The following is a 72,089-nucleotide window of genomic DNA, read 5'->3' on the forward strand; positions in this document are numbered from 1 at the left end:
CCGTCAAAGTTGGCAAGTTTTTCATACCCGTTGACTTCCTCATTCTTGATATGGCCGAGGACTCACAAACCCCAATTATATTGGGTAGGCCATTTTTACGCACCGCGGGTGCGTTAATTGATGTGAAAAATGGGAGGTTGACGTTGGAAGTGGGTGATGACCGGGTTTCCTTTAGCAAAAACAACACCATTAGAAGCCCAATGTTACAAGAGTCTTGTTATTTACTTAGCACTGTGGACTCTTCTTATGCCTCTACCATGCTTGGATCCTCACTAACGGATCCGTTGGAGGACGATATGGGCGTTGTTTGCTTTGTAGGTGACGATGCTAAGGACGCTATTGCTAAGAGTGCCAAAAAGAAGAAGGGGAAATTTTATTTGAAGAATTTCAAATGGTTGAAGAATGCAAAAGGAGCTATGAAATGGAGCTTGGTTGGTGGCAAGCTCAATGACAAAACTTGAATCGAATAGCTTCTTACGTCGTGCGGGACGTTAAACCAGCGCTTCTTGGGAGGCAACCCAAGCTTTTTATTTGTTTTTATTTGTTTTCTGCAATTTATTGTTTTTCGTAGTTTAGAAATAAAAAGTTCGACTTGACGATGTTTCTTTTTGTGATTTTTAGGTGAAAATGAAGGAAAGAGAATCTAGCACGTTTCCCCATGCAAGAACCCCGTTCGGGGACATGGTTTCCGAGAAACGAGAAGGAATTAAAACAAACGCGGGAAAAATCAAAAAATCCAAAGAGGAGGTCAACCCCGATCGGGGTTGGGTGGCCCCGATCGGGGTCGTGGTTCTGTGATTTTCCGGCCTTCTTTTTATACGGGTAAACAAAAAGAGAATCGAATTCTTTCGATCATTTTCACACCCAATGGTATCTTCTCTTCCTTTCTCTTCCATTCTTCTATAATTCTTCACCTTAATCACAAAGAAGCATCTACATCCCCCCGAATCCATGCTAGCTTGGGGGAGATTAGCAAGTCGAGTAAGTCTTTAATTGCTTTGCATATTAGTTTAGATCTTGCATCCCATTAAACATAAACCTCTAGTCCTTCCTGTTTTGTGCTTTGAGCCATTTTTATGGTTTGATTGGGTAATTTAAATTGTTGGCACATTGAGGACAATGTGATGTTTAGCTTGGGGGGAGATATTGCATTTGCATATAACATAGTTTGTATGTAGTGTAGAAATTTGAAAATTTTTGAGAGAAATTTTTGCTTGTAGCCTACTTTCCTCTTTGCTTATCCTAATAATGGCTTATTGCTAATGATTTATTCTTTAATGATGGGATATTAGCTACATGGGGATGTCTTGACATAGTAGGTGGGAGATGAAGAATGAACCGAATAGGCTTGATCTTGACTTGTGGCAAGCTACAAAATGGTAAGGTAGAGCCTCTTTTGACCGACGCATCCATATCCGGTCTCTCTTAGGTGAGTGTAGGTCTCCTTGTAATGTGTGTTACATCAAAACGCACAAGTATGGTTCTCATGTCATCTCTTGGTAAGCATGCATTCACTTGTTATAGCATTTTGGAGCCATTCACATGAATATAATTGCCTTATTGACCCCTTCACAAACAATTTTCCCTAGCTACATTATAACTTGCCTACCTTGTTGAGCTAGTAGCTTTGTTTGGTCTTGTTTGGGTGCTCAATTGGGATTTGTTTCAAAGTTATGGAAATCATGTGAGCTTGGTCTTAATGCTCAAAAAAAAAAAGAGAAATGAGAAAAAAATTGAAAAATTGGAAAATGAAAAAAAAGAAAGAAAGAAAAAAAATGAATGAAATGAAAAAGCATGAAAGTGAAATGAAAGAAAAGAAGTTTGCATTGAAATGAAAAAAAGAGAAGAAGAAGAAGATGTGAGAAATTCTCAAGAATTATTCATACATTATGGAGAGTTTTCTCATGGTTTGAATTTGCACAATTGGGTTGAAATTGGGATTGAGCACCTTTTACAATTTGGTAGTTGCTAGCTTGACTTAGCTCCACATTACCATAATTCATTTGTTCCCCCTTCTTACCCATGTTTATTTGCCTTTTTCCTACCCATTTGGCTTCTTTATCATGCTTGCATTTGATTGTTTTGGCTTACTAGTTTTGATTGATTACCATATTAGATTGCGGGCACATTATTATAAGTCGAGGATAGTTGAGTGATTATTCACAAAAATTGTCCTTTCACATATAAATGAGTTTGAGTGTCCCGTGAGAGTCCATAAGTCAAAAGATCATGCAAGAGCTCAAAGGTTCATTCAAAGTTTTCCATGCTACGCCGTCATGTAAATCTCATCCATGTCTTGCTTTATTCCTTGCCCATGTTGTTTCGGGTTTTTAAATCATTATGCTTAGCTTGCTTGGATATTGCATTTGATGGGATTTGGTTTCTTGCTCGAGGACAAGCAAGGGTTTAGCTTGGGGGAGTTTGATAAGTGCATAATTTACATACTTTTACCCCTCATTTTAGCTCGGTTTCTATTGTTCGTCGTACTTTAATTAGTATATATTTGAGCTAATCTTGTGTTCTAGGTGTATTGTTGTGTTTGTTACGGTTTTGTAGGAATCTAAGCATTTAGAGGCTTTTTCCTACCATTTTATACACCAAGTTCACTAAGCTAAACAAGGCCTAACATTGGACTAGCATGGGAGTGTTTGGATGGGTGTTTGCATGAAGATTTGTTGGGTTGAAGTGAGAATTGCAAATGTTGCCAACAATCAAAGTCAAGGCCCAATGATCAAGTCCAAGTCAAGATGAAAAAGCTTAGGATTCTCACAAACTTAGGATGCTCATTTAGATGCTCAATGAAAGATTTATGAAGCATTAACCGGGTGCATTAAGGAGCATTTATCGCAAACATTGGATTCCTCAAGAAATTAAGTGAGGAATTAAGCGAATTAACCGAGAGACACACGACCCCGATCGGGGCCATGCAACCCCGATCGGGGCCATAGACATATTCAATGTTTACGTTTTGCTTTCCTCTCCTATAAATGGGAGAGGTATTCCGAGGCTTTGGATATCTCTTCTTCACGTCTCATTTTAGTTCTTCATAGCCTTAAGCAATATAATCTCTCAATAGTTTTCATATTAGTTTACAAATTAGTTAATCTTGTAGTTCTTAAACATTTGATTATTATTACATTTCAAGCATTTTGTTCTACTTTGTTTCTTCCACACAAGTTATTTCTATTAAGGTATTTCTACTTCTATTTTGCATTTTACATTGTTATTTAGTTTATTATTAATCTCATTTCATTAGCATAATTTCCTCCACATGTTAAATCAATTAGTTTATATAAATCATACAATTATGTTTAGCATTTCCTATAATCTAGTTTGCAATTTACATTTTAGTATGAGTAGCTAATTCTCTTGGTCTGAGGGCTAGGGGAGCCATGCAATAATCAAATATGTAACATGATAAAATAGATTAATAATAATATTGTTCATATTGCTTCTATCACATGCTTGTGCCTCAATGTTTAATCTTTGTTTAGGGCCCTATTCATTTGATTAAGTTTGTTTATTCATTCTATAAGTCGAGAGGCACGGAATTGAATTAGACTAAGCATGCATAGTAGGACGACCTAGTCATGGACGAGAGTTTCTCTAGGACCCGGTCTATGGTTGATGCTAATATCGTAAGATGGGTATCTTTAAGCCTAAGCAATTGACAATGTTGTTAGTACCAAGTTTATCATGATCATATGTTTATCTTTGCATGTGTGACCCGAACCCCTTAGACTCTCTTTTATTATATAATTTTACATCATTATTATTATCATTCATCAAACAACCAAACCAAACCAAATCGTAATCGACCTTGATAAAAATCTACCCATAGCAATTCACGAAGTAATTCCCGTTTCCTTGTGTTCGACCCCTATTGCTACATTAACTTGTTGTTTAGGGAATTTATCTTTGCATAGGTACGCGATAAGCCTATCAGTGGCCCAACTACATCCGCTGGCCATGAGGACGATAGTTGGCTTTGTGTGGCTTTGTCTCTTTAGGGGGGAGATCCCGACAGTCAACTTATTCCGCCGACTTCACAGTCTTCGGCCGTCAATTTCCGGTAAAGTGGGGTGGTACAGCGTACAGACGGAGCCAGGCTATGTCTCCGTGAACAAGCTTACTTCTTGCAAAGACTGGCAACGACGGTGGGTGTATGTCCAAGTGCCGGAGGATTACCCTTTGCCTCGGTCTTTCCAGAGCCCTGTTCACTTTCGGTGTGAGAGCCGGGAAGAGTACGATAAATGTATCTCCCGGGGTAAGGCTAAGATGGATGCTTCGATGGTCCTTCTTACTGAGGATGAGAAGCGGGCGATGCAGCTGTTTGACGCTGAGAAGGGATGGCTGCCCCCGACTCAGATTATTCTTCAGGATGAGCTGCTTGGCCACGTCGGCCTCATACCGGCCCTCAGCCAGGGTGAGTGGGGTCGGTGTGAGGCCCATCTTAGCTCGTTATGTTCCTGTTTTTAGAGCTATGTTTCATTTCTTTCATGTAATTCTTTGTTTGATTTCTTTTGAGACCGGTTTGGCGTAATCGTCCGAGAGTACCTTAAAGAGGATAGGCCTTGATAAGGACGGGAAGGTCGTTCAGCAGCATCCTACGGCTGAAAAAAGTGATCGTAGACCGGCTCCTAACGACCTTATGGAGAAGCAGCTGAAGTCGTTGGATCTGTCGGCGGCCCAAGTACGGGTTCTCGGAGGCGTGCCGAAGAGGACAAAGAAAGGAGCGCCCAGGCTGGCGACGGCATCGGTGTCCACTCCCTCCTCGACCCCGGTGGTGCAGAAGGATCATGTGGAGATTATCGACATCACTGACAAGGTGGTGACCGTTGCTAAGGGTCCTTCTTCCCCAAAGAAGAGAAAGGAGCCACCACCGCTTCCACCGTTCCGGGAGAAGCCTACCGGCCCTCCAACTAAGAGGGTCCAAACTGGTACGGATCTAACTTGCGGTTCGGATTTAGCCGGTTCGTTGGACATCCCTGATGACCGGCTTTCTGATGTGTCAATGCAAGGTGATATGGATGCTCTGTGTAAATTTTTTGTAGATCCTCCCTCGGCGACCGCCGTTCTTGCTGAACGGCAATCAGGGAAGCAGCCTGAGAAGGCTAGTGACAGAAATGTCATCGTTGACTCCTCGGCTCAGAAGATTTCTGCCTCCGAGCTTGTGGCGGAGGGTGCGAAACTGTATAAGAGGCTGGGGAGGTGGACCCAACATGCCGGCTCCTACATCACGGAGCAGGAGAAAACTATGGCCCAAGCTGCGCCACTGCTCGCAAAGCTTAAACTGGATCTCTCTGCCGCAAAGGGGGAAGCCGCGAAGGCTAAACTGGATCTCTCTTCTGCCACGAAGCGCGTGGAGGAAGTTGAGAAGCTGCTAGGGGCCGAGAGGGCCAAAGTTGAGGAAGCTGATGCCGCCACCGCCAAGATGATGGAAGAGCGGAACAGGTATAGGGATGCTTATGACGCCGTGGTTGCCAAGAGGGATCAGTGGAAAGATCAGTTCGACAACCAGGCGGAGGCGCTCAGGGACGCGCAGGCTGTCGTTGCCCAAAAGGAGAAGGATATTGAAATGCTGCAAGATGATCTCCTCCCTAAAATGTGTGCCCCGGACCGGGGCCGAGGAGGCGACCAGGGAGGCAATTAAGAAACTTCTCCCCGACGGCACCTTCCCGTGGGATAAATTTGACCGCCCACGGATGAGATGGCCGATGCTGCGGAAGCAGCGGATGCGGAGGCGGCGAAGGCGGCTCAGATAGCTGAGGCGAAGGCGGCCTGCGATGCAGAGGTGAAGGAGGGTGACGGGCTAAAGGTACTTGAAAATGTCGAGCCCTCTTCTGAGCCGGCCACCGAAGATGCCGCACTGGCGATGGAGGGAAGCAACAGGCATAGGGAGACGGGCGGTCGTCACGGACTCACCGGCGTCTCGGATAGCTTTAGCTGTTCGGGGCCAATTATTGAGCCTCCTCTCCCGCCATCTTTTGGCGCTTCAAATCCCAAGTCCGTAACCTTTTGTTTTTTTGTTTCGTAGCTTTTGTAAAGCTTTGGTAGGTAGAGTTTAGGCTATCCCCAAGGGGACTACCGTCGTCCCGTACTCTCTTTGCGGTCATTTTCAATAAAGTTTTATCTCTTTGGTCCTTGGCTTGGCTGGGACTTTGATCACGAACCTTTGCTTACCTTTTTGCGTTATTAATTGAGCGCCTCCGTTTTTACCGTCGGCATGACCGGGGTAATTTGGATGCGTATCTCAACTGTGTCTAACGTCTTTAGGGTATTGCTCGATTTGCGTCTCGGCTGCACCGAGTCTATGTTCCTGCTAGCATATCGGTCGTTGTGTCCCCGTCGCTCTCGGCTAGGGCCGAGGTAATCGAGGTTACGGCTCGATAGCGCGTATCGGTCATTGTGTCCCCGTCGCTCTCAGCTAGGGCCGAGGTAATCGGGGTTATGGCTCGATAGCATTCAGAATCGTAGGCATATTGACCGCCAGTTGCGTCTCTCAACCGCACCGAGTATACGTTTCTTCTAGCGATCGGTCGTTGTGTCCCCGTCGCTCTCGGCTTTGGCCGAGGTAATCGGGTTACGGCTCGATAGCGCGTATCGGTCATTGTGTCCCCGTCGCTCTCGGCTAGGGCCGAGGTAATCGGGGTTATGGCTCGATAGCATTCGTAACTGTAGGCATATTGACCGCCAGATTTGCGTCTCAACTGCACTGAGTGTACGTTTCTTCTTTGGGTGACTGACCGGTGGCAACTTTATGGAGGGGACAAGTACTTTGATGGAAAATTTTGGGTGATTCTTCATTTGTTATGATTACGCGTTGGGGTGTCCACAATGGGCTTGGACACCTCCGCCGCTATACAAAGTACTTTCTTAAGTTGTCGGTATTCCAATGGCTCATCAAAGGCACACCCTCCATGTCCGTCAGCCGGTATGTACCCGGCCTCATCTCTTCAACCACTTTGTAGGGACCCTCCCAGTTGGCCGTCAGCTTACCGTGAATGTTTCCTTTGTTGGTGGCAGCTGACTTCCTTAGGACTAGGTCTCCTATTTTTAAGTCCCGTTTGTGGACCCTTCGGTTGTAGGCTCTTCTCATCCGGTTTTGATATACTGCCAAGTTGAGACGTGCTGTATCTCGGCTTTCTTCGACCAGGTCTAGGGAGGCTTTCAGGCCCTCCTCGTTTTCACCTGGGTTAAAGGTAGCCGTTCTGAATGTCGGCACCGTTGCTTCAATTGGTAGGACGCCGAACCGTAGACCAGGTGGAAGGGGTGTACCCCGTTGCTTCTTTCTCCGTGGTCCGAAGGGACCATAGGACGCCGGTAATTCGTCGCCCACCTTCCTTAAGGTCTTCAATCGTTTTCTTCAAACCGTTGAGGATTGTTTTGTTGGGTCGCTTCCGCCCGCCCGTTGCTCGTGGGTGGCAGACGGAGGAGTACGCAAACTTGATGCCAAGCTCTTCTAACCAGTTCATTATCAGGTCGCTCCAAAATTCTCGGCCGTGGTCGAATACCATAACTTGGGGCAACCCGAAGCGAGTTATCACATTTTCCCAAATTACCTTTCTGACAGCCGCTGTGGTCTTCGCTGGTACTGCTACAGCTTCTACCCATTTGGTGAAGTAATCAACGGCGACGATTAAGAACTTCCTTCCTCCGGAGGCTGTGGGGAAGGGTCCTAGCATGTCCATCCCCCACTGTGCGAAAGGAAGGGGACTAAGCACCGGTTGTAGGTCCCTGGAGGGAGCGTGTATTACCGGGGCATGCATCTGACAGTTTGTGCATTTCTTGGTCTTTGTTCTGGAATCTTGAAGCATGGTGGGCTGAAGTAGCCGGCTCGGAGAGCTTTGTGGGCTAGTGTTCTTGCCCCCATGTGGTGTCCACAGATGCCTTCGTGAATCTCGTCGAGATCGATTCTCGTTTACTGGACCGACACACTTCAAGAGTGGTCTTATTACGGATCTTCGTACGGTTCCCCTTCGAACACCAAGTACCTGGTGGCGATCCTTTTTATTTTGGCCGAGGGATTGCGGCCCTCTGGCAATTCACCTGTGAGTTTGTATTTCATGATCGGGGTCATCCACGTTGTCTCGGCCTCTATGTTGCCTACCATGCCGACAGTCTCTGTGATGCTCTTCGCATTCCCGATATCTACCAAAGACGGTTGGTGACATTCTTGACGGTTGAGTGGCAAGTTTGGAGAGAGCGTCGGCCGGTTGTTCTCGGATCCGGGAACGCATTGGATTTGGAAAGATTTCAATTTCGCTATGTCGGATTTTACCCTCTCTAGGTACCTTACCATTCCGTCGTCCCGAGCCTCAAACTCCCCTCTGATTTGGTTAGTAACCAACAGTGAGTCCGTCTTCAACACAATGTGTTCCGCTCCGCGCCCTAGCTAGCTCGACTCCGGTTATCATCCTCGTATTCGGATTCGTTGTTCGAGGCCGAGAAAGTGAATTTCAAGGCGTACTCAAACTCGTCTCCGTTTGGGCTGATGATAAGGATGCCGCTCCCGAGCCGTTCGTCGTGGAGGAGCCGTCGGTGTAAACCTCCCATATGCCTGGGTTTGGCTCTTCTTGATATGTGCATTCGGCCAGGAAATCTGCAAGTGCTTGCCCCTTTATCGAAGGCCTTGGTTTGTACTGAATGCCGAAACCAGAGAGTTCCACCGCCCATTTGATGAGCTCGCCGGATTGTTCGAATCTTTCCAAAGCTTTCTCAAGTGGTCGATCGGTTAGGACCGTCACGGGGTGTGCGTCGAAGTAGGGTTTTAACTTCCTTGTGGCAACGACGACGGCGAAGGCTCGCTTTCTCAATTAGTGGGTAATTTCTCTCGGCGGGCAACAGCGTATGGTTGACAAAGTAGATTGGGTGTTCTTTGTTTGTCCCTCTTCTCGATGATCACGCCGACCGTGGCCGAGGTAATCTGCTATGTATAGGTATAGCGTCTCCCCAAAGATCGGCCGGGACAGAGTTGGGAGAGTCCGAAGATGAGCTTTCGGTTGCTTGAAAGCCGTGCTCGTTCCTCCCCCCGGTGAAGTCTTTATTCCCTTTCAATACCTTGAAGAATGGGGTGCTCTTGTTTACCGACCGAGAGATGAAATGGGCGAGAGCCGCCATTCTCCTGGTCAAGCATCATAACCTCTTTTCGATTCCTTGGTTCCGGCAGGTCTAGGATTGCTTGGATCTTGTCCGGATTTGCATCGATGCCTCCGGCACCGACAAGTACACCGAGGAATTTACCCGCCGGACACCGAAGTTGCATTTCATTGGGTTGAGCTTCATCTTGTATTTCCTTAGTGAACAAAATGTTTCGTGTAAATCGGACAGGTGCTCGCTGTCAGACTTGCTTTTCACAATAGCATCGTCGACGTAAGCTTCAATGTTTCGTCCTTTCTGATTTTGGAATACCTTGTCCACCAGTCTTGTATACGTGGCGCCGGCGTTTTTCAAACCAAACGGCATCATTTTGTACATGTATGTGCCGTTAGCGGTGATGAATGCGCATTTAGGCATGTCTTCCTCAACCATGAATACCTGGTGATACCCCGAGAAGGCGTCTAGCAGGCTCAGCATGGTGTATCCTGCCGTGGCGTCGATCAAGCTATCGATTCGAGGCAAAGGGTAACAATCTTTCGGGCATGCTTTGTTAAGTTGGGTAAAGTCTACACACATTCTCCATGCCCCCGATGATTTCTTTACCATCACAACATTGGCTAACCACTCAGGGTAGGTGCAAGGCATAATAAAGCCCGCTGTAAGTAGTTTATCTACCTCGGCTTTGATGGCCTCATCTTTCTCGACTGAGGAGTTTCTCATCCGTTGCTTGACAGGGCGAGCGTTGGGGAGTACGTTTAGCTTATGAATAATTACCTCCCGGCTCACGCCTGGCATCTCGGCCGCTGAGTAGGCGAAGACGTCTTTATTTTTTCTTAGCAGGTGCAGGAGTTCGGCTCTGAATTTTGGTTCCAGGTTGACACCGACGGTTACGGTGCGGCCTGGGTCAATCTCCACCTCCTCAGTCTCTGCTCCTTCGACCATGCTGATGGTTCGGTCGTTGTCGGCCCTGGGAGTGTGTTGTATCTGGAAGGATTTTAATTTTGAGGCGACGGCTCTCACCCTCTCTAGATACCTTGTCGTCCTACGGTCCCGAGCCTTGTGCTCTCCTTTGATCTGATCGGTCAATAAGAGCGAATCTGTTTTCACCACGACATGCTCCGCCCCGGCGGTTCTGGCTAGCCTGACTCCGGTTATTACTGCCTCGTATTTGGATTCGTTGTTTGAGGTCAAGGAGGTAAGCTCCAAGGCGTGCTCGAACACGTCTCCGTTTGGGCTAAAAATAACGATGCTAGCTTTCGAGCTATCCGTCTTGGAGGGGCCGTTGGTGTGTATCTCCCATACGCCGGGATCCTTCTCGTTCTTCGAGACGAGCTTATGTGCTTCCCCCCGGTCCGAGATGTACATCAATGTCAAGGCCCGGATGGAAATTACGGCGTCGGTTTCACTCAAAGTGACCCGGCCTATGAGCACGTTGTGGGCAGATGTGCCGTCGATAACTATAAACTCAGACATAACATTCCTGGCTGCAGTTCCCTCGCCGAACCTCACGGCTAGTCGGACCGACCCTGTGGGTACCAGGCCGACCCCGTAAAAGTCTGTATAGCGGGTTGGTGCGGGGCTCAAATCTTCGACTCTCGCACCGAGGCCGAGAAAGCATTCTCTGTACATAATGTTTGTGTAGGCGCCTGTGTCAATCAGGCACCTCTTCACCAAATGGTTGGCTATGTCCAGGTGGACTGTAAGTGCGTCGCTGTGAGGAGCGATGACTCCCTCGTAGTCCTCCTGCCCGATGGTCATATCGGGGATGTTGGGAGCGGGGGTGGCTGTATTGGGCACAAAGTTGATGGCCTGATATGGTTCATTCAGGTGCCGTTTGTGCCCATGAGCGGACCCATCGTTCCCGTTGCCTCCGATAACCACGTGGATTACTCCTACCCGTTCAAAGATGGGCTTGCTCTTCGACCCGCCGGCATCTGGTTTTTGGCCCCCGGCAACGTATTTGCCGAGGCTCCCCTTACGGATCAGTTCTTCAATGGCATTCTTCAGATGTCGGCAGTCGTTGGTTAAGTGTCCGGTGTGGCCGTGGTACTCACAGTACTGGCTCGTGTCACCGTCACTCCTCGGCCTAGGGGGTCTTTCCCACTTCTGGCCCTCGTTCTTGCTCAGCGCGAAGACCTCGGCGGCCGACACGACTAGGGGGGTGTGATCATCGTACCGTTTTTTGTAGTACGTTCCCGAGCTCCCCCCGGCATCCGCCGAGTTCTGTTTCCTGGCAGTTTTGTCCGACCGTGACCTATTATTCTCACGGCGTCTTTCATCGGACCGTGACCCGTTGTTGTCACGGCGTCTCTCATCTGGGTTGTCCTCCCGGTGACTCTTCCTTTCTGAGTGTTCTGTCTCGCTGGGGCCTACCCATGTCTTGTGATAGTCTTCTACCTTGATGGCCTGGTCGGCCATCTTTCTGGCGGCGTCCAAGTTCAGTCCTCCGCACTTGATGAGCTCATTTTTTAAGTCTCCCCTTGGGAGGCCCTTCATCAACGCGAAGGCCGCCAATTCGGGATTAATTTCTCGAATCTGCTGGACCTTTCCGTCGAACCTCTTCACATAACTTCGTAGAGACTCGCCCCCCTCCTGTTTGATAGTTAGGAGGTCCGATGTCTCCACGGCCCTTCTCTTGTTGAAGAAGTCTTGGGCTAGAAAGGCGTCTCTTAGGTCGGCGTAATAGTATACCGAGCCGTCGGGGAGCCCCTTGTACCAACTTTGAGCCATCCCATGCAAAGTTGTCGGGAAGACTCGGCACTGACCATCGGGTGTTCCCATACCGACATGTAAGACTCGAAAGCCTCGGCGTGGTCGGTGGATCACCTTGTCTCCCTTGTATGATAGAGGTGGCAACTTGAGCTTAGTTGGCACCTGGACGTCTTGGACGTAGGCGTTGAGGGGTCTGTCGACCGCGTATCGAACGACGCGCGGCGATCGGCTCCTCGCATTCCTAATCCGGCTCCTCTCCTCGTAGCGGGAATGACCTCTTCTCCGACTCGGACTTCTTCTCCAACTCGCCGAGTCGGACTCCTCCGGTTCCTCCGGGGTAAGCCTCGTTCGTGTTGCGGGACGCTGTCCTCCCATGAGTGCGGGAAGGACTTAGGTCTTCCACGCCCACTTTGGGCTCCCGACGACTTGGCCGGGTCGCTTCTCCCGAGCTCCGTTCAAATTTCTCGGAGCTACGTTTGGGCCCCGGTCTCGGGCGTTTTCCGCCGCTCTTGTCGGGCGTGACGGTGTGAGCGGGCGTGTTACTAATTAGGTCCAGGACCATTTTCGGTTTCGCTATGTCAACCACATGTCCCATGATGGTGACTGGTTGGTTCGGGTAGCGACGGCGTGTCCGGCGTTATTGGCATGCCGAACTCCGGTTGGATTACCCCCGCGGTGGAGGGCTGCACGACTCCAGAATTGTTGAAGGTGTCATCCTGGTGGAATGGGGTTTCGTCGGTCACGACCGCGTCTTGTTGTTTTGACATCTTCTTAGCTTTTTGGGTGGGTTTTTGTTGTTTTTTTTTTTTTGTTTGGGAATGAATGTGACTAGCTTCTAGTGTCTCTCCCCACAGACGGCGCCAATTGTTCCGGGTGTAATTCCAGAGCAAGTATAGTTACCACCCTTGGCTTGTTGAATGATGTCTTGAGTTGAATTCTCCTTTGGTTTTAATCGTTCCTCGCGGCCTCTCCTGCAACAATGAACGAACTGAGGGCTTGGCTTTGTGCCAAGCGTACTCACTCCGACGCTCAAGTCAGTAAACTTAAGAGATAAGTTGTTACTTGGCTGAATGTGTATTGTAGAGAGATAAGGAAGATATTACCAGATGAATAGTGTATTTAGGTTTTGCTGTGTATTCGTTGGCTCCTTTCCTCAATGAAGGTTGAGGAGTATTTATAGGCTTTCACCTTTTGTCACGTAGTGGCCAAGTGGCCAAGTGGCTAGCAGGTGGAAAGACTGATCTACCCCTCGGCCGAGGGGCCTATGGCTGGCCGGCGGATCCTGTTGACTCGCCGCCGAGGGGTCTTGGATATGAGTACGCGGATATGTGTCCCTACCGGGCAGGTTACCATGCCGAGACCCAGGCTGACGGGCCGATGGGCTGCATCGGCTAGATTGTCCAAGTCGTTGACTTGCTGTGGATATCTTTGACCTTGCTCAATCATGTTGACTTGGTCAGCGGTGCAGAATATGCCCCATCAGCACCCAAATCTACTATTTCAATATGCTATTTACCAAATACTCAAAACAACATATTGACTGGTCAAGCATGCTAAAAGGTCTCAATATGCTAAAAACTTCACAATCTACCATTTACCAAACACCCCCAATATCACAGCTTAAATATAACATGCAACCTCATTATGTGACATAAATAACAATATCAAACATATACTAACATATATAAGTCATGTGAGTACAAAGAGAAAGGAGAGTGACATTCATTATGAAAGTTAAACAAGGACGACACCCGCCAACCATATCGATACTAAGGGACTTGCATCTCACCCCTAGTGGTCAATAGGATCAACAAGCATTAAGGCAAGCAAGACTAAAGCATATTACGTCAAATGCCAAATCCTTGGGATAACCTTTTCCAATGCAAAAAGATAACATTCCGAGTCTAAAATTGGCAAGAGGCTCAAAGGTGACTCACATGACATACTCACAAACCAAGATAAATTTCTCATGGTAAATGACACATGCAAAGCGGACATAACTAACAAGACAAGACTTAATCCTCTTAGTAGGGCTACGATTATAGTACGTTCCTAGTCTAAGCCTAGAGCCATACTCTTGAGATAACATTTCTCATTTTGACATGTGATAACATTTCGTATCCAAGACTCGAAACATAGCCATACGACACGATCAAAGGTCGAGTAACCCGCAATCCAGAAACATGGCCCACACAACATGTCCAAAGGTCGAAAACACTTGGAAGCATGTCTTAGACAACATAACCAAAGGTCTAATTCCTCCGTAAACATGGCCCACACGACATGAACCAAACGCCCGGAAGGGGCGGAAAGCAAGCCAAGTAGCGAATTAAAGTACAATGACACAATCTCGCATAAATACAACATTTGACGGCTGGGTCGACCTACGCTTTGCATTCGCCTCTCAACAACGTTGTCACACTCACACAAGCACAAAGTAGGTGAACAGTACAAATAGATGTTCGATTCACTGGTATGCTTAATATGTCTGAGGCACAATGTACAATTACTCGACTCAGTGATATCTGAACATGAACGAGGCTCTACCTAAACTCATCTATCAATCATACACATATAGGATATACTTTCTCCACTTAGACACTAAGCCGAATAAGCAATGAGGGTACACAATGAATGAAAGTTTGACTATACAAAAACAAATATGAATCCAATGACCATTTAAGGTAAAGATTACATACTTCAAACAAACATTCAAAACGTCATCAAACATGAGCTTGGTCATAAACAAAGTGTTTCAATGATAAACTAGTGTCAATATACCCGACACAAGCAGTAGAACAAGGTTCAGAAGTATAATAAACAAGAACATAAACTTCAATCAAAAACAACAAATTGGAACTTGTTTTCAACAAATGTCCATTTTAAATGGTCATACCAGTTCTGGACATGCGAATGGAGTAATTCCAACTGGATATGATAGCATATCCTCTGACAAGGGAGATATGACCGTTTTACGAAAACCCAATAGTGCAGGAAAAGGTTTTCCTTAATCCTCGCGCGAGGTCGAACTCCTCCTACGGTTTAGTGCCTGAACCTGCTCTGGTCCAACTAGACTCGCGCCTGAGGCTAATTTTTACTCAATTTCATTTCAACTCCAATACATTTTTTTTAAAATACTCTTGCTAATACACATTTCAAAAACACCGAAAACAATATATATTAACCCAAGAATGATTCACAAGTCTCATAAATGCATTAGATATGATTAAAACTAAATCTATTATAAAAATTGTCAACAAAACAAATCATAACTTTACCCAAAATCTCTCCAACTTCAAAGTTGAGGCACAATATTACAGCAATACAACAATTCTCAATATAAAAATCTTATAAATTATTTAACATTCATAAACAATGATTTTCTAGACAAACTCATCAACATAAATCGTTTTCTTAAAAAAAAAAAAAAAAAAAAAAAAAAAAAAAAAAAAAAAAAAAAACACTCGAATCCTAGCCCAACCAACCACACAAACAAATTTATATCGAATAACCCATCTACATTATCTTTTGTCTCCCAAAATATCGTCTTAAAGCTAAGGATCCACCTCCACAAAATCAAAGATCCACTCTAAAGCAATTATCAAAACAAAAGATATGAAAAACGTCATCTTTTGAAGTTGAGATTTTAAAGAACAAAGGTAAAGGTAAGAAAAGCTTACATCAAGTGTAAGGGAACGGCGAGAGGAGAACGAGTGCACAAGAATCTTCGAATTTAGATGAGGAACGTAGAAGTTACGTTAGTTTTAAGATGAGATCTAAAAAATGGGTAAACAAATGGATTTTATAAAAGTTGGAGAAAAATAAGATTTTATAACATGAAAAGAAGAAGGATGATGAGAGAAGAAGAAAGAATAAAAGATATACTCCCAGGATCGTTTAACTTTGAGTGAGACATTATTAATACCAATAAAGAGAGAAAGATAAGAGAGAAAGTTTCTCTCAAAAACCAGAAAATTTAGGATTCTGAAAATCTCTTTTCTTATCTACTTCCCAAGCTCTTCTTCCTTCTTCTTCTTCTTCTTCAATCATCATTTTTCATGATCATATTCCAACTCCTTCATGATTACGTAGATTTTTAGTCTTATCTTTAGTTCTTTAACATAAAAAATTTCAGTCGTATTTCTTGATTTTCTCCTTCCTAATGACTAGTCTTTAATTTGCTCTCCATTTTAGTCTAGGAGAGCTTTTTCAGTCTTATGTCTTAGTTAATGGAGGCTTAAAATCAAGGAATTAATAACAATATTTCAACAATTAACTTCATAAATCAACCAAAGCATTTTTGATTTCTTGATTATAAATGTATCTTATGATGAATGTCCTTGTTATTTGTGTAGAATTTGTAAGATTAGTTCTAAGTTTATTTATTATTCAAATGATTTTATTTTTTTAATTATTTCATGAGATATTAAAGTGACATACGGAGAGTCCCTTCTTTGTATCCTTTTATCTTTATTGAATAAAAATTCTTGGAATTTAGTTAACCGTTGTCATCCTTGCGGATGTTATAGATTGATTTATAATCATCCTAGTTTCCTTACCTTATCAAAAAAAAAGAAAAAAAGATATACTCCCTCTGTCCCGTTTAATTGTTTACCTTTGATTTTGGCAAAAGAACCAAGAAAAGAGGAGGGGTCAATTATTAGATAACAAGTGGACCAAATTGATTATAAAGGATCAAATTGTCCACCAAAGGCATTCCTTATTTCATATAATAGAAAGGAAAACGATTGTCTGAGACACTCCAAAATGGAATAGGTAAACAAATGACCGGAATAAAGTGAGTAATGATTTGGTTGAGAATAACAGAGTTATGGGTGTTTAAAGATCTTAAAGTTAGAGGGTTTTAATGAAGGTTTCGGTGAGAGAAAATCTGAAATTTTGAGATAGAGGGGATGAAGTGAGGTTTTCTCATTAAAGAATAACCTAAATCCTTGACCCATTTAGACTAGACCTGACACATGACCCAAATGAGTCGAGTTTCAGTCAAATTTCGAGTTGAATTTGATTACTTAACTCTATTTGAACAAATTATTAATGATTTTAACTGAACTAAGCTAAAATATGATTTCCCATAAAAATAAAGGCAACTAATATTAAATTAGCTAGCGGTTTAAACAAATTACTCAATAAAATAAATGTGCATATTATAAAGTTACCGGTTTTAATAAATCACTCATTAAGTTAAAAGTGCGGGTGTTACATATCATGTTTTATCATATATACTCAACATATAAATAAAATAAGCCATGTTGAGAATATCGTGTTCGTTACATGGCCGCTACTAAAATTCCAATATACACAATCAATGGAGATATAATACTAAAATGAAACTACCCAAACAAATTTAGTACTCACCTTCCCAAATATCCACCAATTACCTATTAAAAAAACTCGGGAAGTTAAACTCTTACCGGGGGAATGTTGATGTAGCTTGAACCGCCTTTAAATTAAACCGTTTATTTGGTACTCACCTTCCCAAATATCCACCAAATACCTATTAAAAAAACTCGGGAAGTTAAACTCTTACCGGAGGAATGTTGATGTAGCTTGAACCGCCTTTAAATTAAACCGATTTCAAGTAGGTCAGACCAAATCAATCATTTATACTGGTCACTCTCTCACTCAAACCTTAACTCTCTCTTACTCTATTTATGAATGTTGAACAATCACTTTTTCACTCTAAACAAGTTCATGTGCTCTTACCAATACTGTGTATTTTGATTTTGCCTTTTGTGCTCTTTACCTTCACGTGTTTTTTCAATTAAAGTAATACCCATACTCTTCACTTGGCTACTACACAAGCCACTTAAAGGGCTCAACAAAATTCAATCTATTTGACTTTGAAAAAACCCACTGAAATACATCTCTAATGGCATGGTCCAAGTCAACAAATTTACCAAAAACAGAAGCAAAATACAAACAACTAGCACACCAAAAACCAACAAACATACTTTTGGTCTTTTTTCCTTTTTCTAACACAAATAAATACTACTCCCTCCATTCAACTCCACTTTACATGTTTGATTTATCACGTTTGCCAACGCGACTTTTACGCGATAAATATCTTTAGCTACGTATTTGCAAAAATTATAAAAGTTAGATATTTTTAATGTACTCTTAAAGACGAATCAAATAAGATCTCACATGAATATATTTTAACTTATGTATCGAGAGAAAATTGAAGTTGAATGTCCGCTTGTGAATAGTGTGCAAAAGATAAACATGCAAAGTGGAGTTGAATGGAAGGAGTAGACAGTTAAATACTACTTCCTCCATTCAACTCCACTCTACCACTTTCTTTTTTCACGTTTGTCAACACGTGTTTTACGCGCTAAATATCGTTAGCTACGAATTTGAAAAAATTATCAAAGTTATATATTTTTAATGTACTTCTAAAGACGAATCAAACAAAATCCCACATGAATATATTTTCACTTACGTATCGAGAGAAAATTGAAATTGAATACTCACTCGTGAATAGTGTAGAAAAATGAAATAGGTAGAGTGGAGTTGAATGAAGGAAGTAGATGTCTACTTACTAGTATTTACAAAACGAGGTCATACTTCCTCCATTCAACTCCACTCTACCACTTTCTTTTTTCACGTTTGTCAACGCGTGTTTTACGCGTTAAATATCGTTAGCCACGTATTTGCAAAAATTATAAAAGTTAGATATTTTTAATGTACTCGTAAAGACGAATCAAACAAGATCCCACATGAATATATTTCCACTTACGTATCGAGAGAAAATCGAAATTGAATACACAATTGTGAATAGTGTACAAAAGTGAAATAGGTAGAGTGGAGTTGAATGGAGGAAGTATATATTTAGAGTTTAGGGAGAATTATTTTGGGGAATTGAAACTATTAAAACAAAGGATTATAAGCAAAGATACAGAGATTACAATAAAAAGTAGTACAAACTAAACTACGAGGGTACTTATAGAAGTAGCAAATATGCCTCATACGTTTGACACTATGTGCAAATTAGCCCCACAACTTTTGATTGGTGCAAATTAGCCCCATAAGTTATACATGATGTGCAATTAAGCCCAAATACAAATTTTCAGGCCATTTTCTCACCGGAAAAAATTAACATGGCACCGGAAAAATGATTAGGATTGAGTTAGATAATTAAAAAAAGAAAATAACAATTTTAATTAAGAAAAACCCACTTAATACAACTACCTATTGCTGCTCAACTCGATCTCTCTAATATTCAACTTGCTCATGCCTAATTAATTATTCTGTTTTCTTTTCATATACATGTAATTCTATCCTATCATCTCTCACATTCGGCTTGTATTCTCTTCATCATTATTTTCATCTTCACAGCTGTTTATTTAGAAAATAACATTTTATTGTAAAATGATGACATGTTACCCGTCTTATTTCAGACGAGAAACAGCCGTCTGAAGAAAAATGGACTAAACTTGTTTTCATGCTAAAGTTGCTTAGTTACTACCGTCATTTTGATATGGAGCAATCGGGCTACTTAGAGTTAACAGGGTTCTGATAGTCAAATTTTATTACAATGCTGTACTACAATCGAGTTCTTAGCATTTCTGGCAATTTTTCGTATTTAAAATTGTTATTTTTCTTTTTTAATTATCTAACTCAATCCTAATCATCTTTCCGATGTCATGTCAATTTTTTCCGTTGAGAAAATGGCCTGAAAATCTATATTTGGGCTTAATTGCACATCATGTATAACTTATGGGGTTAATTTCCACCCGTCGAAAGTTGTGGGGCTAATTTGCACATAGTGTCAAACGTATGAGACTTATTTGCCACTTCCCCGTAGAATCACGTTTTACAAACGCGCTTCTTTCAGAGTTTCGAGCCTTATAATTGTTTTGAGCTACACGAAATCTCTTCAGGAAAAGACAATGACCAATCTTCTAGTTCTAGCCTTAAATCAAGAAAAAATTTCTAAACCTTTTTTATGTTTTATTTTTTTCTTTTAAAAGTGATTTTGACTATAAATTCTGATTTTCCTTCTTGTTGAAAATCTCAATCAAAATGATGTCTTTTATTTATATAAATAAGTACCCTCTAGTAAAAGACATGTCAAATATGATTAGCAAAAGAAGTTAAAAAAATAACTTCTAAAATTCTATTAAAAGTGAGCTTCAGGTCATTTCCACGAGAATTTATTTAACACTTGTATAACGAAGCAATCTTTATCCATGCCATTATAAACCCATAACTCATTTTATGATCAGCGTGTATTACACACCTCTGAACTCATACTATAACGATTCGGGTTTACTCCACTTCAAATTAACCCCGACTACACTTAAATTCATTAGTGTTTTTAACTCAAAACACCAACAAGCCTCCCCCATTATTCAAATGTGATCCATGGTTCAAACAAACCAAAAAAGTAAACCAAACAAGTACATAAGTGAAAATGTCATTGATAAGTATAATTTTAGTGTCATTTTACCCATATTTAATCCTTTTATTCGACTCGATTTTGTGTACTTATATGATTAAATAGCTCATTTAATTTATTAGTTATAATAATTAGTCGTCGTAGTCATATTCATTAATTAGTCGGATATTTATTTAATATTATTATTAATATTAGTTTATTATAATAATTTGTAGGTAATGCGAAGTAATAAAGAGGAGATTCGATTTACAATAAATCAATGCGGAAATGAGACGGAAACAAGACAAAGTCAAATGATTGGAAATGGAACGAGTCACTCGAATAAACCCATGTTGACCCTTGACTTTGTGAACTCACACCCCTGCCACTTTAATTTTCCATCTCCATGTCTCCTTCTTTAATCAAACAAAACAAGCCCGTCATTCACCATCATCACCCTTCACAACGCATCACCATAGCTGCTCTGAATCGAGCTCGACTCACCTGCTCCGTTGTTCATCAATCCCATCACACTCCTCCATCAAACCACCAGATCAGCTCACCATTACTCCATCACCATTAACAACCTTCCATCATTATTCACATTCATATCATTCACAAATTACCCACCATGAACCCATTTCATCTCCATAATTACCTCCACCATTAACATATTCCTTCGCCGAAAACCCGACACCGATAAGCAGCCGCGCATTACCATGGCTGCCCGGAATGAGCTCCCATTTCCGTCATCCAGTCAAGCCATGAGCCCACTTCGTCATCATCAAGTCGCACCACCAGATGCAAGGCCAAGCTCGCACCACCAGCCCACAAATCAATGAAATTCGACCATCAGCCGGCCGACCGGCTGCCTGCCAACCGGCTGGTGGTCATTAATTGCAAATTCTACGACTTTGGATGAAATGTCTCGGCGCCGTTCAAGCCTCCGGCCGCCGGACTGCCGGCCCTTGGCCCCTGCTGCTACATCTGATATGTATGAAGACAAGAAATGAAAAGGAGGAGGATATGACGTCTTTGCCCCTGCTTTATCACACTCAATGCTGCGTTTTATTTGTGGCTTTGTGTCGTTTCAACCAAGTACTCCAATGTATTATAAAAATGCAAGAGGAGGACCCATTATGGGGGGAGGAGGAAAGAGTATTATTATTATTATTATTATTATTATTATTATTAATTAGACTAGTATAAACAATACACCCCACATTACACCTTAGAAATTAGACTATATTATTATTCTCTCCCAATATCAGAAACCCTAGATATATATTTGTTTACCAAGTTTGAATCTCCCCTAACTAGTTTGTTAATCCTTCTTTAATTAGAACAAGTTCTTCAATAATTACTTCATTATTAGTTCTAGAAATTGGGTTGTAACTCCTTTCTTATTTCAATCCAAGTTCCTTTCTTTGCTATTGAATTGGTACAATTTCTCTCCTTAGTTTCATTTGTTTACATTTGCTTACTCTTTAGTTTTGTTGAGTTGTTTATGTTAGAATTCTTCTCTTTGTTGTTTGATTGTTGTTTTTCTCTCTATTGTTCATCTTTTCCTTGTTCACCATTGTTGTTTTCACCCAAAGATTGAGTCTTTGGGTTTCTTGTGTCAAAGATTGTATCTTTTGTTTTAATCGTTATCCTTCTTAGCTTAATTTGTCTATCATTATAGTTTTGTAGAATTATTGCATGATTATATTAATTGTGGAATCCAATTTCACATCATGTTTATACATAAAGAATCCATCTTTATTCATTGTCTTGCCTTAAAAACCATGATTAGTGAGTAGTATCCTTACTAGGGTGCGATTAGACCCTAACATGAGTAATTTATCTAATTGAGTTTCATTAAATTAGTTGTTGAGGAGGGGTTGTTGGGTTTAACCAAAGGAATTGAATTGTTGTGTCTATTTGGGAGTAATTGTTGTGTCTATTTGGGAGTAATTGTCGGTTTTGACCCTTATCCACCAACGGGAGTTGGTTAGGTTGGGATTGATTACATTACCCCTTTTTGGTCGTGTGCCGACTTGGGTTGAGCCCGGGAGGGAGAACCCAAGTAGGGTGCCTTTGTTTTTCGGTTTGAAGTTCACCTTCGGGAGAAGGGTAGGGATGACCGGGAGTTTATCGCGGGCTTAAGCCCTTGATCTTGATGAGAGGTGAGCGGAGCGGGCCCACTTTGGTGAGCCTTGAGTCTTGAGTCGGGGGAAATCGAGTCATGAGCCCGGGAGGGAGTTGATTCGGTATCACTAGTGTCCCACCATGGGCCCGGGAGGGAGTTGGTGGGCGAATTAGAGGCGTCTTCACCCAATACACTTCCCCCTTGACAACTAGTTGAAGGAACTCATGATTTATTACGAATGTCGGTGGTTGAGTCGTGCCCTAGGTCCTTAATTTATTGTAGAACCGCATTAAATTAGCTTGCTTTTATTCTTTAGCATTTGCATTAGTTATTTCAATTCACTTGTTATTTAGTTTAGTTTAATTAGATAATCAATCTTTCAATCACTACTCGACCTAGCTAAACATAAGAATCAAAACAATTAGTATTCACCCATGCTCCTTGTGGTTCGACCTCGACTACCCTACTACATTAGTTGAGTTAATTATTTGATTGGGGGAGTGCGACAAACCCCGCTATCAAAATGGCGCCGTTGCCGGGGAGCATTGGCTTGATATTAATTGTTTTGTTCTAGTTTAGACTAAGTTATTGTCACTTTTGCACACCTTGGTGTGCCATCTATCCTGCTAATCTATTCACTTGAGTGTGTAGTGGTTTTTAAGAATTCATTTGAAAATCCGGAAAGTACAACAATGGGTGAACCGGTTCCGATTAGGGACTACATGGCCCCAAAGCATGTTGTGAATTCTAGTGTTCAAAGGCCTAGGATTCAAGCCAACAATTTTGAAATTAAGAATGCTTTGCTTAACCTAGTGCAAGATAACCAATTTTGGGGAGGTCCCTTGGAGAATCCTAATGACCATCTTAATGATTTTCTTGACAATTGTGACATGTATAAGATGAATGGGGTATCCGATGATGCGGTCCGTCTAAGGTTGTTCCCTAGATCACTAAGGGGAGCGGCTAAGGATTGGCTAAAGAATTGTGATCCCGACTCTTTCAAGACTTGGGATGAGCTCTCCTCGGCCTTCTTGAAAAAATACTTTCCTCCTTCAAGAACGGCTAAGGTAAAGAGTGAGTTGCAAGGGTTCACTCAAGAGGAAGATGAGACTTTGTACGAGGCTTGGGAGAGGTACAAGAAACTCCAACGGTTATGCCCTCACCATGGAATATCCGAGCCCGAGTTGATCAACAATTTCTACAAAGGTTTGACACAAGACTTAAGGCTATTTCTTGATTCGGGTTCGGGTAAGGGAGCCTTAGATATCTTGGGTCACAAGGCGGCAAAAGAGTTGATTGAAGAGATGGCCTCAAGGACAATGGATTGGAACAATGAAAGACGAACAAGAAAGGGTAAGGGTAAAGACTCTAATACGGTGCTTAATGTGGAAGTGAAGAGTATGCTTGAGGACCTCACTCAACAAGTAGCATTATTGAACTCCAACAAGCCCTCCAACTCCAACATGAGGCAAGTGTTATCTTGTGAACTTTGTGGTGATGAAGGACATACCCCAATTAATTGTCTTTTGATCCAAAATTTTCAAGTCCAACAAAATCAAAAACCATCTTGGGAGCAAGCCTTTGAGCAATTGGTGATTGCCAACCAAAAATCCGGTTCCAAACTTGACAACCACATTGCTTTTCAAAGTCGTGTTAATGATGAGATTAGAGCTTCTCAAAGGGCCACGAAAACTCATGTTGCTCAAATTTCACAACAATTGAGTCAAATGGCTCAAAATTCGGGCAAGTTTCCTAGTAACACGGTGAAGCCAAAGCAAATGAATGCGGTATTCTTGAGAAGTGGAAGGCAATTGGAGGAGGTTGTGAAGACTCCAAGGTGGAAAAGGAAGAGGGTTTCTAGTGGATCAATGAAAGAGAAACCGGTTGAAGTTGAAGTTGAAGTGGAAAAATCAAAGGAAGTTGAAATGGTTGACCCACCAAAAGAAGATGAACCGGTTCCATCAAAAGTCAAAGAACCTACTCCACCTCTAAGGGAGTATGTTGAACCAATTCCCTTTCCACAAAGGCTTGCAAGGCCAAGACTTGAGAAGAAATATGAGAAGTTCATTGACATTTTGAAGAGTATGAATGTCACCATACCATTTCTTGACATGATCACCGAAATCCCTAACTATGGAAAGTTTCTAAAGGAACTTGTGACTATGAAGAGAAAGAGTGAAGGGGTACAATCCGTTAACCTCTCTAAGGAGTGTAGTGCAATCCTCACTAGCAAACTTCCAAGCAAACTTGAAGACCCGGGAAGCTTTTCTATTCCTTGTTCTATCCAAGGGGTGAAGATAAAGAGAGCTTTGTGTGACTTGGGAGCTAGTGTTAGCTTGATGCCTCTTTCCTTGTTTAAGAAGCTACACTTGGGAGGTTTGAAGCCTTCAAAGATCTCCCTACAACTAGCCGATCGTTCGGTTAAGTATCCCTTGGGTGTGATTGAAGATGTTCCTTTGAAGGTTGGAAAACTTGTGATCCCATGCGACTTCTTTGTCATGGACATGCTCGAAGATAGCCATGTGCCAATCATTTTGGGTAGGCCTTGCTTGGCCACGGGAGGTGCTATGATAGATGTTAAGAGTGGAAAACTCTCACTTCAAGTAGGTAATGAGAAGATTGAGTTTGAACTCAACAATTCCATGAAGTCTCCTCCTATGGGCAACTCTTGTTGTAGGGTGGCCATGGTGCAAGATAAATTGGATGAACCTAATTTAGAGCCTTTATTTTTGGACCCATTGGAAGCTTGCTCAAAAAATGAAAAGGGAAATGAAGGTGATCTTATGTTGAGAGTTGATGTGAAAGAAGTTTTGGGTGAATATGATTCAAGAAAAGATGAATTTGAAGACCAAATTGATGATGAGATTGAATTATATTTGAGCTCTCCGGATTCTTTTGGTATAGGCTCTCTTGAAGGTACATCTTGGTTGGAGAACTCTTCAAGTGATTGGGAAGCTCAAATTGATGCCTTGGAGGCGGCTCTCAATGGAAATGGTTCGGTTCAAAAGGAGAGTCAAGAAAATAGGGATAAAAACGACAACATCATGAACCTCAATGTTGAGAAGTTGACTCCTCCACCTACTATTCCCTACCAATTTCCTTACTTTGGTGATCAAGAAGAGAGTTGCCCAACAAGTGAAACTTATGAGATTCCGTTCCTCCTACCACCTAACTACCATTCCAAGTTTAAGGGTTCTAACCATCAAAAGGACCCAAGAAAGGAAGCCAAGGAGGGTAAGAGGAACTATGATAAGAAGTGTTGGAAGAGAGGTCGGGTGCGGTTTGCTATAGCTTGGCACTACTTGTGTCTAGTTGAAGGTTTTGATAGAGCATTTGACCGTCTCCTCCGTGCCTTGAGTGACATGGATCATGCTACTTGGAATTTCAAACAACAAAATTTTGCATGAGAGGTTTGGTGGAGTCCCTCAAGAACCACTAAATTGTATATATTCTCTTCCCTTACTTATACTTTACTTGCATTTTTGTTCCCCCCTACATTTGTTCCATTGAGGACAATTTCACGTTTTAAGTGTGGGGAGGGGATTCATTACATAAAAATCTTAAAAACTTGAAAAATTTAGAAATACCAAAAACATGTTATTTATTTTCAAATATTCAAAAAATCAAAAACATGTTCTTACATTTTGGAAAATTCAAAAAAAACCAACAAAAATATGTTATTTATTTTTCCTATTCTCTCCCTATGCTTTGTTCCATTGAGGACAATGTAAATTTCAAGTGTGGGGAGGGAAATATCCACTTTGTGCATACTGTTTATATTTGTATATATATTTGCTTGTTAATTTGATAAAATCACAAAAATGCCTAAAAATTGAAAATTTTCAAAAATTTCAAAAATATTGCATTGTTTATATTATATATATCGCATTTGTCCTAACCATTTTGATAGGCAACACATGAATCATCGGAGAAGACGCTTGGTAAAATTCTTCCAATTCTTTCTCCTTTATCCTTCCTTTTCTTTTTGTATATATAAGCATGGAGGAGGACGGGATATGTGATGTGGGTGTTCCCTTTGGGAACCGTTTTGGATATGGTTGTGTTGTTGGTGTGTTGTTAGGACTAGAACTTGTATGCATTTAGATTAGACATGAATATATGTGTTCACTCTTGCATTCACGTAGCTTGTTCATATGTTTAGTTGCATTTCATACACGTTGCATCTCGTATGTAAATAGTTGCATAGATAGTCTAAAAGTGGAGGGTATATGTCGTCAATGATGATAATTGTTTTGCCCGTGTCATTTCCCCCTTGATAGCTCGTGCCTTTTGATGACGCATGTTAGGGTTTTTGCTTGCAAAAACCCGGAAGTCTAGCTTAACAACCAAGTAACGACCACCTTGCGAGACCGTATTAGGCCCGAGACTTGACGTAGGCTCGACATAGCTACTAAAATGTGAGGATAGAGCCTCCTTATGGCCGGTCCATCAAACCGGTCCCGTTTAGGTCATGAGAGTAGTTCTCCTTACGTGGTATGTCATGTCAAAACGCACAAGTATGGTGCTCATTCCTTACCGTAGAAGTGTAGATGTGCATATTGAGACATATTTGTTCAAATAAAGTAACCTCACAATAGCCAAATAAGCTTTTGTTATGCCCTTGAGTCAATTGTTTCCTTTTGTTAACCTATTTTGAGCCTAAACCATATCGTTTCTATTGCCAACAAAACAACTACATCCCATAAACAACTCACCTTGGTTGAGTAGTTCGTCATTGTGGTTCTTTTGTGGAGTATATTTGGGTTGAAATTTTGACTCTCCTTGAGGTGTATGATCTTAATGCCACATGAGTGAAATGCAACTTTGGCTACTTTTGTCTAATAAGAGGTGAACAAGTTGTGAAAAATGCAAGAAAGAAAATCAAAGAGAAAACAAAAAAAAATGAAGAAGAAAAAAAAATAGAAAAAAAAAAAGAGATGAAAAACGAAAAGAAAAGAATGTCGTTTTTGTGCCAAATAAAGGGGTGATGGAATTGCAATCGTGTCTTGTTTTTAAAAGAATGAATTGAATAATTTTTGGAGATGGCCATCTTGCCATATTTTGTGAAAGAATTCTTTTGCATTGGTACGGTTTAGTGAATTGGTTAGATGTGGCGACTACTCGATCCGATAGCCTCACATGTCATAAAACGGTGCTTGCACCGATCCCTTTTCACCTAACCCAAGCCCCATTACAACCCGTTTGTCTCTCTTGTATGTGCATCATTTGACATTTCTCTTGCGGATATTGGATATGGTACCATATTAGATTGCGGGCATGCTTCGCAAGTCGAGTTAGGAGAGTGATTTTGGTTACTTTTTGTCACAAAAATCACCCCGTTCTCCAATGAGTGTCTAGTGAAACCCGTGAGAGTCGGTCTTTGGTCTCCTTTTGGTCAAAGGTTTGATATGGAGTCGAATCTTGCGTGTGTCGTGTCATTCTTGGGAGTATAGGGAAGTACTTCCCCTTTCCCGCCTAGAATTTGTTTCTTAGGCACCCAATGTTGTCATAGGTTGCTTGAGCTAGAATTAGGGGATAGACACCTTGGTAAGATCCAGAGACGACATCCTCCATTAATGACTCTCTTTGTTCGATTTTTGAAAGTAAAACGGCCGCTTAGATGAGGAAAGCGGTTTAACTTTTTGTGATGCATCTTATATGTTGATTCGTGCTTAAATGTTAGATGTGTCAAAATTTTCCGCAAGCCCCCACTTGCCTTGCATCGGAATGCATACCTCATTGTGTTTTGGTGTGAGTTGAAGGGACGGAGAAGGCCCGTTAATTGCCTTTCATCGGATATTAGTAGTTTAGATAGTACTTTTATACTACGGGTCTTAGTTTATTTAATGAGCTTACTCGAGGACGAGTAAGGTTTAAGTGTGGGGAGATTTGATAAGTATAATTTTAGTGTCATTTTACCCATATTTAATCCTTTTATTCGACTCGATTTTGTGTACTTATATGATTAAATAGCTCATTTAATTTATTAATTATAATAATTAGTCGTCGTAGTCATATTCATTAATTAGTCGGATATTTATTTAATATTATTATTAATATTAGTTTATTATAATAATTTGTAGGTAATGCGAAGTAATAAAGAGGAGATTCGATTTACAATAAATCAATGCGGAAATGAGACGGAAACAAGACAAAGTCAAATGATTGGAAATGGAACGAGTCACTCGAATAAACCCATGTTGACCCTTGACTTTGTGAACTCACACCCCTGCCACTTTAATTTTCCATCTCCATGTCTCCTTCTTTAATCAAACAAAACAAGCCCGTCATTCACCATCATCACCCTTCACAACGCATCACCATAGCTGCTCTGAATCGAGCTCGACTCACCTGCTCCGTTGTTCATCAATCCCATCACACTCCTCCATCAAACCACCAGATCAGCTCACCATTACTCCATCACCATTAACAACCTTCCATCATTATTCACATTCATATCATTCACAAATTACCCACCATGAACCCATTTCATCTCCATAATTACCTCCACCATTAACATATTCCTTCGCCGAAAACCCGACACCGATAAGCAGCCGCGCATTACCATGGCTGCCCGGAATGAGCTCCCATTTCCGTCATCCAGTCAAGCCATGAGCCCACTTCGTCATCATCAAGTCGCACCACCAGATGCAAGGCCAAGCTCGCACCACCAGCCCACAAATCAATGAAATTCGACCATCAGCCGGCCGACCGGCTGCCTGCCAACCGGCTGGTGGTCATTAATTGCAAATTCTACGACTTTGGATGAAATGTCTCGGCGCCGTTCAAGCCTCCGGCCGCCGGACTGCCGGCCCTTGGCCCCTGCTGCTACATCTGATATGTATGAAGACAAGAAATGAAAAGGAGGAGGATATGACGTCTTTGCCCCTGCTTTATCACACTCAATGCTGCGTTTTATTTGTGGCTTTGTGTCGTTTCAACCAAGTACTCCAATGTATTATAAAAATGCAAGAGGAGGACCCATTATGGGGGGAGGAGGAAAGAGTATTATTATTATTATTATTATTATTATTATTATTAATTAGACTAGTATAAACAATACACCCCACATTACACCTTAGAAATTAGACTATATTATTATTCTCTCCCAATATTGTAAAACCCTAGATATATATTTGTTTACCAAGTTTGAATCTCCCCTAACTAGTTTGTTAATCCTTCTTTAATTAGAACAAGTTCTTCAATAATTACTTCATTATTAGTTCTAGAAATTGGGTTGTAACTCCTTTCTTATTTCAATCCAAGTTCCTTTCTTTGCTATTGAATTGGTACAATTTCTCTCCTTAGTTTCATTTGTTTACATTTGCTTACTCTTTAGTTTTGTTGAGTTGTTTATGTTAGAATTCTTCTCTTTGTTGTTTGATTGTTGTTTTTCTCTCTATTGTTCATCTTTTCCTTGTTCACCATTGTTGTTTTCACCCAAAGATTGAGTCTTTGGGTTTCTTGTGTCAAAGATTGTATCTTTTGTTTTAATATTTATCCTTCTTAGCTTAATTTGTCTATCATTATAGTTTTGTAGAATTATTGCATGATTATATTAATTGTGGAATCCAATTTCACATCATGTTTATACATAAAGAATCCATCTTTATTCATTGTCTTGCCTTAAAAACCATGATTAGTGAGTAGTATCCTTACTAGGGTGCGATTAGACCCTAACATGAGTAATTTATCTAATTGAGTTTCATTAAATTAGTTGTTGAGGAGGGGTTGTTGGGTTTAACCAAAGGAATTGAATTGTTGTGTCTATTTGGGAGTAATTGTCGGTTTTGACCCTTGTCCACCAACGGGAGTTGGTTAGGTTGGGATTGATTACATTACCCCTTTTTGGTCGTGTGCCGACTTGGGTTGAGCCCGGGAGGGAGAACCCAAGTAGGGTGCCTTTGTTTTTCGGTTTGAAGTTCACCTTCGGGAGAAGGGTAGGGATGACCGGGAGTTTATCGCGGGCTTAAACCCTTGATCTTGATGAGAGGTGAGCGGAGCGGGCCCACTTTGGTGAGCCTTGAGTCTTGAGTCGGGGGAAATCGAGTCATGAGCCCGGGAGGGAGTTGATTCGGTATCACTAGTGTCCCACCATGGGCCCGGGAGGGAGTTGGTGGGCGAATTAGAGGCGTCTTCACCCAATACACTTCCCCCTTGACAACTAGTTGAAGGAACTCATGATTTATTACGAATGTCGGTGGTTGAGTCGTGCCCTAGGTCCTTAATTTATTTTAGAACCGCATTAAATTAGCTTGCTTTTATTCTTTAGCATTTGCATTAGTTATTTCAATTCACTTGTTATTTAGTTTAGTTTAATTAGATAATCAATCTTTCAATCACTACTCGACCTAGCTAAACATAAGAATCAAAACAATTAGTATTCACCCATGCTCCTTGTGGTTCGACCTCGACTACCCTACTACATTAGTTGAGTTAATTATTTGATTGGGGGAGTGCGACAAACCCCGCTATCAGTCATGAAGATTGAACTTTTACTTTAGTGACATTTTTTATGATAAGATGTAAGATTTCATCAATAATCAACCAAACCATTTACACACATGTCCGTTTTTTTTGGAATACATGCTAACAACAATCAGATCAATTTAACTTTCATCAACCAATTCAGTTCAGCATTACAAATTTATAATCACTGAATCTTCTTTTAACAATGGCCTTAATCTACTCAAGAACAATTTCAGGGCTCAAAATTCGATCCTGAGTTCTGGCTTTATTCCTCTTCACCAGATATAATACCATCCTGTTATGACAAAAGCATTCACCACATTGTTCCTCATTCAGGAACACCTTTTCCTATTTATATCAACTAGTTAGTTGCACGGCGCGATGTGCGCCGTCTCCCAAGTTAGTTTAATCTTTTACTTTCAAATGCGTAGTATCGACTCTTGATTTGGTTTGGTTTTCTATACAATTTGAGTGGCGATTACATTGAAAGTCTTGTTTTTTTTTTTGTGGTTCGAATCGATTGTAAACAAGATCACATTCATAAAGATTTCTTATCTAACTTTGTTGGTAACATAAATATACGATTTGGTTCGGTTGTCTGTACATGTTAAGTTTGCATCACAATGAAACTCTTGTTGTTATATTATTTTGATGGTTGAATCAATTGCAAACAAAATTATAATCATTCGTAAATAATTTGTATTTAACTTTGATGGTAACATGAATATCCGAATATAACTACACTTTTTGCTTAGATGGCTAATTGTTAAAGAAAACAATTACATGGAATACATAAGACATTAGTATTATATTGTACTTTGTTGCGAAGTAACGTAAACATCACATCTCCTCCTCCCCTTCCTCCTCATAGTAATCGTTCTTCTCCCCTTAGCCCTCCTTATTCCTCCACTCCCTTCTTCTTTTCCCAAACCTTCCTCACCCTCTACTTCGTCATCCTCTTTATCTCCCTCTTTTCTCTTCAACGCCGTCGCATCCTAAACCACCTTCTGTTCTTCAACTTTGTAATCCTCCTTCCCTTTCCCCTTTCTCTTTCCCTATACCTTCTTTGTTCCGTATCCTCTTCTTATATATTCTTTATTTTCCCTTCTCCTCCACTTGCTCTCATATTACTTCTCCCATTTTTCCAAGTACTCCTCCATATCTTTCACTTTCTCCTCCCCTTCCTTCTTCTTTCTTTTTTTTCTTATCGTCCGCATCCTTTCATTTTCCCCTCTCTACCTCCTCTTCTTTACCCTTACTCTCTTTCTCGGCCTTCATCCCTTTCCCCTTCCTCCTCCCTTATACCTTCCATTTTCCCTCCTCCTCCACTTGCTCTCATATTATTACTCTCCAATTAGCACAAGTACTACTCCTCCCCCTTCATTCCTCTTATCGTCCACATTCTTCAATTTCCCTCTCTTTGCCTCCTATTAACTTATAGGTCTTGCTTATGATATTGTCTTAAGTTAAGACCTCTCACAATCCTCTTTTCATGTTTAACATTATTTAAATAAGGTGTGAGTGTCTTCTTAAATTTAAGAAAGTCTTAAATAAGAATTTGTGTTAAAGCAATGATAGCTCAAAAACAAATTGTAGTTAATCCATTTAAGCACGTTTTTACATAGAATTAAATCCCGAGCCATCATAGATAAATGCAAATCCCAAGGCTTACACTAACATGTACAGATGGGTAGCCATCACTCCGTATCTCTTGGCAAGCTGCATTGCGTCCCTGCCTAGAATGACAATTAAGTGCCAATGCAAAAGGGTATGCAAATTTCTTGCTTAAACCTTTACAATATTAGTTGCTACAACACTAAACTTCCTTACAAAACACAGCTTCTATTGATGCATTAAAGTAAACTATCGTTGAGTCCCGTAAGAGTATGATTCTGAGTAAGAGTACGATTCTACATAATATCAATAAATAGAGTCATTCCTATTAATCTTTCACAAAATAAATCAATGACAACTGCTATGATCTTCTATTTCTAAACCTATGGAAGATAAAAGGCTGAATGTATGACGTATGGGTGCAGCGATCTATGTTGTAACCTCAATCTGCAATAAAACAAAAAGGGGAAAAAACAAAAAAAATGTAAGCAAGGTAGAAACTAAGTATACACTATGATAAAGCCAGAATACTTTCTTAACCACGATGTTCTACCAGCTTCTAACTCAGAAGCTTGCAAATAAAGCAATAAGCCAGTAACTAATTCGAAGGCTATAGTAGGCTAGTAGCCTTAGCACGTGACTTATACACAAAATACTCACAGTTTTCGATTTGGATCTTATTAACAGGTTTGACATTTTCCCACTTCTTCCCTCCTTCCTTATCTAAAGAAACCAAACATAGAGTCTCATCTCCTCCTCTCCCTCTCAATCTTAGCAAAACCAAGCATAAACTCTTTTTGCCTCTATCGTTCTCCCCCTTCCTTCTCCTTTCCTCCCTCCTCACATAAGTTTGAAACTAAATTACAAATTACGTGAATCTACATGATTTAGGCAAGACGATATCCAAGTTTTTCAAAAGGGAATTAAAAATACCAACATAAACGGTACCAATCTAGGCAAAAAAAGAGGCCCCTAACACGACGTTGGAACTTGGAAGTTAAATATCAAAGAAACAATCGTCGTATCCTATTGCATTTTTCTAAATAGGTTCATCCTTGTCGACTACATATTAAGTCTTAACCTGAACATCACTCTTTAAATAAGGGTATGAAGTTTGTCCTATATAAGCACGTCATTTTGGTGTTATGATAGATATGCAGGTAGTCCTATATAAGGTGGAATAAATTATGGGTACATCACACATGTGAAGGTAATCTATTCTTGATAGGCATGCAGCTAGTTGCAATTTAAGCAAGAATCAATACGGGTACACCACATGCGAAGATGGTGTGAAAAGCATATATGCTCACCAGCCCTCTACTTCCCTCCATCTCAATGCTCTCCTCTCTCCCTCACCATCTAAACAAAACCAAGCACCAATTTTTTTCCCCTTTATACTTCTTAATCCGAGAAAAAAAAAACACTAACTGTTATTTTATCCATCTTTCTCCTACTCACTTCATCTCTCCTCTCTCCATCCTCGAACCCTCTCTCTCCCCCTCTGTCATATGGTCCTGTCGCAAAACTGATAATTACGTGAATCAATATGATTTGAGGAAGGCAAGATTCCAATTGTACCCAAAGCGAAAAAATATATCTCACATATAAATACCAACACTAATAATAACAATAAACTGAGGATCCTAACGTGACCTAGAAAGTCATAGATCAAAGTGATAACTACCGTACCAAGGGAAGCTCAGTTTTAAAAATGGAAATATAAAACTCTTGAAATGGATAGCTTTTGCTTTAACAAAAAATAGAGAAACAAAGTAACATATACTGGTTTGTCGAAAGATGGTCCGTAGAAAAGAATGCATTTTCATGTCCTGCAAGACATACCAAACATAAAATTGGTCATAGGAGAGGAAGAAAAAAGAGATTACACTGACATTCCATAATCACCCAACAAAATACCCAAATTAAAACAAAAATCATAATATTTGACAAAAAGTCCACAACTATATACTCGCTCCCATGCAGACCAATAGTAACATGAACCCACTTTATGTGAGGTGAAAAGTGGGTTTATGTTACCTTTGGTCTGGATGAGAGGGAGTATGAGAATTACGATTGATATGCATATGCTTTACGTGGATTTTGCTAGTGAATTGTTAAAGGTTGAAAAGTCAACAAAACTCCATTTGTAAATAATACCTTTCATCACCACTACTCTTCTCGCCTTCAACTCTTAATTTGTAACTTTACACTCACCAAACATCTACTTTCTCGCCTTCAACTCTTAATTTGCAACTTTACAACCCCTAAACTCTCACTATCTCTTGTATTTTTTTTTTTCGTATTTTTCTATCTCACCAAGTTAATAATACATATGATAGTGTAATTTAGTGTTTTTTAAAATGTTGTGAGCTGTAAATATTTATGCTGTAAAAAGACTCACGTTCTGAAGTAACATATTGAGTTTACTAAACATGTTTGCGGCTCACATACATATACGAAGGGTAATCGAGCAGTCAAAATGCTTGGACTTAAGCAAAATAACCTTGCCAAAATAGTAATCCATGACAAATAAATATTAAGTAGTTTCATTATCTGGAACAACATCCATATGTTGATCATCTTTAGCACGTATTTCACAGAGAGAGGAGTGACTTTTTATATATTTACTTTATACTGTCTCCATCTCATGCAACTCTAGTCTCTGCAAAAGCTTGATAAAATCTCTCATAAATGTAATTGAACGTTAGTAAACTGTGTTGCACGAACAATTGAAATAACAACACTGTTGTAAGAAGACCTTTACCTTCAAAAAAGGATATTAACAAAATTGAGATCTAATGGTAGCAACTTAGCTGGTATTCCAGCCATTTAAGAGCTAATTTCAAAGTAACAATAGACCATAAAAGAACAAATACTATCTCATTCCCTCTCCCACTCTCACTCTCACTCTATATGTAGCTTCTCCCAATCAAGATATAAAAGAATATAAAGCAAGAGAATATATATAAAAAAAAAAGTTATTTTAGAAACAATTTTGTGATATTCAGCATATCCACAAATGCGTTTGTAAAGAAGAAATACATTTGTAATAAGAGAAAGGTAGCTGTATATTAATTTGACATGCTAGCAGATTCATTGTCGTAGAGTGTTGTTAAATAGATGTTTAACCACAATCATCGGCACAACACAAACAAACTTACAGTTTATAGTCATGCATGGGAAAGATATTCAGGGGGATTTCTATTTTTGATGTACTCTCCAGGTAAAAAAACTTTTTTTTGAAAGAGAAACATAAACGAACCATTTACCTTTATATGTACAGAAGTTCGTGATGACTTTTTAAAATCCATATTTTCTAAGTTGGAAGTTCATCCATCTCAACAAGATCTTATCTGGTGGAGGACTCGTCAATTTTTCTGTCAACGGTTCAACAAATGGATAACAGAATAGAGAGATTGGAAAACATCATTGTGCAGGGTCAGAAATCAGTAATGATCCTTACCTCAGCACTATCTACTAACTCAACCAGTTGAGGAGTTTTCCTTACGTTGAGGTCTGCTAATAGTTGTATCTGCAAAATGTGAATATAGTCAAATAACAGTTATATCTTAACATGTATTATAACCGAGTTTTACCAATTCTGAGTGCCCATCCCCGCTCCTAAGTCTTCTTCTTATGAATCACACACAACTACTTTATGTTGAACATCCAAATATCAAATTGAGCTTTTTTAGGCAAATTAACTCGCAAACACAAATTGAATCAAACAATCATCAGCAAATACATTCTAGCTTGTAAGCAACCGTAAAACCAACCCATTAGAAACTTGGAGGTAGAAATAACCCAAAAGTTTCAAACTTTCCAACCTATATACCCAACAATGAGGCTTCTTTAGTCTTCACATTGCGCAATATGAGAAACATCAGACCGTCCTCAATCTGTCCTAGGCCTAACTCACCGAGTCACTGGCCTCGAACTTCACCAATTTACATTAGTTTTAGAGCCCTGTTCCGAAATAGACACACTCAGATTAATCAAATTCCATCCTAGATTCCTAAATTAGCTGTGTACATACCATAGTTTCCAAATCAGCTATCTCACAATCAACATTGTGAAACATACCCAGTAAACAATCCACTATTTAAACCAGTGAAATTGACCAATTTATCAATTTTCAACTCCCCTATTTCATAATCAACCTTATGAGACATATCCAGTAAACAATTCATGACCTAAACCAGTGAAATTTGAGAAAATTTACCAATTTTCAATTCCTCTATCTCAAAATCAACATTTTGAAACAAACCCAGTAAACAATCCATGTACGCTGACCTATAAGCCCACTTTCCATGGAACGAAGCTCACAGTTTAAGAATTTGATCAAAGCAAAAAGTGTGTCTAGGAAGCGCGGAAAATCAAAGTAAAAGGCGCAAATCATTGACGGAAAACAATTTAATATAAGTAGCTTATTAACTATGGTTACCGAATTCGCTCTTGTCCTATGAATCGCAAATTGTTAAAACCGAATTCTATCATGTTGTTAACTAAAAATACATACAACACACTTTCTATAAGAGCGAAATGCGAATTGGTAAGGACGTATTCATAGAGAATTCGGTAACCATGGTACAAACAAGCTTCTTGTGCAACACCTCAGCCTTCATTTCTCACAGGCTTCTTGTGTTGCACGAGCTACTGTATTTGAGAAGTAATCCCATGTTTTTATAGAGTCCTAAAAACTACAAACTACCTAGTTGATGAAATTAAGAGGACATAATGTAAAAATCCAAACTTTTGGATTGATAAACGTTGGTCATTAATAACAAAAGATTAAAAATTTTAAAATACCCCAAATAACATAAACAAACCAAATAGCGAAACTAATGAGGCATTGATAAAAAAAGAAAGTATCCCAGAGGCCTAGCTAATGAAATTACCAGTAGATAAGGTAAAGATGGTCCAAAAGAGAGTAAACCACCAAAATGGTAGCAACATCTTCTCGAAGAAGCTTTTAAGATTCACGATAACCTATTTCCTCTTTAGCTCAGCTTTCTCCTTCCCTTTGTTAATTATTTTTGTCATTGGAATTATTTCTATTGGCCAAAAATATTGTTCTTCGTGTATAAGAATCAGGCCGCAGAGGGTGAGATAGCAGTTTGGTATTTTGGCCATAACTCGGTCTCTAGAGCTTTGTTTGAGGCGTGTAAGATGGCGTTGGAAAGCTAAGAAGAAGGGCTACAACTTTGTAGCTGCAGCCGTGAGCAGAATCGGTCATCTACCATCCTTAAAATGGACAACAATGTCATGGTAGTATGCTGAAAGTTTTTATGAAGACTTATAAAAGAATAGTATTATCTATAATTTTATTGCTCAATTCCATTCTTGTGGTTAAGGTATGTTCTCGAGACTTTCCTTTAAAATATTTATGAGGATAAATATGAAGGTTTGGTCAAATTATATATGCCTTAATTGTTCGTATGTTTAAGCTACTACTTTATTTGGTATGATATGTCTATAATCTTGGCAAAATTACTCTTTGATAATTGATTTCAAGAATATGTGAATGAAATTGTTCCAAGATTTTGAATGACAAGTAGCTAGAATGATTGAGTGACCAAAATATTGTTATGTGTATAATATGTTTATCAAGCAAAATATTTCACACATTTGGATTGATTTTTTAGTTTTGATTATGAGATGAACTAAAATTGATATTTGAGTTATGAACTAAATGTGGGGGCTAAATATTTTGTTTTAAATTGATATAGTATCTTGGATATGTGTGACAAAAAATTGGAAATGATTATTTGTCAAGCTTCATAAAAGTAGATTATGGAGAATATTATTTGTCATTGATTATATGATATCTAAAAATTGAGATGAATGAATGAATAATGTGTATATTTTGTTTGAACGATTATGTTTGTCACTAATTTGTGGCGTGACAACATGTGGGGGAAGACGTTCAACTTATTTGATAAATTTATTCATCAAGTTTAGAGTTGATATCTTATAATTTGTGAAGAGTATGTATATCTTTGATTGTGGAGGTGTAGAGCATGTTTTATACGTGACTAATTGAACCAAAATTAAAAGTATTAATTTGTTGGACAATGGCTATGAACACTACTACAGATACAGGCTATAACAACGGTTGAAAACCGTTGTTATATAAAAAAGCGGACGTTGTTAAAGCGTCCGTTGTAAAAGGTTTTAACAACGGTTGGTTTTCTTAAGGAACCCGTTGTTACAACTATTAACAACGGTTTTAAGTATAAAAACCCGTTGTGGAAAGTGTGACTCAATTTTGGAGGGAAAGTTATAACAACGGTTGTAATATACAAAACCGTTGTTATAACTAAAGACAACGGTTTTTTAATAAATAACCGTTGTTGTTTGTTCTTAAAAAATAAAAAATAAATTAAATTAAATATTACTAGATGCATGCATAGTTACGGCCCGTTATAATTCCGATGCATGCATTATTACTGCCATCAATGTGCATATGAACGGACAATATGGAATGAGAAGGGTTAGTAATAAGATTTGAAGCAGCATTGAGAGATATGATGATGATTATGGCACAACTTCCTAACATATATATTAATTAAAAAACAACTCAACCCACACATTGCTTAGTATAAATACATTGCATTATCTCAACTAACATTTCCATTATCTCAATATATACATCTCCAAACCCTAACTGCTAAAACAAACTCCAAATAAATTAACCCTCCTTAATCTTTCAAAATAAACTCCAAACTCCAACAAAATGAATGATATCATCCTTAAGACTCTTACTATGATCGAGAACAACAACAGTTTCATCCGCCGATTGCTCCATATTGAGGAAAGTTTCAGGAGCTACCTTGCGGATGCTCGATCCGTCATCAAGGACGCAAAGAAGATGGCTTGACTTGAGGGAGCGGCGACGATTGCGGCTATATGACGATATAGCAGATGCTGAACGGAACCTCCAAATAGCCAAGGAGGAGAGGACGGATATGATAGAGGAGAATAAGATCCTCTATGAAAATATAAGAATTGCATTTTTATTAATGTAATTTTTTTTTTAATTTATGTATTTATATATATATATATATATATATATATATATATATATATATTAATTATGTTTATCTTGCTTCTTCTTTGTTTTATTAATTAATTATGCGAACAATACTTAAAGAAATAACATAATGGTCGATAAAAACACATACATGGAAATGAAATAATTAGAAAAAGAAAATAATGACGATGAAACTAACCTGATAATTACAGAACGTAAGAGACGATGAAATCAACAGTGACGGCGAGAAGATAAAGCGACGATGAGAAAGAGAGAAAGAGACGATGAGAAAGTGTGTGTTTTGTGTTTGTGTTTGTCTGCTGTGTTTGTGTATTAAGGTTTGTGTTTTGTGGCTGCAGCAGACTTGTGTTTGTGTGGTTTATAGTATGGAAGGTATTGACAACGGTTATTAAACAACAACCGTTGTCAAATAAGTTTTAACAACGGTTGTAAATCAACAACCGTTGTCAAATAAGTTTTAACAACGGGTTCCAAAAGCAACCGTTGTGATTACTTTTCACTAACTTTGCGTCAATTTTGCGCCACATTAGTAACAACGGTTGTGTATGTGTAACCCGTTGTTAAAACTAATAACAACGGTTTTTATAACCATACCCGTTGTAATTCATTTTAGTAAAATTCGTGCCATACATTCTACAACGTCTATTGTGATTTTCGTGAATACTCGTTGTTAATGGGGCGTTGTAGTTGCCTGGATTTGTAGTAGTGGAAATATAAATAATGGTTGCGTAAGGTTCAATTATTTATGTTACATTTTACTTACACCATACTATATGAGATTATGATGATTGATTTTATGTTGGTAAGAAGTCAAATTCTTTTTGTAAAATATTGTGGATTTGCAAATAGTAAATATAAATGAAATAATCATCGAGATTCGTTGTTTTTTAATATAAGAATGATGATGTATATAGAGCTTTTAGTAAATAATATGATTTTGGGTGCAAAATCACAAACACTACGTGTATGCTTTTTTCTATGTCAATTTATTAGAAAGAGAAAATAATAAAGAAGATTATTTGTTCTTTTAAACGACATGAGGGTACGAGCTCTATATTCAATTATAACAATGATGCTAATGAGTTATAAGAGAACATGTTTTGACTATTGTGAGAAGTCTAATATGTATAATTATAGCTGCTTCAATGTAGCTAAGTACATTTTGTTTGAGTATTCATTACCAAAGATATCATTCACACTTAGTGAAGTGCCTAAGGTGCAATATTAAGAACTGCATTATGTTGGATATCTAGAAAGATATTGGATCGACCAAAAGGTAATGACGATTGACAAGGTGAGATCTATGGTGACTACTATACATTTCCACCTTTAATGGTGATCTTGTTTTAAGTCTATTGAGAAGACTATTATAACCTTGTCTATTGTGTAAGCATATTATATTGCTCTTAATCTTGCAGGGTAAGATGCAGGGTGATTGTGAAGCTATTATTAGCTACTACTTAATTGTGGGGGCATGGAGTTTTGCCTAATGTTTTATCTTTAGCATAATGTCAATATCAACTTGAAATGCTAAAATAATGTGTATAATGACTTGCAGATTTACACATTTTATGCGGATTTAATTTGAGAAAGTTGATTGAGAATAATATGCTCACAAATTATTATCTTTGTGAAATTTGAGTGAAGCATATTTAAGCTAATGGACTAATAAGAAAGAAAGAAGTCCTAGAATTGTCGAGGGAAATGGGCAAAAGCCTATTAGTTGAGGAATTTGTGGTGGATACCGGAACTTGCTATGCAAGGGTGGTGTAACGAAGCCATAGATAACTCATACTTGTGTACACATCTCATTCCTATGACATGTACACTATTTTGGAAGGTTGAGCATATAGCTCTTAATGGTCTTATAGCCCAAAATTGGGTGGTCTTTGTGAGACGGACTTGATGAGATCACCGTAATGATGGAGGTTGAGATATTTCTCTTAATGAATCCATACCCCTTTATTTGGGTGGTCCTATTGAGAAGGACTTGATGGATTCACCTCTATGTTAAAAGGTTGAGCCTTAGAGATTTTAATGAATCTATATCCCTTTATTTGGGTGGTCTTATTGAGAAGGACTTGATGGATTCACCGTTATGTTGAGAGGTTGAGCCTTAGAGCTCTTAATGATTCTATAGCTCATGCGTGAGTGGTTTATATGGAGATAGACTTGTTGGAATCACCTACGCGAGTGTGAAGGATTGACCTCCTTTTATGAGAGACTAGGCTATCTCTCTAGAGCACTCGTGAGAATCCCAAGGTTCATTTCGCCATAAATTTGTTGAATTGTATCGTGGAACTCGTTTGAAACTTAAGGTGAGGTATGTGTTTGGAATTTACCCCGGAGTCTAGGAGTTCAAGATTCGGTCACTCTCTAGATGATGAAAGAATTGTTCCATTTCACTAATGTGTTAGTTCAAGTCGAAAGACACTAATACTTAAGTATCGATCCTTATTAATGTGCTCGGAATGTTTGTCTATCCTTTGCATTAGTGGGGGATTGTTGGAAGTAATGCTAAGGCTAGCAATGTGTCTAAATACATTGTATTAGAGAGATGTCTTCCATTACCTCGTAAAAGCATCTCACAACCAAATGCATGTTTATAACCCCACTAACTCCATGTTTATGGTAGTGGTTATGCATCTTTATAGTGCTAATTAATCACTATAAATATGAGAAGCATGTAGTCATTTGAGATACACATCTTCCATATATCTCTACTACTTCTCTATGATAATTTTGAGCATACCATATGAGTTCCAACTCCTAATGGTTGAGTACACAACTTTTAGGAGTGTTGTGTGACCTTGGGGGACGATGCCTATATCGATTTGTACCGTAGTCGGGGCGATTTCGTTTCTCATTCAGTGGCCTCCATACCACGACACAACAACAAATATTCTCCAATTATATCTTTGCCCCTATAGTGATACTATATTTCCAACAGTTTCAAACAATTAGAGGGCTAAACCTTCACCATATTGAAATGGGGCACCTCAAGTGAAAATAGACATGCCCTTCTTAAACAAATTCGTGAATAATAATTTATCCTCTCAACATTATATTCATCGACTGATCATGCTAGTCAAATACTAACACCCGAATTAAGTTCACCCAACAAAGCCAAAAACATAAGTAACTCTACTTTCCGGAATGAAGGGAGTATATTTTAGCAATTCACAATACACGTAATCTCATTCTCCTTCTAATTTTTTTGTTTTCAATTTCATTAAATGAAAAGCCACAAACCATAGTGATCCTCCACAATGTCATTAAGTGGGTGTAAAAAAATCGCATGTGTATGATGTGCACAGCTCACAACCTTATAACCGTCACAAATAGTAATATTAAATGACAAATATGAAGATTGTAAATCAGAGATCTTCGAGCGCTATTTAAGGGCACAAATTCTCATTATAGACGGGCATATCCGTCTATAATAAGAGACGGGTCGAATCCTCTCATAAAGAGGCAAGTGAGAGGGTAATTAGAAAACCAAGTGGGTTACCATTTGCCCTTCCACTTACCTCTTTGTGAGAGGGATCCGACATGTCTCTCATTATAGACGGATATCCCCGTCTATAATGAGACTTGTTGATTTAAGGGAACATATTAAATTTGGGTCAAGTTGATCTCGTAATAGTCGTAGCTTATTCAACGTGCAACAAGACCTACTATATATCATATGATCAAGTTTTATTCTACATGTAGGAACTAATCATAAAGAAACAATGCCATATTTGGCAAATCACATTTGATCACCATACCAAGCACGCAAATTTGAGTCATCAGAATAGGAAATCAATTGACCAAAAAAAAAAAAAAAGAATAGGAAATCAATTGGAGAAGAATTCACAATCCTCCTTCTTCTAATCTCTAGGTAAATATCAAAATTGTGATTGTGTTCGGTAACCATGGTACAAACAAGCTTCTTGTGCAACACCTCAGCCTTCATTTCTCACAGGCTTCTTGTGTTGCACGAGCTACTGTATCCGAGAAGTAATCCCATGTTTTTAGAGAGTCCTAAAAACTACAAATTACCTAGTTGATGAAATTAAGAGGACATAATGTAAAAATCAAAACTTTTGGATTGATAAACTTTGGTCATTGATAAAAAAGATTAAAAAATTTAAAATACCCCAAATAACATAAACAAACCAAATAACCAAACTAATGAGGCATTGATCAAAACAGAAAGTATCCCAGAGGCCTAGCTAATAAAATTACCAGTAAATAAGGTAAGGATGGTCCAAAAGCGAGTAAACCACCAAAATGGCAGCAACATCTTCTAGAAGAAGCTTTTAAGATTCACGATAACCTATTTCCTCTTTAGCTCAGCTTTCTCCTTCCCTTTCCGTGCTTTCTTTTGCCTCTTCCCTCTTCTATTGAGAGATATGTAGAGAAAAATTAAAAACTATGAAAGACGCAAAATACAGACCATCGAAAGCGGGGGTTTCAAACAATTAGAGGGCTAACCTTCACCATATTGAAATGGGGCACCTCAAGTGAAAACAAACTGCGCTTCTTAAACAAATTCGTGAATAATAATTTATTATCTCAACATTATATTCATCGTCTGATCATGCAAGTAATCAACTACTAACACCCGAATTAAGTTCACCCAACAAAGCCATAAACATAAGTAACTCTACTTTCATGGACTTGAGCTCCATTTCTACAATCAAATATTCTGATAAAAAACTTCCAGAACTAAAACCCGTAACAAAATTTGTCAACCGAATAAAAAAACAATGAGATGTTAGTGTTAATAGATTGCAGAAAGTATACAATTAGCTGAATTAAAACAAGAAAAACCTCATCAATCCATTTATTGGAGTTCAAATTACTCAATTTAATTATGAGCTAAATCGAGAAATCCAAACACGAAATAATAGATTATGAGCTAAATCAAGTAATCCTAACTGAACAATTACTCATAATGACAAAAAATAAAAGTTAGGTTTACCAAAAAGATGAGAAATACAGACATACCTCAAACGAACCAACGAAGAAGAAGAACGAAGGTCATGGTGAGATAAGATGGTGAAGGAAAATGCAGGAGATGATGAAAAAGGAAGTTTGTTGAAGGCGTTTTATTTTATTGAAGGCAAAATGAGGAGTGAAAAGGAGACAAAGTGGACCGTACAAGAGAGAATTTTGTTGAAGGCGTTTGATTTTATTGGATTGAAGATGAGTGAAAAGGGCCCAAGAGAGATTGAGAGAAGTCCACCAAACGAACAGGCAAATCAGCAAATAAACCGCTCCAACAATCCAACCGACCCGCCTCATTTCAACTATTCATACTACTATTCCTTAGAATAGTAACTCCCCTTACCCTCTTTTATATAACGGGGGGATTAGCATTTCATGTTAAGTAACTTTGGAGTTAGGCCAATATTCAATCAAATGTATGTACAACTCTCCTTCTATACAAAAACTCCTGAAAAAGATGAACATGAGTTTCTACTTGACCATGACATATGCAACGCATATAAATCGGACTGCAACGCATATAAATAGGACTAGGTGCAGCCAAAAACCGTATATACTTTATCATTGGAGCTTGTCTGCAAATTAGTCATCAAATGAACTAATGTCGAGGCAAGACCATATCATTCTAAACATTCCTGTGTCACACCACATAAGACCTATTAGTTTGGATTCAGTTATAACAGCCACCCAAGGATTGAACCTTTCAACTCATTTGAACACTTGAAGATAATGCACATTCAAGATCAATTATAACTCTAAATATTATTTTTCGACACTATACATGTCATGTGTCCACATCGATCATGAGTGCATACAACAACCAAACCCAAGCTTCTTGAAGCGGCCTCACTTCACACTCACATAGGCAGAGCCTTTTAATCATGCACCTGCAAATGCACTTTATCAAAAGATCTACTTAGAACTTATACTTCAAGCTATCTTTATCTTGGAGGTCCAAGCACAAACCTTAGGGATAAAATATACATGTGCTTCAATCTATAACGATGACCATTCCACATTGAATTCGGCCTAGCTCTAATGCCAAACTAGCGAGGAATTGGGTGTCCCATAATCATAGACTTTATATAGGCTTTAAATGCATCCTTATTGCTGTAGATACCCAGTATCTGCTGAGACTCCAACAAACACCTGATGATTATCGGACTACAACATGTTTTGGAATCGCGGCGTTTGATCGACAGTTTGTGTACAACTTTACGTCGGAAAACTTAAAACGATTTCGAAAATAAAACTTTTCAAAACATTTCAAAAATACCTGGAGTGTTTAATGCACGACGACGGGGTCGCAATGACCCTAACTAGAGTCAAAACCGACACCGGACCAAAAACCGACTCAAAAATTCAACTCCCAACTGCAACAACGAGTCAAACCGAGTCAACCACCAAAAACAAAACATTTCAAACCTTTTACCTTAAGTTTTCCCGGATTTATGTTTGGTCAAGTACCAAACATATGACTACAAAACCTAGGATAGAACAAATCATGATTGCGTTTGTGTGAAAGCGACAACACACCTCGAAGGCCCGCGACGTGGCTCGCGCCTCTTTGAGCAGCCCAGGTGGCCATGTCGCTCAAAACTCACACGACCACTCATTTCCCTATAAATACCCTTCAAATGCCCCCCATTTGAGAGTGACGCGAGTGTCTGCCCCCTCTTTTCTCCCTTAAAATTCTCGACTCGATTTCTTAAGTCACAATCCGACGCGTATTTACGACCTACCGATCGTAAATACAAGCCTTACACATTGTTTGGTACCGTCATCGTGCATTAAATCACTTGACCGACCACTTCGACCACTACACCGTCACTAATATTAAAACACTCTTTTTACTTACCAAAACGGTTTTAAACCGAGTTTTTTCCGACCAAACGAGTTGTTACACTTACGTCGGTCACTCGCCATAACCAAACATGTAAGTATGAGGGTGTAAAAATCCTCTTTTATTTTGTTTTCATTTGTTTCATGACTATAACATGCTAAAACGTGCATAACATGAACCAAATCATGGGATAAACGAGCCAAAACCGATTTTTGGCCTGAGACAAAAGCCCCTTGGTTCGCCGGCTTTCCCGCGCCTAAATGGGGTGTCCAGGTCAGAGATCAACCGTGTTTATTCTCGTCATTTCCCTTTAATTCATTTTCATATTTGTAATCGGTTTTTACCATTTCAAATATTTTCAAACCCTTTTTATTTTTATTTCATTTGTTTTAACCATAGGACATTTTTCACCCTTGGTTCCTCATACCATGACGGTTAAATCCGTGTTTCCGTGATAATATTTGGTTAATGACATTTAAAAGGTATTTTAAAACCTTTTATCTCATTTCTTTACATTTCCAAAATAAATATATTAGTCACCAACACAAAGTCATCCTTGCTTCTACATACCATGCCGGATTTTAACCCGGGTACGATGATGAGTATCGACTAATTACATTCAAATGAACTTAAAACAATTAGTTCATAATTATTTTCAAAACTATTCATGTCAAGTTTGTAAAATCGAACCCGACACCGAATATTATCAAAATCATGATGATTATTCGAGTCTAGTTCTTCAAATCAACAAATGCGGTCTAAACGACCCTTTCAAATCAAACCGGGTTCAAATACCCATTTTTTTTACACGTTTTATAACGTTTTTCAAATGGTCAGAATATGGCATATAACCATAGGCTAACCCGCGCCTCAAGCAGGCCTTTTCTTTCTCATTTTCAGAACCAGGGAGAGGCCCCTTATACCGCCGGCTGGCTCGCGCCTCATGTAGCCGTCTGGTACAGGGCCTGTTCCCTTCCAGCATTAGTCTAGGACGATCTCGATTCCGATTAGCCCGGATATAGGACGGATCAGATGACTATTTACTCGTTCAAAATCGTATTTGCAAAACGCTTTACTAAGACAAATGGATCACGTTATGCAACCTAAACCTAATACGGTAAATGGATGCTTAATTTCCGTCTTGCATGCAAATCAATCATTAATCCAACTCGACATATTATACTTGATACTTGGATTAAATCAACCGACTTAGAAAGATCACATGTTAGGTTTAAATCATTGGATGCGCATTCATGCATTTAAACCGTTTTATCAACTTTTGCATTCAACCAACCAAGATCGATCAGTAGAGGCCGCTACCGCGGGCGGGATTGGGTGTCTGATTAAAGGGCTTCCCAATACGTACCTTCACCTCTTACTCAGAAACTTTGGATAGTGGACGACCTTATCCAGGGCGTACGAGAGTCATTCTAGAGATAGGATGCTAAAGAGGGACGATTTCCTTATCTTTAGTACCTATGTCAAACGCGGCTTTGTGCTTCGATTTGACCGAGGTATAAAGTGGATTTCGAACGGGTTCCAAGCATCCCACAAATGCTTGGTGGCGACTCCGAACATCTCTAATCGTTTTGAGACCCTTACCGAGACGAAACCGACCGATCTAAAACGATCCGGTCGAAAGCATCTTTACGCCGCCGAGCGTGGCTTTCAAAAGACCGCTATACGTCCGCAGATCGGCCTGGCGTGTAGGTGGCTATGTCCACAGATTGGCGACTCTGCTGGGGAAAACTAGGACACTTACGTCTTTGTGATCCCTAGATGGTGAGACTCGAACGAGGTCTTGGTTGGAATGCATTAATTGATATTACGGTCACGGTCGGGTTCCTTGTCCGGGCCCACAACCTAACCCTTTTCGACCAATTGGCTCGTCTCATCGGCATGAGTTTTCTCATCCCCGCGTTTCGAATCCCGATTGAGTCAAGTATACCGTTAACGTTACACATTTCTGTTTTCTCAAAGAGCTTTCATCACTTTTGAGCACGAGGCTAGGGCACCCTCCTTACACATTTTGTTTGGATTGGTATCCCTCACGCAAATCGGGGTTTGATTGCTTGGTGTGTAATCCACCCTCTTAAGCCAAAACCCGTGTCAGCATAATACATAATATAATGAACTGTGAGTGCTTATGTGCTACTTGATCATAAGTTCTTCCGTGTCATTTTCAAACTTTCAAAACACCCTTTTGCGCCGTTATAATGGCCATTTTAAACCTCGGTCTTTTGCCGACCGTCGCACGCCTTTCTAGGCCGTCGTAATGACGATTTTCAAACCCGATTTTTATAACCATTTCAACACGCCTTTCTAGGCCGTCGTAATGACGATTTTCAAACCTGATTTTTATAACCATTTCAACACGCCTTTCTAGGCCGTCGTAATGACGATTTTCAAAACCCGGTTTTTATAACCATTTTAAAATCACCTTTTTACGCCGTTATAATTGCCGCGTCTAGACACGGATTTTAACCCGTTTCGCGCCGACAATGGCTCTTTCAAAACCCGAGAGAAGCACACACCCTTTTCTCGAGACACTTTCGAGATCCCGAGGACCATGCACCGTCCCCGAGACCTCTTCAAACATTTCAAACTTGATTTTCAAAACATACAATTTTGAATTTCCAAAACCTTCTTAGGAAACAATACACTGTTTTCCGAGCCGATTCAAACTCGAACCGTCTTTTGCAAATAAACTTAAGACAACCCTTTCAACTGACCGACTTGCGGAGATCTCTATCTTCAGAAGCCGTCCATTAAAGCAACGAATGAATCTTTTTGAAAATTTCTATTTTCGAGAACTTCAGTCCACCATTCCAATTCCGCCTCGTGTCTATCGAGTCGAAGCAAACGTACTTATGGGTCTTTACTTATGAGTCATCTCACCACGAGACCCGTCCAATGGCGTCGCGCCGTTATGTTGGACTTGTGTCAAAGGTTCGGTCAACACCGTCACGTCATAAATCGAGTCAGCACCGAGGAACCACACACGGTTACCCTCGTCTTATCGAGTCTGATCTTTGTCTCTTCCTTTGTGTTGTCTGCGTTCAGCCTTTGAACCGTGTCGGATTGAGTTGTAATGTGAGCCGTTTTTCTGCCTCAGAGCCATGGCCACGTCTTCAGCTACGTCCAACAACAACAATGATAACAACAGAGATGTCACGACTGATCAGCTAGCCAGCCTGCTCACCTCTCTTAAGGTCACCCTGGATCTTGTCGAGACCCGTATCGATGCCCTGGAAAATAAGGAAACTGGGGAACATAATACCCCACCTCTGACTGAAACTGAGAAGTGGCTAGAGCTCTTGGAAGAACAGCTCCTAGCCCGGGGTAACAATATCCATCTTGAGAACAACCGAAGGTTCGAACCTGTTGGGGATCAATTACCTGAAAACTTTACCCTAACTGATGTGCCTAAGTTCAAAGGAGTGGAGGACCCGCTCAATCATATCCGTGCCTTCAAAGACTACATGGCCATTAAAGGGGTCAAACATGAACTTTTTACCCGGATCTTCCCCTCCTCCTTGGAACCGATCCCTCGACAATGGTACTACTCCCTTGACCCGAAAAACCTTACTACTTAGGATGATATCCCAGTTGAGTTTGCCAAACAATATGCCGACAATGTCGAAATCCAGGCCAATACCCGTACCCTTGAGGTGCTAACCCAGAACGACAAGGAGGGGTTCACCGAGTTCTTAACCCGTTGGAGTAGGGTGAGCACTCAATTGGTCAATAAGCCGAGTGAATCAACTTTGGTGGAAAAGTTCGTCAACAACCTCCGCCCAGTTTATGCCAACTTACTGAGGTATCAAAATATTAAGACCTTCCAGGATCTGCAAATCCTCGGGACACGCATTGAAGATGACCTCCGAAAGGGCATCTTAGCCAAAACAACTGGTAGAGGCTACCAAGGACCCACATCAACCTGATCTTGCCCTTATGGTCAAACGAACAAGATTGATGAGGTCAACCTCCTTGAACTAACCGCCAAGAGAGCTGAGCGCCCCCAGAGAGTGTTCACTAATATAGGGTTAACTTATGGAAGTGCCTTGAAGAGGCTCATGGACCAGGGGAAGTTACAACCAATCGGACCCACCCCGGATCCGACCGATGCTAAGAAATCCCGCTCTTGGAACCCCAATGCCTACTGTCAGTACCATCAAGGTAAAGGGCATGATACGGAAACCTGCTTCAAACTCAAACACATCATCTAAGACATGATTGAAAAAAGGGATTTGCCTTTACCCCCGCCGACTAAGCCAAACAACAAAACAAACCCTCTGGGAATCCACGCTATCTCCAACGATGAGCCAACTTTGGACCGCTCACATCTCATCCTGCCAGTTGATGACGAGGTGAATGCTCTGCAGAAAGATCCCTCGGACGGGGTATTTGTTTTCAGTGCCGCCACTATGCTCACCATGTTCCAACAGGTTGAGGAAGCCATAGCCAATCTCTCCGAAAGGATCACCCGACTTGACGATGCCTACCGTCGACTTATCTTCAATCCTCCACCACCACGCCCGAGGGAGAGTCCCCCGAGCGCCCAAAACTACCCTCACCAGGATGGATTGCTCCCGCGACCATTCTGGCATGCACCTCACGATAATCACCCCCACAATAATCAGCCTCACAATAACTACCCCCACAATAATCAGCCTCACAATAACTACCCTCACAAGAATCACCCCCATAAAAATGTCCCTCACAAAAACTGCCCACCGAGGAATATCCCTCCAAGGTACCCTCGGAATTCGGAAATTAATGGCATCTGGAGAGATGATGTTGAGGATGTCTATATCGTCCCAGGGAAGCAGGCGAAGGAGATCGGTCACCTTACCCGGTCCGGACGCCCCTATCAGAACCCGAACAATCCAACGGTCGTTCCAACAACGAATGACCAAGTCATCCCGGACATGGGATCTCAACCAAAGGCTCCCGAGCATTCGATCCTCAAGCAGCTCCAGAAGGCAAAAGCCGAAATTTAATTTGGCAGCTGATCGCGACATCCTTTGAGCACCGACAGGCTTTGCTACAGGCCTTGGGAAAATTAACTGTGCCCTCCACCTCCTCCCCTGAAGAAATAGTGGCACACATGACAAGGGACGCCCCTGACTTGAACAACCCGCAGTGAATGCCATTCCCCTCAAGACGGCTCACAAATTGGGTATTAAGGAAGCTGACTTGGTCCCGACAAATCAAGGAGTACGCGCCTACGACGACACTCGTCACAAGGTCGCAGGGCTTATCACTCTAACTGCGCAACCGGACCACTGGAAAGGCAAACCAGTTTTCAGGTGGTCGACATCGACGCCTCCTTCAATATGCTCCTGGGGCGTCCCTGGATTCACGCCGTCAAGGCAGTTACCTCAACTCTCCACCTGAAAATCAGGGTCCCCTTCAACGGGAAAACGATCACGATTCCGGCTTCCCCGATCAAAGCCGTCATGAGAAAGGGAATAGCCTCCCAAGCCATTGAGGAGGATGATAATGAAATGTGGGGATTCCAAGCCGTGAACGTCATAACTAATGAATCAACACCCTTTGATTGTGACCCGTTTGCCAACCTCACAGTCAACCGCATCATGATGCGCCAGGGTTACTTCCCGGGTCTGCCCCTCAATCCACTGAAGAGCACCTTACCTCCCTTGAAACAGGCTAAGGTCCCCAACATCCCCTTCAGACTGGGGTATGAACCTACCGATGAAGATATCCAGGAGATGAACCTCCTAGTTCGAAAATGCAAGAAGCACGGGGTTATCCTCCGTCCCTATCATCTGACTCTCAATGGATACTTTGTCCCCGAGGGAGAGTCCGAGCTCTACCATGGCTTTCCGGAGCCGATCTATGACTCTGTGGCCAAGGCTAGGTACCCGGGTGTGGAAGTCTTCCAGGACTGCTACTTCATCCTTGACAACACCGAAGCTGCTTCAACCGAGTCTAAGCCGTCGTCATGCCTCGATGGACAAGCTGTCACACTCCTCTTTGGGGAAGATAACATCAAGCACCTCGACTATGAGGACATTATCAACATCACCCTGAAAGACAATCAATTTGACCCAACCGCCTTGATCTCCAACACTGACCCGGAGAAAGCTACCCAAGGCTGGAGGAAGACCGTCAAGTGGGCCGATCGCCAAGGCCGCATTCTCAAGATCACAACTAAAGAAGGCCCTATGTTCAAGGAGGGAAGTGAAGAAGGATCTGAGTCCGAGTCTGAGTCGGAGTCAGAGTCTATCGCAGCTCCTAACACTCCTAATGTCCCAGTCAAGGTCCCCTTCCCACTGTTTTATCACAAAGTCGTGGCTGATTCAGAGGCTGAGTCTGCTAGGATCACCCCTACTCCCATGAAAGGTGACAACCTGGAGTCTGTTCCAGGGGTCGCCTCCTCTGTTGTGTCGCCTCTGACTGACCACGAGATGTATGTCCTTTCCGAGCTTTTCGCTCATGTCAACTTAATGAACGCTAAGTTTGCTTATGACTCGTCTCAATTTAACTGCAATGCAATTCTGAATGACTATAAGGAATTTGACTTGAATAACTACCCACCTCACCTAGCCAAAGAACTTGACAAACGGGAAATCAGAACCCCCATCATTAAGGAGACCGAACCTATTAACGTAGGAACCAAAATCATACCTCAAGAACTTATGATAGGGACGGTTGTGGTGTTGTGACAGGTGTGATGCTATGGTGTGTGTGATTGTGGTGGAGTCACTTGCGGGAGTGGCTTCACACCCTAGTTCGCCCTCCGTGGAACCCGTCACGGGAGGGAATGTGCACATTAAGGGACAGGGATTGTTAGTCGCTCGTTGATGAGCTGGACTTGGTGGGGATGAGCTGCGGTCACCCACTGGCGGAGTGGATTACCTGTTGCGATGGATAATCTGGCAGGGCTACACACTTCGGTGTGTAGTCGGTTACTGTGGAGGATGATCAGCCGGTTACATTGTTTGTTTGTCTTATCTTAATTAAACGGTACTGACCCCGTTGTTGTTGTTTTGTAAAACCTGTTGTGATCCATTCGGGGATGGTGAGCAGATTATGACAGGTAATGCAGATGTGTAGCTTTGGGACAGTCATGGGGAGTCATCTCTTCAAGTCTAGCTTCCGCTGTTACGAGTTTAGCTGTCTTTGATTTCAGTTGTATTGAGTTCCTTACACTTTTATTTTGAGTTTATCGGAGATTATGTAATCGTTAAACTCTTCATACTTTAATAAAGTTGTTTGGATTGTTGTTTTTGATATACTAACCTCGGGCAACCGAGATGGTAACAACCTCTCATGTTAGGGTAGTCCTTGGTAAGGTACCTTGGTATGAGGGGGTGTTACAAAGTGGTATCAGAGCCGATGATTCCGGCATCTGAAACAAATGAACCCAATGAACTTAGGGAGTCTAAATAAAATGAACCCGGGGAGAGTTGTTTGGAGCTACCGCAAAGACTTGGGAGACGTCCCGAAGTCGCATTAAGGCCCTTACGATCTCAAGCCGGTCATAGGGGGGACTGTTTTGTGTGTTTATTTGATTCATGCGTGTGGTGTGTCGAAATTGAATGCTTGGAACATGTGGTAGAAGGTGTAATGTGTGAAAATCTGTGAAGGACTTTGTGAAAGTGGTAGAAAGGCATGATGGAATTGATGTGTGACATCAGTTGAAACGGTTTTAGCATGAAAAGTATTGGCATGTTACATGTTTACTATGTGGCTTTCAGATTTATGACGTAATATGCTTAACTTTGGGTAGCGATGCATAGTATATAGAATTGCATGCTTAAGTATGTTATCGTAAGTTTATGTCGTGTTTAATTTTCATGTGGGTATGATAAAAGTGCACCTATGTACTGGTTTCTTGAAGTATTGAGTTGTCGTTGTTGCCTTATGCATGTCCAAATTGTTTTGGTTGAGAAAATTTGATTTGTATGAAAACCGATTATGGAATGGTTGTCTTAAAACGGTCATAAGTCAAGTTCTAGAAATGATATTGCTGTGATTCCAATTAGAGGTGATAGCTTGTCTTCTTACGATTCTAACGATAGGTCACACGCCCAATATGACCAAGTAACGAGTGAGATATGACTGTTTTACGAAAATTGGACGGTGCTGAGAACTGTGCCGATACTCGACCGAGTAGGCCCTACTCGGCCGAGTATCTTTCATACTCGACCGAGTATTCCATATTCGGCCGAGTAATCTCTTTGTGATAATTCTGTTTAGCTTCTGGAGTCGTGAACTCGGCCGAGTAGTCTCATTACTCGACCGAGCATCCTTTACTCGGCCTAGTACGCCATGTACTCGACCGAGTACCTCAGTGGGCGGCCGTTTTGAGTCGGTGGTTATGTTCTTACCTTTATTTTGAGTCGGTGGCTATTTTATTACATTGTTTTGAGTCGTAGCGTATGTACACATGTATGTTTTAGGTCTTAAAGCGTTCTTTTATATATGTGACGATCTGGATACGTAAGTTACCAAAGGCTATGACAAGGAGAATTCCGGCTTGTGAAGGACATGTGTTGGGTAAGGAAGACATGTGTTAATATGGTTGTGAGGGATAGTGGAAAATGGAAAGAGAGGAATGATGAGCTAATCAAGGTAAGGAACATGTTGGTGAGATATGGTGAGTGATATAGTAGTGTGTTGAGTAATATAAAAGTCAGTGTTTATGGGCAAGAGTGATATAAGTGTAAAGAAATGTGAGGATGAAAAATCGAGATGGGGGATGCGAATAGTGGCAAATTGGGATGTGTAAGGCTTTATGGAGGGAGACGGTTAGGATTGTGTCGCTTAAGGATATATGTAATGAAAGGTTGCTTTAGAGGGATGAAGTAGAGGGGTATTTCGTGAACGTAGATGGAGTTATGTCGCGACGTGAATTTGTAGATAGTGACTGAGTTTGGGGACTTGGAATATCAAGGGGTGAGCCTAGTGTGTAATTCTTCGAGAAATTAACGGTATGAGGTAAATGTTTGGTTTTCTAGAGTTACGAAAGGGAGATACGACTAATTGAAGAGTAACTGTTAGAGTGTGGACTTGATGTGACAAAGATAAGTGAGAAGCAAGATGAGATAGGATAAATGATAAGAAGAATGCGAAGATATTGATATGATTAATGGAATATGAGTCGTGGAGTAATAAGAAGGTAATCAGATTACTAAAGGGTCAGGTAGGAGAAGGAAGTAGATGAATTATTAATCGGTATTATTGGTCGGAAGTAAGTGAGATAACGTTGACCAAAGTTATGGGACATGAAAGTAAGGAATCATGGAAATGCACGATAGCACTATGAGGGGATATGAGTTAATAGTTATATAGGAGTTCAGGACAACATGTCAGCCACCGGTTTCGAGGTATTAAGGGAGTAAGAAGCTGGCAGAGTGTTTACACGATTTGAGATTTTGGTGGAGATTTAGGTGACGACGCAATAAAAGGTAGAATTGGAAATAATGTTGAGGTAAAATTTTGTTGATGGATTTGATGTTCGTTATTTGGGATGATAACCAAAGAGAGGAAACGGATTGTTATATTAAGAAGTGATAGTAAGAGAGTAGTCACATGAAGGATGTTGGTGTCATAGTATTGTCACTAGTGGTTGAGGATGATGTTACTTTAGGGAAGTTAGTTGTTCTAATGAGGTTGATTTTGTGGAGGTGATTAGTATGTTTGGTTGTGAGGGAGTATAAGGTGGGGATATATGAGGTGTTCGCTGGAAGTTGGGTACTGATGTTATGGCTACATCTGCCGGACGGGTGATAATTATGTGTATGAGAGAATATGTTATGAAAGGCACCTGAGTTAAGTCCGGATGAGAGGTATTCATTGTCAAGTGGTAACTTACGAGATCAGGATTGGCTAGTTAGGTTCGATTATGGGTCCATGGGATGTGTAAAACTTTGTGTGAGGTCCTGGCCTCACGAGTAATTGTGTGACGTGATAGTTACGAGTCGTTATATGTGTGTTCCGTATCATATGTTATACTTATATGTGTATGTATGATATCTGTAAGTGATGATGTGAGGTTTCGGCCTCAAGAGTCTTGGTATGGATAATATTCATAAGGTTAGTATTTGTAATCCCGACTAATATGCTGCGTCGTGATCTGGTAGAGCAGTTTTAAGAACGTTTTGTGGTCAAGGAAGTTAGGCTGAGCCAGTGTTATGAGATTGTAAAAGTTGTGATGGCTATCGATGTGGTTTTACGCACTGTGCACGGTAATTCGTGTTGTGATACGAGTATTTTCGTGTTGTCGTAGATCGTTGTTTGTTTGCTGCTATTTCTTGTCAGTGTCGGTCGGGGCATATAGATCGTTGTGTTGTTTCCCGATGTTTCTTACCAGTGTCGGTATGGGTATGTTCCTATGGGTTTGTATAGAGGATGATATGAAAGAGAGTTAGGTATGGTTCTCTTGTTGTCATGGTAAAGTAATATTCTGTTAATAGGACAATGTTGTGAGAGGTTGTGGAGTACTTTTGATCTTGTTTTAGATGAGGCATTGGTGGATATAGTCGTGGCAAGAGAATTGTAGAGCATGTGTGGTATTGAACTGGAACTACGTGTGGTTTAACACCTTTTCTTGGGACAGCGAGTACGGAGTTTTGGGACTTAGCATCATGTCAAGTTAAGGGTGAGTTTTGTGGTAATAAAGAAGATGAACTTGAGAAGCTAATGTAAGTATGTGTAACACTTGAGGATTGTGAGATAAGATTGTGGAGATGAGTGTATATGTATATAGAAGTATGTCGTGTTGTGGTAATGTAGAAGAGATGGAGTAGTGGTTATACTGAGGATTTTATGATATATGTTATGGGAGTACGGAATAAGTGGAGGCACGAGAACTGTTAAAGAAAGAGAGTCCTGGATATAGGAATGGTTGTAGGTGTTGAGGTTATAGTGGGTTATCGTTGTCATGCAGTAGTAATGAGGATTATGGGAGGTATAGCAAAGGACCTAGTATTAGTGAGTTACGAGGACGTAACATTTATCTTAAGAGGAGTAGGATGCGACAAGAGAGTTTGATAGTCATACAGGTTGCAATTGGAAGTATTGGAAGTTTGAGTGTTGGTGTAGAGTAAAAGATGGATTATTCATGTTGTCGTTGATTTTAGTACAGGTAATGGCAGTGCTCGTAGTAGTATGATGTTTAGGAGTGTGAGTAACGGATTGTGAGGATGTTAATGTGTGTGAGTAATCTTCGAGGACGAAGTTCGTTTTCAGGATGGTAGAATGTAACATTCCGTTTTGATGATTGATCTTATTTTGTGGATTGTCTTGGTATTGAGTTGCTAGTGAGTGTTATGGAAGTGAGACAAGGTTGGCAACATTATATTGTGGTTATTCGATAATATTATGGAGTCAATACCGATAGGATATGTTATCTAGTAAGCGTGGTTGGCGGAGTTAGTGTTAGGTGTTCATGTTTTATAGGTTGGGTTGGAACTTCGGGGACAAAGTTATTTTTAAGGAGGGAAGACTGTAATACTACGGATTTTATAGGCTGGTACTCGACCGAGTACGGCCTACTCGGTCGAGTAAAGTGTGTCGTGGTCCCTGTTTGGCTACTGCCTAGGGATACTCAGCCGAGTATGTGGAATACTCGAACGAGTAGAGGGTACTCGGCCGAGTATACTCTATACTCGACCGAGTATCCGGTCTGTCGAGTGTTTTCCGCGGTTTGATTTGGAAATTATTAGGGCATTATATATTACGCTAGACAGTTTCTATTTACGCTTTACAAACCTAAAAACATTCTACGACGCCCTAATCATCTCTGAATCTCTTATTGTGTGTGGGTGATCATAGCAATTACATTCATTCCTTTTGATTCATCGTCGGTAAGTCCCCATCTTCATATTCACAGATTCATATTTTAGGGTTTGTTCTTGATTATGAATTGGGGGAAATGAGGGTTTTGCAGTTAGTGATTGTATTATGTGATTGATGGTGTAGGTGACGATGTAGTATTTGTTATGCATTTGTATGGTTGATTGCTGCGTAAGCGGATTGCGAAAAGGTAGGGTTTCCCTACTCAGTTTACTGTTAATTGATTTAAGACTGTGATTGTATTGTCATTGTTGTTATCTGCTGATCATCGGAGTATGGGTGTTGTGGTGACGGTGGTGTTGTGGTGGTGTTGTGATGGTTGTGGTGATGTGACAGCTGTGATGCTGTGGTGTGTGTGATTGTGGTGGAGTCACTTGCGGGAGTGTCTTCACACCCTAGTTCGCCCTCCGTGGAACCCGTCACGGGAGGGGATGTGCATATTAAGGGACAAGGATTGTTAGTCGCTCGTTGATGAGCTGGACTTAGTGGGGATGGGCTGCGGTCACCCACTGGCGGAGTGGATTACTTGTTGCGATGGGTAATCTGGCAGGGCTACACACTTCGGTGTGTAGTCGGTTACTGTGGAGGATGATCAGCCGGTGACATTGTTTGTTTGTCTTATCTTAATTGAACGTATTGACCCCGTTGTTGTTGTTTTGTAAAACCTGCGGTGATCCATTCGGGGATGGTGAGCATATTATGACAGGTAATGCAGATGTGTAGCTTTGGGATGGGGAGTCATCACTTCGAGTCTAGCTTCCGCTGTTACGACTGCCTTTGATTGCAGTTGTATTGAGTTCCTTACACTTTTATTTTGAGTTTGTCTGAGATTATGTAATTGTTAAACTCTTCATACTTTAATAAAGTTGTTTGGATTGTTGCTTTTGATATACTAACCTCGGGCAACCGAGATGGTAACAACCTCTCATGCTAGGGTAGTCCTTGGTAAGGTACCTTGGTATGTGGGGGTGTTACAAAGAGAGGTAAGCATAATCTTTTTCACGGCTCGATAGATAATTTGATAAGCCAATGATTTTTTTCCGTGTTTCAGAATACGGTTAAATAACATGTTAATTAATCGATTACGATAAATTGGATCGGATTTTGCAGTTTTTTCTTCTATAGTACCTCGACGTGACATGAGCGTGAAAAGGGTTCAAGAGTCAGTTTTATAAAATGCATCTTGTTTTGCCATTTTTGGAAGTTTAAACCAACAAATTTCTCAAGTTCTCCAAACTCGGAATTCATGTCTTTGATGGAAGCCATTGTTACACAAATACTCTTTAAGATTGTTGGGGAATTGATACTATTACAACTATGGATTAAAAATAAAGAAAAAGAAATTATAATAAATGAGTCAAAACGAAACTACGAATGTACTTTGATATATAAATGTCACGTTTTAAAAACGCTTTTTTAAAGATTATTTCGACCCATATAATTGTCATGGATTACACGAAATCTCTTTGGAATAAGATGATGATTACCAACTTTCTTGTTCCAGGCTTAAATCAAAAGAAATTTTCTAAAGTTGTTTATATGTTTTCTTTTGTTCCTTCCAAGTGATTTTGATTACATTTTCCGATTTTCCCTCTTGTTGAAAATCTCAATGAAAATGGTATCTTATGTTTATATAAATAATATACCTTTAATTGACGACATGTCAAATATGATAAGATTAAGAAATTATAAGGATAACTACTAAAATTGATAGAAAATTCTATCAAATAATTCTCACTAACAAAATGCTGTCCAAGATGAGTATCAGCTCAAACTTTACAACATTTCTTGAAGTCCTTCTCAAAACTATGTTAAAAATGAACTTCGGGTCATTTGCGCCATAATTTAACGCTTCTATAACAAAGCAATCCTCAGGCAGGACCTCATATACCCCGTAAATCATTTATATGAGCGTTTACTCCATATCTTCAAATTGAACTCTAACTATAACGATTCAAGTTTACTCCACTTCAAATAAACCCCGGCCCCACTTAAATCAATCAGAACATCTTCAATGGACAATTACAATATATTGTAACTTGATCTACCACATCGATTTTTCAGCCACCCTCCTTTTCGGCTACCTAGCTACCGTTCCAATGACGAACTACAGCATCATATAGCTTCAATAGGTCCACATTCTTGCTTTTATCCAATGAAATTTTATCTTTTTATTTTCTTAAAGCAAGCCATGTAGCTTGTAGAGCTATGATACCCATCTAAATATTCCAACTCCACTGTTGAACTTTATGCTTTTTTTTTCTTTTTTTTTTGGTAAAAGTTGCAATCAGGTCCGTAAAGAGAACCACCAATGAATTATCCAAACATTAATTAAATTCTCTATTGTGTGTTATAATCTCTTGTAACAGTTAGAGTTTTTTTGTCTAATCATATATATTTGCTTGCATGCAAACAGTTGAAGTAGAGATCTCTCCGCTCGTTAACGGTAATAGGACGTTGCGTTTTGTGCCTATGATCGTTGCTAACTCGTCAATGATTAAAGAGAACGGTAATAAAGATTAGCTCTTTTATTTCTTGTTTTCCTATTTCTTATTATTTCACCTTTTTTTTAAAAAAAATGAATAAAAACAGTATATAAACTTGAAACACATTTATTTAAACACTACTCTAGATCCCAAGAGATACATGAACGATATATATGATATTTTTACTTTTTTCGTTTATTATTTATAGATTTTCTATTAACACCCTATGAATCTTCAAATTTTAACCCATTGGTATTTTGTTTTGAGCAAAAGAAATTTGATTTGTAAAATTAATCAACACAATTGAGTATCTTCAAATTTTAACCGATTAGTAGTTTGTTTTGAGCTAATGATTCATTTTATAAATTTTATCAAATTAGTTTATTGAATATGTTTGGTCAGGAAGTTAATCATATAAATTTATGTTTTTTTATACGTAAATTTATGTTTTTTCTTCTTAAATTGCTTGTTATCTTAGTATATATGGCATTATGTTTGTTTTAAAAGTTCTTCAATAAAATATTACTTTCAAATAAAACACGTAATAGATGCTCACAAAAATCGTGATAAAAGTAAGCAACTTCGAGATCCTAAAGAATAACGCTCAAGTAGATCGTGATATAATGTACAATGATTCTTTTTTCCTAAAAAAAAAACCTTATTTTTGTGAGCATTAAATTAGTTTAATCTATTAAAGGCATGTTCTATGCTATTTAATAATTTGTATGTAGTCAATATTTAGTGTGAGTATTAATTGTTTTAGTGGCATATATTTCAATATTTCAATATTTGGTATGATGTAGGAAATGAGGTTGGTCTACAAAACGAGTGACTACTAAATCATACTTACGGTGGACTGAATGCGCATTTGGGGTTTTCCAAGTACAAGTGATCGATGAAAATAATATTGATGACACTCACCTAATGAAGCCTATTTCCAAATATAATCGAAAATATTACAAAATAACTTATGTTGTTGTTTAGCATAAACTATTATGATATTATGTCAAAAACACAAATTTATATTACACTTGCATTATTTTCTTATTGGTGATGCAGTGAGAGTCTAATGTATGTGATATGAAATGTTATACAAGTATTGTTACCTCCGAAAATGTGTCGATGTTGGTTAAAAAATAAACATTATCTCACAATTAATTCTTACAAAAAAAATTCAAGCTGAACAATATTGAAGATCACTTATCACGGACATTACAAATAACAAAATAAAAATAAAGTGTGAAAGTTATTATGAGAAGGTAAAAAAAATGTGAACTTAATTGTGACTTTGTCAATGACAGATTTTTAATGCCTTTTGAGTCCGGATTCAATTGTAAGTATTAATCAAACTTATAAATAGGTTAAACAGTGCAATAAAAAAATAATGAGTAATTCAAACTTTTTATATTTATACAAGTTGGTGATTGTGATAATTCTACTGCTTAAGTCATGATTTGTATTTTCCTTTTTAAGCACTTGACAAATTCTAAAATTAATCGGGATTTAGAACACGGTAAAATCGAAGCTTAAAAAAACGAGCATAATAAGATTTCTTTGTGATGCCTTTTTTGTTTTAATACCAATGTGGCAGTCATACTCCATTTTTTTTTACCAATTTACTGTAATTGTAGTTTTTTTTTTTTTTTTTTATCAATTTCACCTAGACTTGCCACTTTTTTTCGAATCTGATCATTGGCCTAATAAATATTGCCGATGTTTTTTAGAGGAGATTTATGTTCCTTGACAAAAGATAAAACTATGGTTGAATAATAGAAGGAGCCTGTGATCAAGTTGATGAATGATTTAATTTTCATAAACCCTTTCACTCAACAAGAAATTTGTCAATTGGTCATTCATCGAATCATCGCACACTTTAGCAGCAATTGGAGCACTACTCAGGACAATTAAACACTCACATTTTCTACTGAAATTCCCATAATATAATCTCTTCTTATGAAAAAATTATAAAGATAATAAAAATTATTGGCGAAATAGGATTTTGAATCGATATACGTATTGTAACTTCAAAGACAAGAAATTTCCAAGCGCAAGTGTAAATTTATGATTACAAAGTTTAACCATTATGAGAATAGGAGTTAGCTCAAATAGTAAGAGCTCTCTTATCTCAACCATGAAGTTGGGGTTCAATTTTCACCCGTAACATAGCTATGCTCATTCAAACTAAAAAAAATAATAATAATAAAAAAAAAAAAAAAAATAAATAAATAAAAAAACGTAACCATCATAGACAAAATGAACTCAATCACCTTTTGAATACTTGAGCTAACGATTAATTTATTGTAACTGCCGTGAAAATAAATTAAAATCACCATTCATTAGTTTCTGCCCGCCACTTTTCTTCTTATTATTATTCATTACCGTCTTAGATAATTAATCAACGTTCATTCGTTCCTTTAATGAGTTACCAATCTACCACCACCCAAAAAAAGATTTACTAGTTTATTAATTGTAATATGCTGCTTGATATCATCCCCTATCTACTAAATGAATACGAATCCTCACAAAATTTCTCTCCAAAAAGTATCTTTCTAAATAAGGTAGCTAATAACAATTATGTATACATTAACTAAGTAAGGAAACTAATAATTATAATAACTTATTTCATTAAATCATTATATTTTCATTAAAATTAATTTTTTCATCAAATTATATTTTTTTGACTAACTCTAATCTATAATATTTTAATTTTAATTTAAAAAAAATTGTATCAAACTATGAATTACTAAATATTTAATTGATGTTATTATTTGAGAATAATTTGACTCATACTAGATATAATACAAAATTATAAACCATTTAAATTATTTTTGAGGCAAAAAATTAAGAAAATTTATATATTGGAATCATTAGCTTTGCGGTATAAAAAAATTTTTTTTTTTCAAAAATACATTTCAACATGCTACTCAATTCTCTTAATTAATTTTCACTTTCAACTTTTTATTTCTCAAAGCAAAATGCATTGACGAGAAAATGAACAACTAATGAGATAATACTATTATATATGTAATTTAGTAGAAATAAAAAAATAACTTTATAAGACATGCAATTAATGCACGGGGTCTAACCTAATTAGTAGTTCATTTGACAACTTCATTTTACCCCACAAATAATATCCTACAACCAGTTGTATATTAGCATTATACAACTGGCCCATTTATAGTATATTTAACTGAAGCTCAATCTAATATTTGTTAAACAAAACACTCTTCCTCTCCAAATCTCAGTATAACCAAATGATTATTGCAAAACTCTCTTCTAAATCTCTCTTAAACGACAAAAATCCATTGTTCTCTAATGTGGAAGACTTCCATACTCGTTTAAGTCCAACCAATTCCGATTTTTCTGCTCCAATGTCTATGAACTCGTAAATTAAATTCACATGAAGAATACGAGCTATTATGAAAAGAATATGAGCTATTGTTAAAAGAATACGAGTTTAAACTTAATTGTAATGTACTTTCGAAAATACGAGCTATTATGAAAAAATACGAGCTTTTATGAAAAGAATACGAGCTTAAACTTAATTATAATGTACTTTAAAAAAATCCAAGCTTCTATGAAAAGAATACAAGCTATTATGAAAAGAATACAAGCTTAAACTTAATTGTAATGTACTTTCAAAAATACGAGCTAATATGAAAAGAATACGAGTTTAAACTTTCAAGAATACAAGGAAATGTAATTTCTAACTGTTTTTCCAAAGCCATTGATTATGACTTAAATGTTTCAATTTCTATTGAAATTTCATGCTCCTTTGATGTTCATGTTCCATTGTTGATGATGATGATGATAATACATATGGTGTTTCATCCGCCTTTGAAACTTCATCCACTATTGGTAAAAATTGATTAAATACATATTGATTATGATTGAAGAAGGAGAGAAATAATAGTTGATAAATTAATTTAATGGAAGAAGATGATTAATTAACTGCATATTGAAGAAAGATGGAGAGAGGGAAGAAAGATACGGAACCAGTTTTCATGAAGTTTGTAAATTAATATAAAATGCAACAAGTTGACACATGGGCAAAGAAAGGACAGAAGTTTAGCGAAAAATCTCGCATGTCCGAAAATTGTTGAGAAGCCAGAAATTGGGCCCTCTTGCTTAACTTTTGCAGTAAAGTGTTGATTTTTTTTCTTTATCAAATAAAAAAGTCCACTAAGGACTTGCCATGTGTCCCATTACCAACGGTAGTATTTGTATTTTCTAGCAACGGCTACCGCAATTTTATTTTATTTTAAATAAAATAACCATAATCCATATTTTTTTTACCTTCTATAAAATGAATGAGATTAAAAAACGGCTACCGCAATATATTTCCTCACACTTCTTTTATTTTCTCTCTACGTATCTCTCCAAAACGAGATTAAATCAAAAAATGAATGAGATTAAAAAACGTAATAAAAAAGTGAGAAATTCGAATTTACCTTAATTTAGATTCAAAAAAACCGTGAAAAAAATGGAAATTCAAACTTACGATAATAACGATAAAAATAATAAGTTATAAATTCAAAAAATTTAGGGTTATTTAATGGAAATACTCCAAACTATCGGGGTACTTCTCAAAATACTCTAAACTTTAGTTTAACTACTAATATACCCAAGTTTTACATCCGTCTTCCTCTACTAGAATTGCCTATTTTTTTGACTTGAAATAACCGGTTAAATCCATTCGCATGTCCCACTTTTTTTTTATGATAATTTTACTCATCTTCTTCCTCAATCCACCTTCATTTACCAGCAACTTCTCCTCTCTCTTATCTCTCCTTCATCCAATTTCATTCCCATTAACTTTATCCTTTATTTGATTTTCCTCCATTTCCCCCCTTTAATTATAGTTGATTAATTAATTTTCCTCCATTCTCACTTTATGGAAATCTTGTTTCCCGGTAGTCTTATCCTACTCGGCATCATTATCAAACAATTCGTTTTGTTCAGCCTGGTAAAAACCCATTAAATTTCCAAAACCACATTAGTTACAAAACCCACATCAAAGTAAACCATCTGGGCATCTCGAAAATGACAATGGTTCAACAATCAGACCAAACTTTTGAAATTTGTGCTAATTTATATGTAAAAGTTGACACCTTTTTCCTCTAGTTGTTTGAGAGGTGTGGTAAGCAATTACCTATTGTTCTTCTGTTGATTTTCCGGGATTAATGGAGGAAATCACAGCAATTGGAATAATGAGATTATACAGTTGAAAAATTAAAGTTCGGTGGAATTGCATAATTAAAAGATATGAAGAAAAAAGAATGAGAATCTGGGATTAATGAGTAAATCTTGTATTGAACAAGATTACGGAAGAGGGGTTTTAACTTTAATGGCGTTTTGACGTTGACAATAAGAGGAGGGTATTAGTTTGGAGTATGAGAAGTTCAGAGTGTGTTGTTGATATGAAGTTTAGAGGAGTTGTTACAGATGATTTTGGGTGTTAACAAGTTGAGTTCTGATGAAATAACGGCCATTATTTTCAGAAAATAAGAGAAGAAAAGAAAAGAAAATAGAAGAGGACTAGAAAAGAGTGTGCATCTGCTTCTTTTTGTGAATGGTGATGGGAGTGAGTAGTAGTGAGTGATTGACTATGCTTGAATGCTTCCTTCTGTTTGTCTTGCACATTCCTCTTTTCTCAATTATTTCTCAATTGTTAACCCACATTTCATTTTCTTGTCTGCTTTCCAGCCAATTTCGTGTGGGAAATTTTGACGGTAAGAGGATAGTTTTGGGAAATTTTTGGTCTGCACATCCTTTATGCATAAAATTAAAAATTAATGATGTTTTGAAGAGGATTAATGGTGTTTTGGAAAGGATCAATAGAGATTTGGTGTTTTGAAGAAGAAAGAGGAGATTAATGGGTTGACCTGAAGTAGATGAGAATAGTACAAAAAAGATAATGGTTGTAATAAGATAAAAGAAACCGGTTTATTATGTTGGATCACCTATGTTTAGGCTGGTCCAGAAGCTTAAGTCACTGAAACCCCTGCTTAAAGATTTGAATAGAAGTCTGTTCTCAGACATTGAGAGGAATGCTGAGATTGCCTATAAATTTTTATTGGGTTGTCAACAAAAGTTACATTTAGATCCTGGTAACATAAGCTTAATGGATATGGAATATCAAGCTAGAGAGAGTTACCTTATGTTGTCCATTGCTAAAGATGATTTTTTAAGACAAAAAGCAAAAGTTAATTGGGCAAAGGAAGGAGATGCCAATTCTGCCATGTTTCATAAAGCCATTAAGCATAGGAAAATCCAAAATAAGGTACTTCTCATTGAGGATACTGAGGGTAAGATATGTAAGACTCCTGATGATATCTTACAGGCTTTTGTGAAGTACTATGAGAATCTCCTTGGGTCAAGTTCTCCTACCTCTCAATTTTATCCACATGTTGTTGAACAAGGGGTGAGGTTTATTGAGACTGATTAGGAAGCTTTGTGTCAGGGCCCTACTGATGAGGAAATCAAAACTCTGATCTTTTCTATACCTGATGATAAGAGCTCTGGTCGAGATGGTTATTCTAGCTGGTTTTTTAAGAAAAGTTGGGACATTGTTGGGGCTGATGTGTGTAAGGCAGTCAAACATTTCTTCAATTCTGGACAGTTGCTTAAACAACTAAATTGTACTAATCTGGTTCTTATCCCAAAAGTTGATAATCATGTGACTGTTAAGGACTTCAGGCCTATTACCTGTTGCAATCTCATCTACAAGATTATCTCAAAGGTCCTCTGTGCTAGGCTTGCTAAGGTACTCCCTTATCTGGTTAACCCTTGTCAATCTGCTTTTATTAAGGATAGGAGTATTATGGGGAATATTTTAATTAGCCAAGACCTAGTTCGTATGTACACCAGGAAACATGTCTCTCCCAGGTGCTTGATGAAAATAGACCTGAGGAAGGCCTATGATTCTATTGATTGGCACTTTGTAAGGCAGATGCTCACTAGTCTCTACTTCCCTCCTAAATTTATTGCCTGGATCATGATTTGCATCACTTCTACTTCTTATTCCATTATTCTTAATGGCCAAACTCATGGTTTTTTTAAGGGTAGAAGAGGACTTAGATAAGGTGACCCCCTCTCACCCCTCCTTTTTACACTTTGTATGGAATATTTAAGTAGGCTTATTCATGTGATTAGTGCTATACCTGGTTTTACATTTCACCCACTTTGCAAAGGCTTACAGTTGACCAACCTTATGTTTGCTGATGATCTCCTCCTCTTCTGTAGAGGAGACATACCTTCTGTGGTTGCTATTACTGAGGTTTTTAAGTGTTTTTCTGATGCATATGGTCTACACATTAATACTGACAAGACTGATATTGTAATGAATGGGGTTCCTCCTGATATTGAGGAGGCTATCATGAGACACACTGGTTTTAAAAAAGGATCCCTGCCTTTCAAATATTTGGGGGTCCAAATCTCTCATAAAAGGTTGTACAAGATTGATTGCAATGTTCTTGTAGACAAGATGCTGACTAGAATTAGAGGCTGGAACAAAAAGAAAATCTCCTACTCAGGGAGATTAATTTTTAGTCAAGCCTGTCTTGGAAACTATTCACAATTATTGGTCCCAGATATTTGTCTTGCCCACTGGGGTTATGGACAGAATAAAAGCTCTTTGTCGGAATTTTTTATGGGAAGGCAATGAAAGTTACACAAAGGCTCCTCTAGTTGCTTGGTCTGTCCTGTGTCAAAAGAAAGAGTATGGGGGTTTAAGCCTAGTTGACACACACCTGTGGAACCTACCTGCTGTTGGTAAATTGGTCTGGTGGATAACTGTCAAGAAGGACCACCTCTGGATTAGGTGGGTTGATAAGATTTATATTAAGGGTACTCCCTGGTTTGAATACAAACCTTCTCAATCTAGTTCGTGGGCTTGGAGGAAGATTTGTGAGATTAAAGATATATTTAGAGATGCTTATGAGCAAGGAAAGTGGCTGGAGGATGATGATGTGCATACAATCTCTAAAGGTTATGAATGGCTTACTCAACAATCTTAACAAAAAGTGATTTGGGCAAAGGCTGTTTGGAACAGGTTTAATTCTCTAAGGCACTGTTTTATCTTGTGGCTCTTGCAGAGACAAAGACTTTTAACCTTGGATAGACTGCAGAAAATGGGGGTGGTTACTTCTGGAGTGTGCTTTTTGTGTAGCAGGGGGACTGAGAGCCATCAACATCTCTTCCAAGACTGTGAGTATGCAAAAAAATGCTACCAGCTTCTTTTTTCCTGGTTGAAGATTACAATGACAGGTGATATTTCTGCTGGGAAGGTACTAATGCAGAGGAACATCTCTAGTCTTCAGAGACTAGTGATTAGTTCTTTGATTGTAGCTGTTCAATATGGGATCTGGCTTGTGAGAAATGTTTGTAGAGTGGACAAGTATGTGATGCATCCAGGAACACTCCTACAGCAGGTCAGGAAAGAGGCCAAATTGCACATAATGGCAGTAGCAATGGGTCAAGTTTGTTTAGTAGATAGTAATTGGTGTAAAAGTTTGGGCCTAATGTAAGGTTATTCTTGTTTTTTTGTTATGACTGTAGGCTGTTAGCGTGTTTTTGCTAGATAATGGCTGGTTGGCATAGTCCTCTCGCCTGAGGATTAATGTAAAATGGTTGTATTGGTGACTTTGAGATCCATTTTGGGACTTTTATCATATTACTTACATTTCCACCAAAAAAAAGAAACCGGTTTAGCAGGTAGCCCTTTTACCTGTTTTAATAAAAGAGAAGAGCGTAAAAGTTTGGTGTATTGGTAGTAAAAATAGAGTATAGAGTATTTTGAGAAGCACTCCAATAGTTTGGAGTATTTCCATTAAATATCCCAAATATTTATATGATTGCAAATAATGATAAGGAAACAAAAACAAAAATAAGTGTGAGATAGTTTATAAATCTAACACCTTTATAAAATGTGAGAGCACTCATGTTACTATTCATCAATGAATATTAACTTGCCTAATGAATAGTACCTACTAAACGGGTTGGGCTGGATGTTTTGTGCGGTTTTGGGCTCTTTTTTGTCTGAGTTCTGAATTATCCTCATAATGGCATAGTATTTGTGGGTATGGGATGAGTGTTTTGTGCGGGATTTGGATGGCTATTATTTGGGCCTCACTTATTACCTTTCCTCCTTATATTCATACCCATCATTCCTCTCATTTGGGCCTGTTGAGACCTTTCCTTCCTACAAGTCTCACTCTGCTCACTCCAACCACTCATTTCTCATCAACCACTCATTTCCTGCCCCTCTCCTCTTCTCTTCCCTCAACCACACACACCCCTTCACCTTTTCCCTTCACTTTCACTCTCACAAATAAACACTGTATTTGATGATCGCGAGCACCTCAACCATGCAAGCGGAGATATCGGAATCAACGTCGCCGTCATCATCGTCTTATCACCGCTACATAAAACTCCCTTGTTTTTATTTTGTGAGTATCTTTCCCATCGATTTCCTTGATTTTATTTTGGGTTTTTGTTTAGGGTTTAGACTCTTGATATGAAGTTTAATTTCGTTCATTTTGGTGTGAATTCATATATTTGGCTGTAATTTTTGGTGGATTTTTGATAGATTAATGAGGACGTTGCTAAAGAAATCATTAAGATCTCTTCATTCTAACATTATAAGAGTTAAAAATCTGAGTTCAGATAAATGAGGAAACGTTTTTGAATCCAATTTTTTGTTGTTTATGCTCAGATTGATTTCGTTATGTGCTCGTATTTACTCATTTTTACAAGCGATTTTGAGTCCTTTTTTGATGTTTACTTCGATTTGCTTTCCTTATTTACTAGTATTTTTCGCTTTTAACAAGCGATTTTGAATCCCAAATGTTGTTTATTCAGTTTCAATTCGTTATTTTTCGCTGCGCAAGATCCGAATCCGCTGTTTTTCTTTTCAATGAAGGAGAATTTAACTTGGGATTTCAGTTTTTCCCGGCCAAATATTGGTGAGAACTTTGATTGTGGGTTTGTCCTCCATTTATTTACCTTAAAATGCGAGCGATTAACCGGCGTATTTATGCTGGTTTCAGTCTGTAAGCAATGAGCCCAGGTTTATAAATATGGTTACCTTTGACAGCAAGGATGATGCGCCCACCATGGCTATGGTTCATGGATATTGTACCTCTCATGGCTTCTTCTTTCATAATTTTGATGCACTGGCCCATCAATTTAGGGTTATTACAATTGATCAACTTGGGTAAGCAAGTTGGATGGATTACACGTTGTAAGATAGGTTTGAAAGTAGAAGTCCGATTCGATATTAAATTTTTATGTGCTTTCTCTCTTGCCTTGCAGTTGGGGTGGATCAAGCAGGCCTGATTTTACATGCAAAAGTACAAAAGGTTAGGAATCATTTACTTGTCATATTCAACTCTCTTTTCTCAAATGCTATATGTAGCTGCCGACTGTCGTCTTTGTGGTCAATCAAACATGCATTGAAATTTAAGATGGAGTTAGATAAATATTTGGCTTCTTGAAATTATGCGGCACTTCTTTAACGCCTTTTGTTTTGTTACCACAATGCAGATTCAGAAGCATGGTTTATCGATTCTTTGGGGGAATGGCATAAAGCCATGAAACTCAACAGTTTCATTCTTCTTGGGCATTTATTTGGGGTTTACATTGCTTCTAAATATGCTCTCAATGTTTCTATTGTCCCATTGTTAGTTTTAATTCAGTTGAGCAATTTTACTCGATTTTGTGTCTAATTAGTTAATGCATAAATATGTTTCTGTAGCACCCTGAGCATGTCCAACGCTTGATTTTAGTTGGACCAGTAGGATTTGCAGCACAGGCTGAAATAAGAGCTTCTCAGAAAATTTAGAGCATCGTGGAAAGGGTTGTCTTAAACTATCTCTCGGAGTCTAACTTCTTCATTCCTTCGGAGGTTTTGAGGTATTTTGCTTTCTCCTTTTTCTTTTTCTTATCGTTCATCAAAATGGCAGCCAGAGGGATTTAGACGATACTTTGAGAAGAGTCATCTTGTAAGGACGACTTTCTATGCATCATCCAAACTCTGTAAAGTAGATTAAGCTTATGTTATTCCATTTAGTTTTCGGAATCCTGATTTTTGTTATTATGCAGAGGCATAGGGCCTTGGGGACCAAGTTTGGTTCGTAAATACGACACAATACGCGTTACTAACAGTTTTGTATACTTAGTTTTAGACCAGTAGCCAGGGGTAACAACTATGAAAACTTAATGGCTTAGAACTTTTAACGCAAGTAACTTCTTCGCACTGTTACCAACATCCTGTTGGTTGCAGGAGTAAGACGCAAGTAATTATTTTGTTAATTGTGATCTTATAGTAGCTTAATAATGATGTATCATTGTATTATGTTGAAGGTATTTGACGACATCATTTTGTAGTCGAAAGCCGAAGAAGGATTATTATGGTAATTACTTATTTCATCATTCAATTAGAATACCTTCTAGAAAAT

General features: G+C 39.1%; 1 long non-coding RNA gene and 1 pseudogene across 2 annotated transcripts; one reads left to right on the top strand and one right to left on the bottom strand.

Annotated features, from left to right (window-relative positions):
* Positions 1–32,580: 32,580 nt before the first annotated feature.
* Positions 32,581–44,743, bottom strand: LOC141642618 (uncharacterized). Of its 2 annotated transcripts, none has more exons than XR_012543364.1 (6): positions 43,957–44,743; positions 43,708–43,862; positions 35,887–35,955; positions 35,693–35,800; positions 34,207–34,252; positions 32,581–32,870 (listed from the first exon to the last, which is right to left on the bottom strand). It is a non-coding gene; the product is annotated as an uncharacterized LOC141642618 (long non-coding RNA). The 2 variants fall into 2 exon arrangements; XR_012543363.1 differs by having other exon boundaries at positions 44,473–44,737.
* Positions 44,744–66,595: 21,852 nt separating this feature from the next.
* Positions 66,596–71,920, top strand: LOC141639639 (uncharacterized; annotated as a pseudogene).
* The last annotated feature ends 169 nt before the right edge of the window (positions 71,921–72,089 follow it).

The sequence above is a fragment of the Silene latifolia genome, chromosome 2 (assembly GCF_048544455.1).
Source record: "Silene latifolia isolate original U9 population chromosome 2, ASM4854445v1, whole genome shotgun sequence".
Taxonomy (NCBI): domain Eukaryota; kingdom Viridiplantae; phylum Streptophyta; class Magnoliopsida; order Caryophyllales; family Caryophyllaceae; genus Silene; species Silene latifolia.